At 35.7% G+C, this 72,089-nt stretch overlaps 3 protein-coding genes across 3 annotated transcripts; 2 read left to right on the top strand and 1 right to left on the bottom strand.

The window, feature by feature from the left end:
* Positions 1-803: 803 nt before the first annotated feature.
* Positions 804-8,345, bottom strand: LOC129942744 (uncharacterized). Its single transcript, XM_056051790.1, has 3 exons — positions 8,235-8,345; positions 7,093-7,112; positions 804-1,362 (listed from the first exon to the last, which is right to left on the bottom strand). Exons 1-3 carry the CDS (start codon positions 8,343-8,345, stop codon positions 804-806), a joined length of 690 nt encoding a protein of 229 aa, XP_055907765.1.
* A 24,093-nt stretch (positions 8,346-32,438) lies between these two features.
* LOC129942731 (uncharacterized) lies at positions 32,439-33,621 on the top strand. Its single transcript, XM_056051776.1, has 3 exons — positions 32,439-32,532; positions 32,594-32,870; positions 33,009-33,621. Exons 1-3 carry the CDS (start codon positions 32,439-32,441, stop codon positions 33,619-33,621), a joined length of 984 nt encoding a protein of 327 aa, XP_055907751.1.
* An 8,125-nt stretch (positions 33,622-41,746) lies between these two features.
* LOC129942722 (uncharacterized) lies at positions 41,747-71,835 on the top strand. The gene is made up of 4 exons (XM_056051768.1): positions 41,747-42,937; positions 42,997-43,008; positions 66,445-67,277; positions 67,596-71,835. The coding sequence occupies exons 1-4, from the start codon at positions 41,747-41,749 to the stop codon at positions 71,833-71,835; spliced, it is 6,276 nt and encodes a 2,091-aa protein (XP_055907743.1).
* The last annotated feature ends 254 nt before the right edge of the window (positions 71,836-72,089 follow it).

Here is a 72,089-nt window from a genome sequence, read left to right as displayed (position 1 = left end):
ACAACACTGAAAAAGGTGCATTAGGTACAACCTTGCTATGGCCAACGACGATATTGTAATTAATGAGGGAATTACGGAAAGAAATTCTCCGGGAAAATAACGCTGAACTTGTCAAAGAACTTACAACCAAAAATGACTTTCAGAGTCTATTCACGGAAATAACAACATTAAAAATCAAACATGAAAATATTTTAGCCAAAGTCGCACAATTTAAAAATTATGTTTGAGAATTGAGAGTTCTAATAGCACTAAAATTGGCTAAATGGTTGAAGCAGAAAATATCATTACTGATCATCATAAACTTTTATTTTTAAAACTTGTAAAAATTCTTAAACATTGGATTTAAATTGCAATTAAGTAACTGACAAAATTTAATTTTTGAATTCAAATCTGTAACTTATATTATACCAATCGCCATCTTTTTTGATATTTATAAATTCGCCTTAAAAGTTTAACTGAAAATGTAACGTAATCTTTCTTTCGAAATTACATAAATTTTTGTATAAATACTTTCTAACGAAATAAAATCTGGTGGACTATTGTACAACCCTTAGGGGAAATCGCTGGTTTTTTCCTTTAACAAACCTCGTCGTTTTATTTCGCTCGTTTTGATGGTCTTTGTTCGAAAGCCATTCAAAGTCCTCGTTGTTTTTTCGCTACCGTTGATAATTCGATCAACACATCAACCAGGATCTACCTATCCTTTCGATAAAGGGTATAATAGAGATCTCCGAGTTGACGGTCAAGTCCCCTTATTGTTATTTTCTGCTTCAACATTCCGCCTCCTTTGAAAGGACTTCCTTTCAAGATGGAATCGCTGCGAGTTTGCGAATGGGTCGCCTGAACTCTCCTCTTGACGTTTTTATATCGGCGACTCTGACTCGACCATCGGGACCTTCGATGATTTTCGTGACTCTCCCCAAGAGCCACTTTTGAGGAGGTAGGTTGTCCTCGTGAATAATGACAAGGCTACCAATTGTGATGTTTGGTCTGGACGACGCCCACTTTGCACGTCCTCGGAGTTCTAGGATGTACTCTGATGACAATTGCTTCCAAAAGAGAGTTTTGACGGCATTTATTCGTCGCCATCGTTGTAGATAGCTGATGTCGGAGACTTCTTCAATTGGATCAGGAACTGCTTTTAGTGATGACCCCATAAGCAGATGAGCTGGCGTTAGGGCTTCGACGTCATTGGGATCTGTGGACACCGGAGTTATTGGCCTGGAGTTCATTATGGCCTCGATCTCCACCAGCGCAGTTGAAAGTTCTTCGAATGACAGCTTGGCACCTCCCAGGCTGCGATAGAGATGGCCCTTTGCAATTTTAACGGCCGCCTCCCAAATTCCACCGAAGTGGGGTGCCCTGGGGGGTATAAAATGAAAATTTATGGTGGAATTAGAACAAAAATTAACAATGTTTTCTTAGTTAGATTTTTTGAACAACATATCGCGTAATTCCTTCAGTTTTGACTGTGCGCCAACAAAATTTGTCGCATTGTCACAGTGAATGTCTCTTGGGAGACCTCAACAACCTATCATTCTTTTCAATGCTCCTATAAAAGCATCAGCTGAAAGGTTTGACACAGCTTCCAAGTGAACTGCCTTCGACGAGAAGCAGACAAAACTGCAACATAAGTCTTATACGGAACTTTGCCCCGAATTTTATAATAGGTATATATCGGACCACAAAAATCCACCCCACAACAAACAAATGGACGTGATGGTGACAATCTTTCGGCAGGTAAGTTTCCCATAACCTGCTCATAAAGTTTTGGCCTATACCTTGCACAATGGGGACACTTTCTTACTACCCTTCGTGCTACCTCTCGGATATTTATTACCCAAAATCTTTGTCTGGTCAATGCGACAAGAGCTTTTGGACCAGCATGGTAGTTCGAATAATGAAGATGGTTGACTAGTGTCTTGCTAAAGATGCAATCTTTGGGCAGTAACAATGGATGCTTACTTTCCTCAGGCATGTTTGCATGCTTCAATCGCCCACCCACTTTCAACAAAAGAAGCCCATTCTTATCCTCGACGAAGGGACTTAGAGAATTTATGAATCCTTTAATTGGTGCGTTTGATTGTATAGCTTCAATTTCCTTTGCAAAGTACTTCATTTGAATCACGTTTACGATGATTTGTAGTGAATATTAAAGTTCATTGGCTGTCAGAAATTCACTTGGAAACGGGATTCTCCACACACGCAAATTAAGGTAACTTGCAACAAACGCAAAGATTCTGATGAGCCTTGTATACGAACTCACTCTCTCTATTGTTTCCAAGTAATAGTTTTTGTCTGGTTGTTGACAATTTAAAGCCGTTTTTCGTTTTTCCAACAAAAGGTCCTCTGGAGAAGGACAGATATCTACCGTGGATGGCCAATTTTCCTCCCGTTCAAACAAAAATGCTGGAACCTTAAACCAAATCGAGTTTTGTAGCTCTCCCACGGAACATCCTCGGGAAACGACATCTGCAGGATTATGAGCTGTTGGAACATGTTTCCAAACAACTGCTTCTTGTCTCCTGAATTTCTGCTACCCTATTTCCAACAAATGTGTTGAGCCTTGATGAGTGTGTGGATATCCATTGCAAAACAATTGTGGAATCAGTCCAAAAGAATGCTTCCGAGAAGTTTTTATTGATCACTCTTTGAATTTTTAGTATTTGGTAGCAAAATATTTTTGAAATGGGTTCACTTTATCTGCCTCCAATTTATCTTTAAACTTTAAACGTTTTCAACTTATTTACCATGATCGATTTTTTTAATTTTTAAATGAGGTGGCTTTGACTTTCTGTTGGGTTCATTTCGTTATTTGAACTTTATTAAAAACAAAAATCAAAGCAGGCCGATACCCAAATTTAAAAAAAAAACACAGTAACATGGCATTCATTTTAAGGTTCTTCATCTTCAGTGTAGTCACAAAATTGAAGCAAAGTTTAAATTTATGGTTGTGTTTGTGATTGCTTTAAAAATGTCTTTGAATTAAATCTGTCGTAATGGAACGTACTAGAAAGGCTTTCAAATGTCCTTTATGTGGCGGGACTTGTGATTTTAAGAATAATTTACTGCCCACTTGCGAAGACGTAATGAAATATTATGAATGGGACAGGTACAATTTGAAAATTAAAAAAAGGGGCTGGGATGCGACCCACACTGATAACTTCCCATCCCGTCTGTCGATTTGTCTTGCTTAAAAGTTTGCCTATATGTACGAGTACTAGTATCAATTTTACCAAATTTGCGTACTATTTTTTATAGATTTAATTTTTTTTTTGAAAAAACGGACTGTTGGATTTTTATATAAAAATCACTGAATATCGAAAACAATATTTTCTGTAAAATAAAATAAGTTTGAAGCCAATATTTTTAATTTTTGAAAAGCTATTTGAGTCGAAAGTAAATTTTTACCAAGTTTTAGTATTGTTTTTTTTAGAGTTTTATTTTTTGTAAAAAAACTGTCAATTCGATTTTATTCAAAATTTTACTGAATGGTGACAACAATATTTTTTGAAAGATTAAAGTAAATTAAAGCCAATATCTCAAAGTTTTGAAAGATATTTGAGTCGAAAATCAATTTTTACCAACTTATATTAATTTTTTTTAGGTTTTTAGTTTTTGTAAAAAAACTGTCAATTCGATTTTTCTCAAAATTTTATTGAATGTTGAAAACAATATTTCTTATAAGATAAAATAAGCTTGAAGCCTAAATTTCAAGGTTTTGAAAAGATATTTGAATCGATATTTAATTTGTACGAGCTTTCAGTAATGTTTTTTTTTAAATTTTTATTTTTTATAAAAAAAACTGTCAATTTGATTTTTCTCAAAATTTTATCAGATTTCAAAAACATTATTCTCCGTTGCTTAAAATTGTTTTGGAGATGAAATCATATGTTAATCGTTAAATTTAGGAGGTGACAATTTTTTTTCAGTTTTTTTGATTTAGAAAAAAACCGTTAGATAGATTTTTTCAAAAAATTTATTTTTTTGAGATCACGTTACAGTTTATTATATAAAATTTAATTCAAGTCTCTAGCGTTTTGGGTTCGTAAGGTATTTAGGGTTAACCAAAATTTTCACCTTTTTTTTAAACTGCTATGGTAAAAAAACCACCCACGCAATTTTCTTGAGAGCCCTTTCTACATCTTTCTGCTTTATTATCTGTATAATAAAATTTATTTGAAGTCAATACCTGTAATGGTTCTTGAGCTATGGACGACGAAAAAAACGTCGCGAACGTACGGACGTACAGACGTACGGACGTACAGACGTACGGACGTACGGACGTACGAACGTACGTACACACGCACGCACAGACATCTTTCTAAAAATCTTTTATTTCGACTCTAGGAACCTTGAAACGTCGAGAAATGTCAAAATTTTCAATTTGACAAATCGGACCCATTACAATAACTTCCTATGGGAAGTTAAAAAAGCGAAAAAAGGCAAGAGAAAGTGTTCAAAATAAAGAATCTGTTTCTGAGATCAGTGCTTTATATTTCGACGGTCGAAAGGACAAAACTTAAATCAACCCGAAAAGAAATGGAAAGTATTACCGCGAACAAGTGATCGAAGAACATATTTCACTAATAAGCGAACTAGAGTCAAAATACTTAGGTAACATTGCTCCAACATCATTTACTGATAAATGTGTTGAACAAGAGTCTGCCTCCTGACAGAAAACATTTCATTGGAAAATTTAGTAGCTATTGGATGTGATGGTACCAAAGTCAATGTTGGGAAATTTGGAGGAATCAAGCGCTTGTTGGAAAAAAGATTAAATGGATAGTTTGCATGTTGCATATGAATGAGCTGCCATTCCGTCATTTATTTGCCCATATTGATGGCGTAACTTCGGGACCAACAACATTTTCAGGAGTGATTATGAAGGATCTGGAAAATTGCGAAAAAAACGTATATCGTTAAATTTAAGAGCGTTCCAGGATAGTCGCTGCCGGTAATGCACACGAAGAACCTTAGCTCTGGCCAACTTTATTTATTCAGGATCGTTTCAGCAGTTTTGACCGGAAAGATGTCCCATGCTAGGTGGCTCACTAAAGCTAATCGTATTCTTCGTCTGTATATCAGAACATCAACTCCTACGGAAAGTTTGATAGTGTTAGCAACTTACGTCGTGAAGGTCTATGCTCCAACTTGGTTCAATATCAAAAGGCAACCTACCTGCAAAGATGGAGCCAGGCATTTATGGGGTTTTATCTCGAAAAGTTGCTATCTTTCCGTGGAATATTAGACATTTATTGATCCTGTAATGAAACGAAACATTTTCTTTGCGCATTCAGAAAATTTATTGCTAGCAATGTTAACTGATCCAAGAAAACATATCAGAGAATTGGCTCTGCGCCGTAGGATAAGGTATTTTTAGCTTATAACTCTTTTTTAAATTTAATATTTGTTAATCAAAATCAAATTATTGAAAATTAGTTGCAAGCTTAAATTATGGAGAAAAAAAACTATTAATGTACTTGGATTAATTATTTTGATACAGATTGTAATTACTTGCAAACAAATATTCACTAACGAAAAGAAATTAACTAATCTTCAAGAGCAATTTTTGATAAAAAGTACATTCTAAAAGTGTCCGTTTGGAATCGGCAAACAAAAATTGTAGGTCCCCTCCATCCCCCTGACATTACTCTCACACAGGAGTGCTTGAGATTTGTTATAGTAACCAGGCCTTGGTTTTCTACGAGGTGTTGCGCCACCTTATTAATTTATTTATTGCAGGTGTGATAATTTATTGGGTTCGCTTGGTTACAGTTTTATTTTTAAAGTGACAGTTATAGAATAGGAGCTCTGGACAATTTGTTGCCCTAGAATTTAATCACACAAAACAAAGCGCAGACAACTAAACAAAACATTTAAATTTACTCGTCATACTTCCGCACGATTTGAAAAAACAAAAATCATTTTCCAAAAATGTGGGCATTTTCAAATGAGTTTTCTAACTAAGATCCCTTTACTGAAGGATATACCTGTTAAATATTAAAGTGAAAAGGTTGTCTATCTAACTTTTCGCTTTTCAGAAACGACGTCTATCATTTACGAAATTGACAAAGAAAAGCTATTTGCAGAAGATGGAAATGGACGTCAAATAATGAACGTTACTCACTATGAAGGTGGGCCGAGTGAAAACGACGATGGCGTATAGACGAAAACGACGTGTTCAATAGTAGGAAATTGAAAACTAGCCATCACTGTTCGATATAGGGGCCTTTGAAGCTTGCGTTTGCTTCAGCAATTTAACGAGGTGAGACAAAGCTATATCAAAGTGAATTTTAGGGCTACATCCTTTGCTACCCCCTGCACTGTGAAGCATGACAGTTCCACATCACGACATATCACATCACATTCCTTATTGTTACCATAAGAGCCACCTCCGCTTGTGCAACGTTCTGTTAAAAGTCGACATGATGCAGTTGATGTTCATGATGGGATGGTATCAACTTCAATGCTGATGCCAATGATGAGATGATGTTGATGCAATCAACTTTATGGAGTAAATATTTTTATTTTTACCATCGGTAGCGGTGGCGGTGGCAGTGGCTGCGATATGCTTGTCCACGCTTAAACCCATAAAGTTCTTGACGCCAATATGGGACTCTTCGATCCAGAGTAGTGTGGTTGGTGTCCTGCTCCTGCAACGACAAAGTAACTTTTTTCATTAAAAACACGTTTTAAGTCTGCCTAACGTGGCTGCCATACCCATCTGTATCTATAAACTTGTCTCTATAGCCTATGAGAGATATGGGTCGTGGATGTGGGATGATTCAAAGTGTATCCTCGGGAAAAAACAAAAATACAAAAAAAATGATATACGTTTACGTACACTATACACTTTGTGGATGTCAAATAAGTAAATATAAAATAAAAAGGAAGATATTTCTTTGGTTAAAAAGCCGAGTGGCTTTTAGACACACTTTGTGTTCCTACAGCATGCTGTGTATGGACGTTATTGACATCCGTTTAAAGTCTACTTAAAGTGAGAAGAAGACTTTTGTTATAAATTTAAAAATAAACGAGGAAAAACATTCCACGTACATCCTCTAAATACTCCTCCTTAACATAACTTACCTTCTAAGTATAAATTCTCCCTAAAAAAACACAATTTTTAAATAGATATAAATATAAGAATAAGAAAAGGAAATCTGTGTATTTTTGAGCAAATGATTTCTTCAATATCTCTGATAGCATATCTGCATCTTAATTTTACATGAATAACTAAGGATCTTAAGTGCTAAGATAGAATCATTATTCCCACATAAATAAATTTGTATTTTAAAGCTTTTAAGCTTATTTAAGGGCAAATCAAACACTTTAATATGAAAGTAATCACAAATTTGAAGAACATCGTTGTCCTTCGATGGAGAACTTTATAAGTTTATTTTCTTGATGTGCATACATATATACATAGGTATAAGTTCTAAAGAATGTATCTGTTGGTATGCTATAACTACGTATACCAATAGTGTATAATACAAATTAAAAATGGTTAGGTTAGGTTTTCAGGTTTTAAATTAATTTATCTCTTAATCAAGAATTTAAGCAATATCGATAAGATCCATAATTTAGTCGATTCCAGCGGGAAACAAGAAAAGTAATGCATTTTCTGTTGATTTTAAGGATGCATTTTTATATTGAATACGAACTAAAGGGGTTATGAATACCCTTATAATGATTTGACACAGTTCAAGCAACTACGAAGGGAGGATAGGATTAGACAAGAAACCGATGAACATTAGTTTTTAATGTCTTCACATTGGAATTAAAGGGAGATATTGAGGCTGGTTAGGCTTAGTACTTAACAGTATACCTCTAAAATCGGGATCAAGGGTAAGTTCAGGAGAATTCCTAAAAGTGCGGGTAATACGGTTGAATTGCTTATGGGGAGGGTTGTATCTAGCTATGTCACTAAAGCATTGAAAGCAATGATAGACATGAGAACTTGCGGCGGGGTTTAAGGGAAGCAAATGTCTCTGTAAGAGAACGATCTTTTATCCTTTAAGGAATTTCTTTTCAATTATATCCAAAAGACTCAAAAACGTTATTAGGGCACTAAATATGATAACTACCAGTATTCGAGAGTTTTTGACAATTAAAAGCAGAAGGGGTAAAATAATTCATGCATAGTTTTAGCAAACGTTAACACTTAGCTGCGATTTTGGCAATGTTAAATATGTTATTACTCCATAGCAGGTGGTTTGTGATGCACATACCTTAAACTTAAAACTGGTCAGTCTCATCGATGAGAGTGCCATCCATGGATAGTGGCATTGGGGGAGAGTCACTCTTTTGCGACAGAAAACACCATTGAATTTTTGAACCATTTTAGATGTTTCAGACAAACGATTATTTATAGGAATAAGAATGAGCGTCGGAGACAAAACAGAGCCCTAGGGCACACTTGCTTTCTTATTATTTGTTTTAGACTTGAAACATCCAAAACAACTTGTATTGAACGGTTCGAAAGAAAATTTCTAATCGAACGATGAAGAGATTTGTCGATTACAAAAGCACGCATTATCGATAAGGGAACAGGACTTTCTACATTGTCTACTTGCTCACTCATGTTGCAGGCCGATTTCGACGTGAAGGTGTTCTCATAAAAAAATGATGCTATATGAGTTGAGGAACGAGGATTGGAGGTTGTGAAGTCGGTAACGTCTAGGAATCCCTGGATGTAGTTATTTCGATCGATAAAAATAGCCCAAAACTGGTTAAGGGTCAACCATTTATATCGTATTATACTGTTAAATAACAAAAGAAAAAGAAAATGTATGACAAGCCACATTATAGAAGATATAATTCTGGACGGAGAAAAAACTGAATCGTTTAAGGACCAAGAAAACAAAATAATCAAAAAACGCATCACGAACTCCTGGAAACATATCTGGAGCCTCAAACAGATTCTAGAGCTGGAACCAAGTATAGAAACACGAAAATATCTCTTTGACTCTGCTATTCTACCGGTGCACCAATATGGATTACAAACCCTGAACTTAGCTACAAAATCACTTGAACGGACTGTTGGATTTTTATATAAAAATTACTGAATATCGAAAACAATATTTTCTGTGAAATAAAATAAGTTTGAAGCCAATTTTTTTATTTTTAGAAAGCTATTTGAGTCGAAAGTAAATTTTTACCAAGTTTTAGTTTTGTTTTTTTTTAGAGTTTTATTTTTCGTAAAAAAAAACTGTCGATACGATTTTTTTCAAAATTTCGGTTGATGGAAGAATAGTGGTGATGATACCGAGACCAATCTATTTTTTTTTTTGATTATGTAACATGGAGCAAGTCAATTTTAAAATATCTTTTTTGGTAGGTTGGTATTTTGATATTGCTAATTTTCTGTTCCTAGCGGTTATTTTGGCTTCATTGTCTGCGTGCTCATTGCCTTATACATCAATGTGACCTTGCACCCAAAAAATCTGTATCGCTTTTCCAAGTTTGATGACGTTGTCTCTGATTTTGCCGATGTAGGATGATCGATTGTTGACGTTTTCGATAGCAGCGAAGGTTCCGTGCATATCACTGTTTTTCTTGGATTTGCAAGCGAATTGCGTGGCTTTTAAGACTGCTAAGGCTTCAGCTGAGAAAACAGAAAAAAATGGTGGTAACTTTTCTGAAGAAATTAGATTGTTGTTTCAATCAAAAATTGCGAAAGAGGCACCTTCCTCACATTTTGAACAATCGGTAAAGAGAATATTCCAATTATTTCTGAAAAAAGGATTCATCAATTCCTGAAAATGATAAAGTTATAAGTTATCACCGTATAACTAACAACACGCGCGACACAACTTAAGCCATACAATACCTATGTATGTTGTCGACCCCAGACAATACGAGCGGGTCGGATTGCAGCGAAGTGACCAGACTGCAGCGAGGATTCCCACAGGTGGAATTCCCAGAAAACAATGTCAGCGAAAATAGAAATAAATTAGGTTTCTTTCAAACAAACAAATAATAAAAAGTTGAGTTTAAATCTGGTTAATAAAGAGCTCACATGGTTGAGTATAGAAAATTAAGAATTGTTTTTTTTTTAGTTATTCCAACTAAAAGATCCATAACTTATACCTCCTTCGGAGTTGAATCTTTTTTAAATTGAGCGAGTGTAGTGTTGATGGATTCCTTAGGGTATAGCCATGCCGATTTTTCTCGCATACATTAAAGATATGTAGAAGACCGATGGTTTGTTAGGTGTCTTTAAGCGTTTTAGGATTTTCGTAGAGTTTAAATAATCGGAGAGTCAAAGAATTAAAGTACTTTTCCTACAAATCGACCAAAAACCTCCCTCATATAACATATTTTTAAAGGACTTTTCTTAAAAGCTTTGAGGCTGGCTCTGATTGCGGAGTGATATGCTGATTGAACATGACAAGGCCATAATCAATTTTTTATGATATGATAATATTATGGATTTTGTAACATTGATCAATGAATTCGTATGGGTCAAACTATTTTGTTGATGCTAAATACCTTATGATGTTAATCCTGGTAGCCGAGTTGGTTTTTAAAGCTAAATTTACAATCAAATACAATACCTAGTATACTTAATTTATCAACAGAAGGAATAATAATATTATTTATGTTAATAACAGGACAACAACATGTATATTTTCTACAAATGTGTAAGTGTTTGCTTTTGTTCAAAGAGCACCGGATTGAAGACACCAAAAGTTTATTCGAGGAAGGATATCTTTGCAGGAATTTTCTGTACGAGAGTTTTCTTTAAATTTCGAACGAGTGTAGAGGTCGTCCAATGTTCTTGGATTGCAAAATTATTTCACTTATAGAGTTGTAGACTGTGATAAAGATAACAACAGATAGAGGTGATCCCTGAGGTATACCGTTATTCAGGTTTCAGATGTCTTAAAAGTTGGTATTTACTTTAACTCTAAACTTACGGTTCGTTAAAAATGATTTTACAAAATTGAATATCTTTGGTCTAATTTTCCATATCGTTAGTTTGTTAAACACAATATGGATGCCTATACGGTCGAAGACTTTTACAAAATCAATGGATAAGATTGAGAAGTGGTTTTTTGATGAAATTGCTGTAGAGACAAATTCGTCAATATTATATTATATTAGTATCAATAGGGTTTTGTTTTTGTTTGAGGATATGAATTAGGGTTGCAGTTTTCCGTAATTGTTGAATTACATGTTGTTTTACAGCAGGTGGGGCTTTAAAAATCATTGGGTAAGAGATTCTGTGAAACCCTGCAGCTGAACTTCGACGGCGCTGATGCTGCTTTCAAACTCAATGGTATTTATAGGGGTTTCAATTGACTTGTCAGCACTTCTAATTATGCTGCTATGGATTGTTTCGTTTTTGAATGAGGCCATGAAACTTTTAAAAATAAGTAATTTGATGGGCCTGAGGACTAAATGCCAGAATGTGTTTGGTTTCTGTGGGTGATGTGGATTCAAAGACTTTCCGGGCCGAATTGTTGGTTTCTATGTGCTCTACGTGACCCAGCCATTTCAATAGTTGGACTTCTATCCTCTTGGCTAAGTATAGACGTCGCTGTACAGCCGGTACAGCTCGTTATTCCATCTTCATCTCCACTCATCTTCTGTGCATACGAGACCGTAGATCAAGTGAAAAACTGTTCATCCGCTTTTGATCCTTTTTTATCAGAGTCCATGCTTCTGTTGGTTGTTCAAAAGAGGGCTAATTATTCGTTTGATCAAAGTGGAGCCTTGCTAGACAAAGTCCTTAAAAACCTTGAATCTGTTGTAGAAGCCCTATAAGGTGTTGACGAAGAAGTTCAACATAAGTGGAATTGTAGTTCATTGTTGATTCCTCCGTTGCCTTCTGGATTAAAGGTGGTGCCTTAGTAGAAACAGATCTCCCCCAATAACTTACCACTGGGTTTGGAACCCAATCTCAAGTTGAAGTACTTGGCACCCGATATTCACATGAATTCATTATGTTATGTTATGCATATAGGTTTATTATAACTTCTCATCTTTTCAATATCGAAAAAAAGTCAAGAAATCCAACCAATTATTGGAAGCTCTAGTTTTATACAATATGCAAAATCTTTTGAAGTCATGCATAATTACAAACAGAGATAGTTAAGAATGTTATGCATCCTCAAGTTAGCTTTTCCAAATCCTGTAATCCTACTCTTAGTTTTTATTAACTAAACTTTATTATAAATAAAAGTTTTGCAGTGTTTGTCAGTAAAACCTCACTCCTGAGATTCTACCTGATTCGTTTCAAAAGATTGTTAAAAACTTGTATACAATATCAACTAAAGGAGGAATCCTGAGAAGAAAAAACCATAGAGATAAACTATCTTACTTTCTATAGACAGAGTATGTATTAATTCTATATACAAGGTATGTATTAATATATGTATGAAAGTGACTTCATTGAAAATCTGCTCTAGTCAACTATACACATTTTGTATAACTTATAGACTTCGTCGTTACGTAGAGGAATAGCTGATGACCACGTCGTCCTTCCCTAATCCCTATGCCTTAATATAACTCATTCCAGCATCAGCCCTCATCAAGCTATGTATCTCATCTCGAACTCGAACATTACAGAGACAGACCGACACATTAAGAAGAATACAACTTCTTTCGTTTTAACGTTAACCTGGAGAGCAATTTTAGATCCTTTGACCCTCATCGACAACGTCAAGCTATAAGCTTACATCTATCTATACCTATACCTCCCATATAATTAACGGTAAGTTTATTTTTCCCTAACGCTCCTGATGTATCTTATATCTATGTACGTATATTTGTATGTTCTGCAGAATGAAGGATTTGATTTTCTTGTTGCTGCCCCATCCTCCCCTTTTCACACAAACAAGGACATGCGAGTTCGAGTGACTAAAAGAATGTGATGAGGTGTGAAGAAAATCTTTTCACAAGATTTGCGCAATGCGTTAATTATATGGCAAAGCTACTTGCATATTAATGATGAGATAAGTGACACTAGACAAGTGTTGGCGTTACAGTCCCAGTCCCATTTTCAGTCTCAGTCTCAGTCTCTGTCACCTTGTCTTGATTTAGGCGTAAGGTTTCTTTTTGTTTCTTTATGTTGTCTAGTTAAGGGATTGGGATTATAGCAACATCAACGAGACTTTTTCAGGGTTATAAATTTTTTAATGTCCTGTTACCTGTTTATTTACTTTGCTACGTGATTCTTGCATTAAAAAGTATCACACTAAAGTTATTACGAGTTGTAACCTACTCTTTGTAGGGAGCGTTATCTTTTTTTGAGGTTTTGAGTGACACGTGTTTGGTTTATTCGAAAATTGATTTATTTAGAGAGTAACAATGTCGAAGCTGAAGCTCATAATTTTGGGGATTAAAAGTAAGCTGGATGTATGTTCGTTATTTTTATTAGATTTATGTACTTATAGCCTTATACTTTTATGTCAGACATTTCACATTTAGTAAACATCTATAATAAACGTTTATATACTGAAGCTGGTAATCTTCTGTACAGAAATGATATTTGATCAGAAGATACATTATAACTTATTTTAAAGCAACCATTTATGATCCAATGACAGAAAGAATTCTATAGAAATGGAAGGTTGGTGAGAGGTTCAATGCCGAAACGTGTGTTCTTCCAGACATTTTGTTATAAAGGGAACAAATTATCATTGATACTTTCAATTTTGGTACGGGTGGTTCAATAAACGAAATCCCTCGTAATTGATTGAATGGTTGGTAAATTGGACGTGAAAAGTTCTTCTACAAAAATAAAAAAAAGAAAGGGTATTAGTGTTGAACTGTTTGAGGAATACAAGTGGCGATATAACTAAAACAGTGTTTATGAAAACAGTGTTACAATAATGATGGGAGTAATAATGGAACCTTGTGACGGTGCTCAAGAGATCTAAAAGTTTCAATAAATATGATTTAAAATCATGAAAATGAAATTTTTATTTTTAAAATCATGAAATGAAAGTAAAAATAAACTACCATAGGTGTTCTTATATGCGTTTCGCCCCGATGTAATGGTTGGGCTCATCAGAAGATGACCATTACACCTTGTCTTGACGCATATTTTCTCGAATAAATCGAGATTCTATATAATATGAGCTACATAGAGCTACTGTGAATTATATGGTTGCTACAAGTCTTCAGAGAAGATAAATTGTAACTGGTTTTATGTCTTTGCTAAGGGAAGGAAATAAAAATCATATTTTTTAAAAATAATTGGTGTTCAGTCAAACATTTCATCTTTAAAAGTTTCAGTTAGACAACTGTTGCCTATCATTTTTAAAGCTCTCTTTTCAATTCTGTCCAAGAAATCTAAGTGAGCTCTTGGAGCACCTGTCTAGATATGGGAATTGTAATGGAGTAAAGTAAAAATATAGCCTTTTTAAATTATAGCCAGATCAGAAAGGATAAAAAAAACTTCTTGCATCGGCGAAGAAAACATAAGTACTTAAAAGCATTTTTGACAATGTAAAATATTTGATCAATTCACAACAAGTTATTTGTGATGCACATACCTAGAACTTAAAGTTGTTTAGTCTTTTCGTTGAAAGTATCGCCCATTAATAGTGGCATTGGGGGAGGGTTACTTTTTTCCGAAAGTAGACTACAGTAAGTTTTCGAAGCAGTAAATTCTATATGGTTTTTTATTACCCACTGGACAATGCTGTCAAAATCAAAATGTATGCCGTTGGTAGTTCACATCTAAAGAACAAGGATGAGAATCTAAAAACGAATATGATAAAATGAGGGTACTGTCATCAGCGAAACAATTGAGTGCACTAAATTTTTAGACAAAAAATCATTTATAAAAACAAGGAAGAGTGTCGGAGACGAAACGGATCCCTGGAGTACACCAGCTTTCTCAAATTTGAACCAGTTCAATACTACATGGATAAGGTAAGTAAGGTAGTTTCTAACCCATTAAAGAACAGACTCAACGCCCTAGGCAACTTTAAATGACATTTTCAATTTAAAGCCAACAAAACTGGTTCTCCTGCCTCACCCTTTCTCTTTGGTCTCTATCGGAAACAGTCCCACTGAACCGAGGGCGCTCTATTCCGTCCAGTGCGAGGAAGTCTTTACTGTAAAGGAGTAGCCATCTACACTTTACGGCTGACGTGGTCGATTAGCGGAACCGCCTCCCTATCCTCTATCAGCATTCGATTGTCTAAATAGAGAAAAGTTTCGGGCGGAATGTTAAAAGTGCACTTTCGTAAAACTCATTATTGGAGTAAGGTTGTTAGTCGACGACATCGCTTTCGCAATGTTGCCCTACCAAGCTTCATCACAGTTCTGAGATGGAGCAACGTTGAAATTTACCGGGCACCCATAGGCAATCATCGACCAAATAAGCCATGTTGTCAAGACGGCTGCTGAAAAACAACAATTTTGTCAGGGCAAAGGCTTCCCTAGCTCTGGCCAGTGCAGTACTCATATATCTGTCGAAATAAAATCTCTGATCCAACCAGATGGCAAGGTACTTTTCTACACTTCAGTGGCTGTCGTTTTGGTCTAACAATCACTAGATTTTGCCAGTTCTTTTTTGTATCCCTTTAGGCTCCATACAGCGGAGTCCTGAACAAAATAGTTTCGAATATCTTGCCGAAGTCACTCTGATACCTGTTGAAGTCCATTTTTAATATCAAAGATTTTGATAGATATTACATTGCGATTTTTGACAATAAACAGTCTACCATTAAGCTTGTCATAAAGCATATACAACATTGGTTTACTTACGCCAAGTCTGTTTAAATTAAGATACAGACCCTTTAACCATACGGTGTCGAAGGCCTTTTAAAAGTCAACCAGACAAGCACTAGTACATTGCCTTTTAAATTTTTTAAACTGGATATCAGAAACAAGCTTAAAACCGAACTGATTATCCGAAATTATTTTGTTGTTCTCAGCCCACTGGGACAGAGCTCTATTAATAACATTCTTGAATACCTTTCTAATACTCGGCCGAAGACTTATCGACCGGAGATTAGCCGGATTTGAGTTGGAGAGGATGTACAACAGCTGTTTTCTGACGGACCGGATGATATGCATTATTCAAAACGTTGTTAAACAGAGTTGTATAAATGTCCACAGCTTCCTGAGGTAATTGTCGTATTATAATGTTGGATATACCATCGACAACTGCTGACTTCTTTTTCTTTAAAGAATCGAAGATGAGCTTTAAAAAGCAGATTCATCAACACCAAATGCTCTCATTTTAGATAAGAGTTTAATGCTTTAAAGCCTTTGAAATATCAAGTCCAATAATGTTACTTTCTCCAAAACGATGTAAAAATGTGTTCCACTATTCGGTTAGATAAACCATGAGATCACCAGTAGATCCTTTGCTACGAAAGCCATATTGCCGTTCGATAAGTAGATTTTGATCTTCAAGATATTTCTTAAGCTAAAAATTGGTCATGGTTAAATGGCCTTGAAAATATGTCACGTAAGGCCTTTTTTTTAAATTAGTAAAACAGCTTGTAAACTATTGCTAGTCTTGTTAAATTCCTTATTCAAACAGATTAAAAAACAATACTTTTGGTTTGCATTTATAAAACGGTAAGACATATTAATAAAGTAATATTTGAATCGACTGCAGTAATTAATTAGTAGGTATATAGTGGATTGGTTTCAGTTTCTAATTCTTTAAATTTTGAACTGTGTTATCACTTAGGATTTAAGTTTTGCAGAAAAGCTTAACACTATTGGACCTCCATTTCGCGAGGGAAAAGATTGGCATAAGGTTTATTGATAAAGGTTAGTAGTTTCCATTAAAGAAGTTTTTTATTTGCAACTAGGTTTCGTTGGACTACAAGCTAAAACTTAAACAAAAATTTAGCCAAAATACAAAAAATACCACAGCTACTGGTGGAGGACCATACTGCCAAGTGCCTTAGTCTCCTTTGGAGCAAGCAGTAGACAGGCTTTTTGGTCTGAGCCAGGCAGTCAATCGACAATGCTTGGGCATAAATTCAAAGGTTTCAGTTTGAACCGATGTGAAGACAACGTAGGCCATTGTTATTGCTTTTTCTGGAGAATAGTGTAACTTTCTTTCATTTAGTATAGAGATCTGAAACGGCTTTTAAGAAGCCCAATGGTTCTTTTTACAATGTTTCGTGTTTTGCATGCAATAAACTGAATAATGTTTTTCTATGATCGGCATCTGAATTTCTGATTGGTCTTAGCAAGTAGGGCTCCAGAGGATAGCCAGAATCTCCTAAATAATAACATTTTGAAAATTCATTTCTCCATATTCCCACTTCAATCGAATTTGAAAGTGTATCAGCTAAGGTTACACTCCCTAAGTTTTGTCTTTTTGTCCTTTGTTGTTATATTCAACCAGCCAGCGCAACAAATTAAAGCATACCAAGCTGCTGTTAATGGTTGGTTAGTGCGTTGAACTGTCATGCAAGGGGTCTTGGGTTCAATCCTTGCCTGTGCCAGCTTAATTTAAAAATTAATTTTCGCGGGTACTGCCTCTTGCGAGGAATTGACAAATCCTTCAAGAGTAATTCTTGTCATGAAAAAGTGCTTTCTCAAACTAGCCGTTCGGATTTGGCCTTAAATTGTAGGTCCCTTCCATTCCTGGCTACAGTACTCGCACACAGGAATGGTTGAGAGTTGTAAGTCACTAGGCCCTGGTTCACAAAGGACTGTAGCACCACCCCATTTGATTTGATTTGAAGCTGCTGTTAATTCTATTGATTATCAGCTTGAACAAGTGCAACCTAATGATTTGATCATCGTTCTTGGCGACTTTAATCTTCCCCAACTCAATTGGTCCACCTCAGATGATCAGACATCCTTCTTTCCAACTAACATCTCCTCTGAATTTGAATAGCTATTCATTGATCGTCTGTTTGATTTTAGTCTTTTTCAACTAAATGGAGTAGGAAACTTTATGGGGAGACTCCTCGATCTCATATTCTCATCTGATTGCGATAACTGTGTTGTCTTCGCGAGCCCTCACCTTCTCTCAACCTTGGATCGCTATCATCCTTCCCTTAATCTCTCCCTCCCCATTAAATTTGAAAACAACTTTTCTCTAAATGGAGAATTACTGTTTTGATTTTTGGAGGGCTGCTTTCTCCAAACTCAACAATCTTTTTAGCTCAGCCGACTTTGAATTAAGTTCCCTCCACTCAACAGTAGAATCCCTTGAAAATTGGTTTTATTTGATTCTCTCATACTGTTTTGAAGAATCCGTACCGTTCTATCGAAAATATATTTCACCTCTGCTCTCCTTGGTACAACAGAGAGTTCCGTAGCCTAAGAAATACCCGTAACAAGCTTTGGAAGATCTTTTTACAGTCCAAATCTGATACCGACCATAACAACTATCTTCTCACCTATAATTCTTTTTCAAGGGAATCTTTTTATAACCAATACCTTAACTAAATAAAAAAAACCTTCTTTCTGATGCAAGGACATTTTTCAAGTTTATAAATGTGAAACGAAAATCTGATGGGCTCCCACGTCAATGAGTTTCTCCAACATAATCTCCTCAGGTCCAACAACCATAACAAATCTGATCCTGATCCACACTACTTTAGTTATTTAGATGGTTGCACTCAAACCTCTCTTTCATCTTTTACAATAACTGAAGAAATGGTACTTGCCAAATTCGTAAGCCTTAAAGTTGTTCTAAAAAAATGTATGCATTCTCTGCCAAAGCCTCTAACTGCACTCTTTGAACTTTCTGTTTCCCAAAGAGTATTTTCTCATATATGGAAAGATTCATTTATATTTCCCATTCATAACCAAGGCAATAAAACTGAAATTAACAACTATAGACCTATTGCTAAACTTGTATGCATTCGAAAACTTTTTGAAAGCTTAGTTTATGATTCCGTTTATTTCCATTGCAAGACTTTATTCTCCCCCGCTCAACATGGTTTTCTTAAAGGCAGATCCACTACGACTAACTTAATTGAATTTATATCCAAAGCTTTGTCAGCCCTTGAGAATGGCAAGGAAGTTGATGTTGTATGCACTGATTACGCCTTTGATAAAATATCCCATAAGATAGTTTATCTCAAACTTAGAGCCCTAGGCTTTCTATCTATGTATATAAACTGGATAGGCTCCTACCTTGCCAATAGAACTTATAGAGTCCTCTTCCGTAACTCAGTTGCCAGTCCTATACATCCAACTTCTGAAGTCCCACAAGGTAGTCACCTTGGCCCTCATGGCGGGGTTAAACGAAGCTGGGATTTGTATTTGTACGTAATACAGGACAAAAGATATTGGTAATATAACGATTCCTCGTACAGCCAGTTAGAGTAAGACACATTAAAAAATTCTAAATATAGACCATAGATACATCAGATCATAGGACAAATTTTAATAGTCCTGTAAAGTAGGTATAGTAGAAAATGTCACCCTTATAACAAATATGGCTTATTTATTAGGGATGAAAATGCTTATACTTAAATAAGTTATACAATAAAAGGCTAAATATTATAAATACATAATTATTATAATCCACAGATAAGAACTCAAACTTTCACTTAACACTGATAACTTTTTAATTCTTTGGGGAATTCAAATTAAGACATGCCGGTACAACTTTTCCCTTAGCCATCATCAACGCCTACCTGAAATTGATTCTGCTCCCTCCAAATACACGACCAATCTCAATTATATTTATGGTAGTTAAATAATAATGCCTAATGAGAGGAACGCAAAAATTGATACGCCTCTTATGTAGCTTCAAACTTTTCCCATGTTTCGAAATAAAAAACAAAACAAAAAAAAATTCACTTAAAGTTTAACGATTCAGAAATATCGTTTATATGGAGGTGTCCATGTTCCAAGTCCACGGTCATGCAAAAAGAAGGTTAGGTTAAGCTTGTACCACAAAATAGCAGCCCCAAAAATTCTCGATTAAAGAAGTCTGAAGCCCAGAAGTAGAAGAAGCAATGACCTAAGGACCAAAAACACGCGCTTTCTTTATCCATTCCTATCAATGCATTAAAAGTTAAATGAAGATAAGCTTATTAAATATAATTGGTGTCTGTATACAGCCAGTGCTTGTACAAGTTTAGCTTTGTATTTTGGGGGGTGTTTAAGAAGTTTCTGGCTGCGAAGCCAGGCAAAAGTTTGTGTGGGAAGTCGGTTTGTACTTACTGAAGGAATTTAACCTCAAGGGCATTCCATCAGAGTGAAAATTTGTCTTCGTTTGCCTTTCTCTTTTTATAATTTGAGTTTTCGAAGATGATAATTTTGTTCCATAAAGAATTTTTTGTATTGTATTGAAGTATGAGTATATTTAAATTTACTGTACGAAGTAGAATTATTATTATTTTTTTTTTTTTTTAAATACAAAAATCCAATTTAAAATTTATTTCGCAGACATTTGTAAAAAAAATTGAAATTCGGATTTAAATTAAGTAATCTTCGGTGAATTCTTAGATAAATTCAAGTTAGCGATGTTTCTGTCAACTAAATTTATCAAAATAATATAATTGATTTTTATTAAATAGAAATGTAAAGTTTATTTTTGGCTAACAAAGATTATTTTCATTATTAAAGTTTGTGGATCTGTATTTTGAATATACTCGGTCCTATACGAGTGCTTTGGATGTTTTTCTATTGGATCTATTTTGCATTAAAAAAGTGTTTAATGTAAACTCTGTATAAAATCCTTACTTACTTAGGTCCTCAGACCTGTTCAGTCCGTTGGGAACCTCTACGGGCCACAGGTCCGTTGGGAACCTCTACGGGCCACAGGGCCCGCCTACGCGTCATCGTGTACGGTTTCCGGGGATGTGTTTCAGCTCCCTCCAACTTTTGCCTAGGGACGCTGATTTTGCCTCGACTGGCCGTCATCAAGTACTTCTCTTTCGTCCAGCTCTTCTTCCTTCTTGTGTATGCGGATTCCACTGCATTGCTTCATTTGCAATGCGGTCGTTACCTTTTGGAAGCGTATGTCCAATCCATTGCCACTTACACCTTCGTATTTTAGAGTCTATAGATTCCTGGCCTGTCCTTCTATGAAGGACCTCATTTGATAAACGGTTTGGCCGGAAAATCATTAGGATTTTACAAAGACATCTATTCACGAAGGTTTGCATTTTTCTTGAATTGGCTGAATTAACATCCCAAGTGCTGCACCCATAAAAAAGCATAGATTCGACATTTGTGCAAAACAGTCGTAGCTTTGTTCTCAAGCTGATAGAGTTGTTTCTCCAAATTTTCGACAACATACCCAACGCCGCTTTTGCTTTGCCGATGCGGCAGATGACGTTTTGTTCGGTTCCGCCTTCGATGGAGACGATACTTCCAAGGTATTGAAAGCTCTCCACTTTTTTCACCAGTTGCGAGGATCATTTTTGTTTTGTCGGAATTCATTTTCAGCCCCACAACTTGTGATTCTCTCTCCACACTTGTTGCCATTTGATAAAGATCCATGATCCTATGAGATAGTAAGCAAACATCTTCCGCTTACTCATGATTCAAGTGCTTTAAATAGGATGTCAAAGTCCATTGGATCCCTCAGCTACCTACAGAAGCTGCGCACAGTACATCGCTTATCACCAACAAAAACGATATTGGCGACAGAATACAGCCCTGTCTGACTCCTATACGGATTGCAAAATCATCTAACATCTTACCTTTCGTGCAGAACGTGACACTTGGATCCATCATATGTTGCTTTATTGTTATAGCAATCAGTTTTTCTGTGAGCTTGACAATAATTCCCTTCTTCCACTGATCGGGGAAGCTTTCGGTGGTCCAGGCTTCTTTTATGAGCTGATGATGCAGTTCGCTTTATGGCGTTGGCGCTGCTTGTAAAAGCTCTGCGGGAATTCCATCAAGCCCTACCGCTTTGTTGTTCTTAAGTGCTTTTATTGCGGCAACGATCTCATCTTTACTGGAAGGTGCAGTACGGATTTGCTGATTAGTTTGTTCAGGCGCTTCAGAAGGTATCGGCTGTACTTTGTTTGCAAACACTTGGTTTAAAACCGAGGAAAAGTGTTCTTTCCACCTTCTGACTTGTTCGTCCACCGAACTTATCACAGTACCATCTACTCTTTCACCAGGTGTTGCTTTGAGCTGTGTGCAATGGTCATCTCTTTGGTTATTCTGTAAAGGGTCCTGCTGTCGCACCTTTTTGTTGTAACTTCTACTTCTTACGCCAATGCGTTGATGTTGTTACGCTTGTCACTGCGCACACTGCGGCGAAATTCTCTGGTTTTTATGTGGTACGAGGATTCCAGGTCATTTCTTTCTTCCCCTTGTGTGAAGTAGACAGTAGTTATTCATTGATCCTTGCCCAAGATTCCTCTGAAAGCCATGTGTTGTTGCTTCCTTCTTTCCGACCGACTATTTTGTCAGCACCTAAATTCAAAACATTTTTCACAGCATTTAAATGGTGTTCAATGTCTGCTGATTGTTCTAATTTCATGAGACAGGTGGTCCCTGAATTGTTGACGGGTCGTGGGATCCTTTAGTCTGGCGATGTTGAATTTGGGGGCTCATGTTATTCCGTTGGATGTTAGAACTGTAGCTGTACGCAATCTAAGGGTAGCTATCATTAAGTGGTGTTCACGGGCAAGTTCCATGTCGTCGCCTCTTCTGTTTTGGACATCTAAGAGACTGCTTATAAAGCGTCGACTAATTGCGAAGTGGTCAATTTGGTCACCCAGATAATTTTATGACGCAGTTTGTGTTCAAACATAGTGCCACCAATCACAAGGCCATTGTCGTTGCAGAAGTCAATGAACCTCTTTCACCATTATCATTGCAATTACCGACACCATGAGCATCCATCACATGCCATATCCCGTTGTTGGTAGGTACTGCCAACCATTTGCATTGATGTCTCTCATTACCAAAATAATATCTATGCGGGGAGTGTTGTTGTAGTCGGATCCTAGTTGACTTTAAAATAATTTTTTCTCTTCATCAGATGCGAGCTCCATGGGGGGTAACAGTGTATAATGCTGACGGGTCTTACTCTACTCTGAAACCCAGCTTTGACAAGCCTTCTCACAAGGGGCTCCAACGAAGAAACCCAACTGCAGCTTCTCGAGTGTTGCCAAATCGATGTTAGCTTTTGGAAAGTTCGGATATCCGTGATGCTTTAGAACTTTTGTGGATTTTGAGGTGACGTTCTGCCCTGCAGGAATATCGGTGAGCCCGAATCTGTTATTAGAAGTATTGTCGTGCAGTCTGTTTTTTCCGCTTATTCCACTAACGATGTGTCCCCTACTTAGCTTGGCATTTAAATCGCCTAGGACAGTTTTAATATCGTAGCTAGGACACTGCTCATATGTTGTGTTCAAGAGGTCGAGGAAAACATTCTTGGTGTTGTCATCCTTTTCTTCTTTTGGTCTTGTGCGGTAAATTTTGCCGAATTCAGCTTTCAGCCTAAATGCGGATGGTCATGAGGTGCTTGTTGATGCACCTATAGCTCAATACTTTATGCCTAAGTTTGGCCTAAATGACAAAGCCGCATCTAAAATAAGTTTTGTTGGTTTTCTCGATGGCAGTCAGCATAGTAGGCCTATCCCATCGCATTTAAAAGATGGCGGCGATATTTGATCTATAGCAGTCTAGGGCCTCCACTAATTCTGCACGTGGTCTATTAAAGGACCTAACATTACACGTGTATGTCCGAAGTCCGTTGTCCTTTAATCGTTTGCGGGAGTTGACAATAGTTAATTCGTCCGTATCCGAGGCTTGTTGGTTCTTCGCAACTGGTTTTTCCTTATGTAGTGAGGAAATCACAATGACGCACAACCTGAAAACCCAGTTCCTTGATTTAACCGCAAAGACAAGAGCCGTCATAACCGCACCTTACAGGCCTGGGCTCTGAATATGTCGTATGAATTGCCATATGAATTGTTCACTAAGTAATTAAACCTAACTGGAACTTTCTTGATTTATTAACATCATCATCAGTTCCTCTAACCCCGTACGGGGCATAGGGCGTCAACAAAACGTCTCAATCCTTCTCGATTTGCAGCTAGATACCTTAACTGTGACCACGTCTTTCTTTGGGAGTTAGCTTCCAATACCACTGTAGATTTCCATATTGGTCTTGGTCGTCCAACCCACAATTGTCCTACGCCACAATTGATGGTTAGATATTGTTTGTGGCCAGAAAATTTTAAGGATGTGCTGTCTGCGGTTCACAAAAGCCTGCGATTTTTTCGAGATAGTGGCCAAGACTTTCTATGTTTCACAAGCATATAATAGCACGGATTTCACATTGGATTCGGAGAATCTTAGTTTAGTGCGTAAGGAGATTTGACTGGATTTCCAAATTTGGGACAGAGCACCAAAGGCAACGCGAGCTTTATTTATTCTGCTTTTTACGCCTAGATCTGTACCACTATTTGCTGATACAATACTACCGAGGTAATTGAACTGTTTGACCTCTTCAACAGGCGTGTCATGCAGAATAATACGATTTTGTGTTGGGGGCCTGTTAGCATTATTTTTGTCTTTTTACTATTTATTTTAAGACCACACGATTCTCCTTTCACCCGTAAAGTTTGACACATCTCGTTCAGCCCACTGATGTTATTTTCCATGAGACATATATCGTCGGCATAGTCTAAATGGCTAAGCCTTTCAAACGTTCTCCATTGAATACCTTGCCTCTCAGTTGTACCGACGATGGCCGTCAGAATATCATCTAATGCCAGCAGAAAAAAAATTGGCGATAAAACATCCCCTTGTCTCACACCCTGACGCACTTCGAAAGAGCCCATTATGCAACACGAAACATTTTGCATTGTTGTAGGACTCTTTTATAATGGCAACAATTTTTGGCGGAATTCCTCTCCCAAGAAGTGATCTCCATATACATTCTCGGTTAATTCGGTTAAAGGCCTTTTCAAAATCTACAAACTTAGCGGTGTTTGAAATTCTGCAGACTGCTCAATAACAATGCGTTTGGTGTTGATATGGTCAACGCACGACCGACCGCTGCGGAAGCCAGCCTCTTGTGCGTAGACTCAATTCTAGCCTTTATCCGTTCGAGGATTAAAGTTGCCATTAGCTTTGGGAAAACGGACAAAACCGTAATACCACGCCAATTGCTGCAGTTCTTGAGATCACCTTTTTTGGCACCTTAACAATCACTCCATCCTTTCATTCCCTGGAATAGGTTTCGTTTTCCCAAACAGTTTGTATAAGCGAATGCAAAATACTAGCTGCTGTAGCGGGATCAGCTTTCATTAATTCCGCTGGTACTCCGTCAAGCCCGGCTGTTTTGTTGTTTTTGAGGAGGTTAATCGCTGTTTCAATTTCCGCTACTGAAGGGGGTTCGATGTCAATACCCCTGCAGGATCTGCGCATCTCGTTAAGTTGGGGCACTTCAGCACTCTTTGTTACACGGGGCACAAAAGTGATCCTTCCACCTGCAAAGTTGATCTTCAACTGATACCAATAGTGTCCCATCCACATCCATTACAGGATGATTGTTGTTGCTTTTTTTCCCGACAACTTCTATGGCTATTTGCAGCGTTTTCAGCATTATCAGCACGTCCATCTATCCTCACCTTCCTGTCACGTCTCACACAACGATAGACCATCTTGTGTGCAATCCGATATTCGTTTCGCAATTCAGCTTTTCACTGAGCGTCTGTCTCAGCGTTTATTTGCAGCTTCAACAATTTACAAAGCTCGATTTTTTCCCAAGTGTCTTGGGATGTCCAAAGCACTTTTAATTTCACTCCACATCTCGTCAACATATGAGTTAACACTCACATTTAATGACGAAGTTCTGTAGTTAAGGGTGTTGATATAGCTACTACTTATGTTGGGATCACTTAAAGCATTCGTAAAAACTTTAGGTGGCACCGGCAGGGATCGAACCCAAGACCTCTCGCATGACATTCCAACGCACTTTTTTTTAACGCACTAACCATCATGCCACGGGTACTGCTTATAAGCTTTTAATGTAGAGTTTATTAATTTGTGATTATTTAAGGGTTAGTTAGTTATAAAAAGCATTTTATTTTTCCATACTTTTAACAACTTTCTATCAACTAATCAAGGGCACGTTTTTGAATTAATAACTTTTCGAGGATTGAATTACGCTTCGCCGAGTTGACACTTGATTGTGGGAGAGCACATCTACTTCTACACCTGTTCTTGATAATTTTGTTTTGTTATGTTTTATTTTAACTTAAAGAAGCTATGAAAGCACAATTATTACAGAATTTAAAACAATAAAAACATCCCTTAACTATCTCCATTACCATATATATAAGCCTTTAAAGATTCTTATCACCTTTTTTGCTATGGCATCCTATTATGGACAAAAACAAATTGATATTCTTGTTGTCATTATAGCCTATTGTAAGTTTATAAACCTTTTTCAATATATCCAAAGTAAATTACTCAGACCAGAAATTTAATGACACTTGAAACTTTCAAAAACAAACTTTTGCTTAATTGGCTTTTTCCATTAAAAAGGAATCTACACCTTATTCACCTTATTGAAAATTCTAGTAATGTACCTACTAAAGGTAGTAAGCGAATATTAAAGCCACTCGCAACTTTTATTATAAAAATATAAGAACTTTAAGATCCTCTTTAAAAATAAGCCACTATCCCATGGTGGTCCTAGGTACTAAAAATATATAGCCTACGCACTACAAATTGTCTGTGTCGTAACTTCTTCCACTCTCCTGACCACCTTCAATATGATGAAGATGGTAATGCCGTCATCATCGTCGTTAACATGTATCTATATAGATGAGCGAAAAAGGCTTTTTGAAAGCTGATTAAGTTAATTAGGTTTGAAAAAAAAAAATAATAAACATCAAGTCGTCCTTTCATTTCATCAATTTGATAAAAGTGTATTAATATTTCGTGAAACGCTTAATCGCCCGAGGAAATTCTCTGCACACTTCACACCCAGCAATTAAGTAATCATTTCATAAATCAAATTATCCCATGTTAGTTGCAAGACTGAGCACCAATACCTCTCGAAATCGGTTAACCGCCTCATCTCATAGAATCTATTTGAAGCTTTACTCATTTTGCAAATTAGTTTATTGAATTTAAAAAGCCGAAAAGTACTTTTGTTTATATTTACAATTATAGTTCTATCCTTAGTTATTAAGCTTCCTTTATCGGATTTATATTCTCGATGCTATAAGGACTACATATAATGTTGGTTAGGTAGATACTTTAATGTAGGCTAATCGGAAGGGATAAACATTTATTATAATTACTTTAATTCTTAAACTAACTTGAACAAAGTAATTTTAAAGGTATCTGCTACTGCATACTTTAAAAGCTTCATAATATTTTACATGACATAACGCAAATTGAATATCTAGGTCTTATAATCCACCTGCCACGCTAATGCTGCTTCCGATGCTATGTTGATATTAATTTCCATCAGTGTTTACTCGTATCGTCGTCATCGTCATATAGCGATGATGAGTATCATCAAGGGAATTATATTAGTAAAGAGATTATTCCGGGTATTACTTAGTGGCTTTGAGCATAAACTGTCGTTTATGAGGCTAAACGACACATTCTGACGATTAAGCCATCAAAAAATTACGGAATTCTAGGAATGATACTTGGAGGGATTTTTTACGTTATACTTTATACGAGTTACGTATGAGTTTTTAAAATACTCTTGATGTCAAGTTGGCAAAGAAGGATTCCGATCGTGGTAAGGGGGATAATGAATACTTAATTAGAAGTTAATTAATTGCAACATTGTTTCAAGCAAGCAGAAAAAGAAACCCTATTTTAAAACATATTTTTAATATAAAATGTCTTACTATGTTTCCCTTTTTTTGTGTGTTCTGGTTCATGAGATATGGACGACAAAAAATGGTATTCCAAAAGTCAAGACATGCGGACGTACGAAATTACGAACAGAGGTAATCCTTCCACCTTCGTCTTTCCGAGTTCGAAAAATTATGACGACTTGAGAAATGTACTTGATGTTACTGTTACTAACAACCGTAATCTATTGGTGGAAAATTGGAGAGTCTCCTCTGTGAATTCTTTTTCGGATCACAAATGGATTCTCTTTAACACTCTCTAACTTTTCACTGTTATATAAATCTTAAACAACCTGACTGGACAAAGTTCAGTCGAATAGTTAAGTGCAAACTAGACAAAATTTCAAATCTTAGAAGTCCTGAAATTCAGTGCTAAAATCTTTAAAGCATCAATGAAAACTGCTTTTAAGTTTTTATGTCCAGTCAAATACAGCCGTATAAAATTTCTTCCCTGCTTAAAGAAAAATGTCCAGAATTATCTTCGATAACTGCCACAAGCAAGATTTTTACCAGCCGCCCTTAAAGTTTATAAGCGAGCAATAGAAACTGCCAAACAAAAAGTTGGAGAGAATATTGTTGATCGATTCAAGACAATAAAGATTCTGCCAGACGAAGTGATGTCTTATCTAAAGAAAATTGCAAACTATCTTTCTTGAAGAGACCCGATGGTCCTTGGAAGTACTGATGACGACACATTTTCCGGGCTGTGAGAATTGCAACCCCGAAACGCTTAGCTTTTCAAAAACTAATCTAGTTCATGTAGAACAAATTAATTCTGCTATTACAAGAGAGAGCATTTCCTGGGCTGTTAATAGTTTCTTTTCCTTCAAATCTACAGATGGAATATTACCAGTAATGGTACAAAAACAAACTACAAGATATAGCAGTAACATGACTGGGGAACATCTTTAAAGGACGAATCTATCTTAATCATGATACGGAGACATGGAAGCAGGTTGAAGTAGATTTTGTCCTAAAAGTAGTTAGGCGTGGCCATGAGTATGGGAAGGTTTTTGGCCTTGACTTATTTTGCACTTAAAACACTGAAACGCATCCTAGATCCCCATATCAGGGACATTCTCTTAGAATGTCCGAAGAGTCTCAGCACGCATATCTCAAAGACAAGTCAACTGAGACGGCCCTGCATGAGTTAGTGCGTACCATTGAGACAAAAATTTATAATAAAGATTTTACTCTTGGTACTTTCCTAGACGTAGAAGGTGCTTTCAATAACGTCCTTACTGAATTGATTCAAAAATCAAGTAATCACTTGCTTGCAGAGGTTTTGTTTTTCAAGAATTGATAATTTCTATGCTAAGTGATAGAAGGATTCAAGTTTCAAAAAGTTAAACAATTTCTTCCAAACATGTGAGTAGAGGAACATCCCAGGGCGGTATTCTCTCCCCGCTCTTTTGGATTTTAGTCTTCAATAAAATCCTCGTAAAGTTAAAAAGCTGTGGGTTCAAAGCGGAAGCTTATGCTAATGTGATTCAGTGATTGCTCTGAAGTTAGTAGCTGGGCCACAAGTGTTAACCAGAGCAAAACTAAACAGTTCGTCTTAACAACCAAAACTAAAAAAGCTGCTTCAACCTACCCCGATAGAACTGTCAAAACCTGTCTTTATCTTCCAGTGCGAAATATCTAGGAGTCATTCTAGATCCCAAACTAAACAGGAAAGTAAACATTAAAGAACGGATTAAGAAGTCTAGCATTGCCTTTTACGCCTGTAGAAGAACTTTTGGTTAAAAGTGGGGCCTTCAATCGAAGATGATTTTATTGACGTAGACAGCCGTTGTACGACCTATTTTGTCATAAAGTTCGATTGGGTGGAAGCCTGCTCTTAACAAGAAATACAAAATCGAGAAACTAAAGAAGGTTCAAAGAATAGCTAGTGTCGGCACTACCGGGGCCCATTGATCCTGCTCAACAGATGCCTTAAATGGTATTGTGCATCTCCTACCAGTTGTCCCACCCATTAAACATCAAGTATCGTGCAGCGCAATAATGCTTAAGGAATCAAACTAATTTTCGACATACACCGACTACTGCACCCCTGCCTTGAACCTTAGCAAAGATTTTTAAGCCATATTTCCTTCCAGAAAGAATGGGGTTGATGGCATGGTTACGAAAGACTTCGATACCACTATCTTAATTGATGGATGAAGAATGGAGTGTGATGAATTGTCCTCTCAAGGATTAGCCCTTCAGAAGCTCATTTGCGGAAAATGTAAATCTTCTTCATTTTTTTTATAATAAGCGAACACTAAAAGGGTTTTATATACATTTAATATGCCAAAAAGACACAGTGTGACCATTAGTAAATGTTGGATAGGAATTTTGTTAATTTTGTGTTCCTGAACATTGCAATGATAGTATAACGGCTAAAAAATTAATCTCTGTACTTTATAGTACGGTCGAAGTTGGGCTAAAAGGTAAGCTGGTGGGCATTCTTAGAAGCGCTGGTGTTTGAGTGACGTAATCGAGTTGATAATGGTAATGTCACCAATCATTTTAAAAGCTCTTCTTTGAATACTGTCCAAAAGGTTTAAATAAGTTATTGGAGCACCAGCCGAGAGATGAGAGCCCTATTCAAGTTTCGGACGTATATAGGTTTTGTAGATTGTAGCTAGATCAGACAAAGAGACAAATTTCTTGCAACGGCAACGTCTCAAAAAGCCTAGACGACCTGCGGCATTTTTGGCGACATCGCGTATGTGATCGCTCCACAAAGGGTGGTTGCTGTGCAAGTTCCATTAATAGATAGTGGAAAAGATTGTTTATCTAGCTTTAACGATACAAGATAGAATTGATAATTTGAAGCATTAAATTCCACACGGCTTTTTATTCCCCATTAAACAAAGCTGTGTAGGTCGGAATTTAATGAGCTAATCATATTTTGCAGTTGTAGTTGCACATCCGAGAGTGACTCTGGAAACGAATATGAAAAGCTAAAAGTGCTCTTATCAGCGAATCAATGTATTGGATTAGAAGCTGCAGACAGGAGATCATTTATAAAAATGAGGAAAAGGGTCGGAGACAAAACGGAGCACTAGGGCACGTCAGCATTTATTGTATGGGTTTCAGACTTGAATCCGTCCAAAATATATTGAACTGTTCGAAAGAAAATTTCTTATCGAACGAAGAAGAGATTCGTCGATACCAAAAGCACGCATTTTCGATAAGAAAGCTGTTGGAAAACTTGTTAAGTTTATAATTGCGATCAAAATCTCTAAGTAATCAAGTTTTGACTATTATGTATAAAGAAAATATTTTTCAATAAAATATTCATTCTGTCATTTACTATCGTTATAATCAAGTCGTTTTAATATAACTCTGTTAAAAGGTTATGGGCCCAGGACAATAGCAAGATTCAAGGAATATATACATATACTGGAGAAAAATGTCCGTACAACAGAATTTGGGAATCCATCAAATGAAGAAGCTAACTGGTTCTGAAAATTGGTCAACATGGAGTTTTGCCATGAAAACCCAACTAGAACTTGAAGATTCATGGAAATGTATCGAGAATGTTCCTGGCGTTGAGTTGGATCTTTCTAAGGACAAGATTGCTCGTTGCAAAATGATTCTGGCTATCGACAAGAGTCTTTATGTCCATGTTAAGAATGCAACAACTTCCAAAGAAGTTTGGACTGCTTTGCAAAACCTTTTTCAAGACTCTGGTCTGGACAGGCGCATAGGTTTACTTCAAAAACTATGCTCAGTGGTCCTGGTAAAATCTTCCTCTATAGAAGATTACGTAAGCCAAATCGTTTCGACCGCACAGAAGTTGAATGAAATAGGATTTGCAGTAAATGATGAATGGGTTGGTAGCTTATTATTGAAAGGTCTTCCTGATGAATATAGGCCGATGATCATGAGCATTGGGTGCAGTGAAAAAGTAATTTCAGCAGATTCCATCAAAATGAAATTGCTGCAAGACGTTAAATATGATTCCAAATCATCCAATAGTGCTCTTTTGTCAAAGAGAGGAAGTTTTCCCAATTCACACAAGAAATGGAAGCCTAAGTATGACAGGAAAGGGAAATATCGTTGCTTTAACTGTGGTGAGGTCGGACACTACGCTCCAGATTGTCAATCGAAGTTTAAAGGACAAGATTTGAAGTCAGAAAAAGGTGGCTCAATGTTTGCAGCGTTTCATGCAGAGTCCAAACAGCATGAATGGTGTTTTGATAGTGGTGCCACCGATCACATGACATCTGATCCTGATTTTTTCAAGCAACTCAAGCCATTTCAAGGTCAAATTAAGACAGAAAATATCATGTTAATGAATGCTGTTAGTAAAGGCGACGTTTCGTTGACTCTTTTAACTCCTAAAGGAAGACGTGATGTTGTTGTTCATGATGCTCTTTATGTCCCGGAATTAAAAGTCAACTTACTATCCATAAAGAAGATTGTGGATCATGACAATGTTGTCATCTTCGACAAAGATGGATGTCGTGTCATGAATTCTTCAAATGAAGTCATTGCAAATGGAAAATCTGAAAACGGTCTTTACAAGTTGGATACTGATCCATATAAGAATGCTAATATTGCAAGAAGTAACCTGGACAATGTTTGGCATCGAAGGTTTGGTCACTTATGACAAGAAAATTTGAAATTACTTGCTCGAGGCTTAGTTAAGGGTATTGCTTTAAATCAAGATTCTCAGTCGACATGTTTGTCATGTGCAGAAGGCAAGCATCATCGGACAAGTTTTCCATCAGAAGGGTCAAGGTCATCAAAAGTAATACAGATAATCCATTCAGACGTGTGTGGTCCAATGGAGGCGAAATCTATAAAGGGAAGTATATATTTTGTTACTTTCATAGATGATTTCACTCGGAAGGTATTTGTTTACTTTATGAAGACGAAAGATGCTGTGTTGAACTGTTTTCGTGAATTCAAAGCCGAAGTCGAAAACCAACAAGAATCCAGAATTAAAATTTTACGAATAGACAATGGTACAGAATTCATAAACAAAGCTATGCAACTAGAGTTGAAGAAGTCTGGTATTGTTCATCAAACAACCGTTCCCTTACCTCCGGAACAGAACGGTTTGGCAGAAAGAATGAACAGAACTCTTATAGAGAAGGCTCGAGCTATGTTGTATGATGCTAAAATGTCTAAATTTTGCACAGCGATGTCTCACATTCCCAAATAAAAACAACGAAAGCTGGATTCAAAATCCGAAAAAAGCATTTTTGTGGGATATTCGAATACTTCCAAAGGTTTTCGTCTGTACAGCCTACAAAAGAAAGATGTTTTCATCAGCCGTGATGTTGTATTTCACGAGGATAACTTTCACTACAAAATTCAAAATGAAAACACCAATGAAGTTCCAAAGTATACAGCTGTAGTGGGGGTACATCCAATAGAGAAACAAGAAAATCTTGTCATAGAAAACGACTACGAGTCATGTTCATCAAATCCAGAATTTGAAGAGGGGGATAACGAAGAAGATCCATCAGTGGCAACGTCGTCATCAGAAACTCACGATCCTGTTTCAACGTTGAGCGTGCAATTTGATGTTGGTAGTCAGCAGATAGATGAAGATAATCCAGACCTACCAGAAGCTGGAGAATCTGCTCTCTCACTCCGAAGCGAAAGAATTTTAAAATTACCAAGAGTAGTTTACAATGCTGAGACTGTTAACATCTTGGAAGAACTCGAAGACATGGAAGATATGTTATCCAGAGATGACAAAGAAAAATGGAAAGAAGCGATGCAGAGTGAGATGAAATCATTTGAAGAAAATGATACCTGGAAATGTGTCGACAAGCCTGCTGGAGCCAACATTATCAAGACGAAATGGGTATTCAAGAAGAAGCTAGATGAGATGGATAATGTACGATACTAGGCTCGATTGGTGATAAAAGGTTTTACACAGAAGAAAGGTATTGACTATGAAGAAACCTATTGATTTGCGAATTGAACAGATGGATGCTATTACTGCTTTTCTCCAAGGTGAGTTAACTGAAGATATCTATGTTGTGAAACCGAAGGGGTTTTTGATGGGAAGAGAAGGTCAAGCGATGAAACTGAACAAAGCTGTTTATGGACTTAAGCAATCAAGTTTAGTTTGGAACACCAAATTGGATCGAGTCCTACAAAAACTTGAATTGAAGCGTTCCCAAGTTGATCCTTGCATATACTTCCATAGAAAGGATAAGGCCATGACGTTTCTATCAATCTTTGTTGATGATATCCTAATCTTCACTAACGAAACAGTATTTTATAAAAATCTCAAACTAAATTTGATGAAAGAGTTCAAAATGAAGGTTTTGGGAACCGCGAAGAATTGTTTAGGAATTCAGATTTTACGTGACAAAGATGGAATTTATCTAGATCAAGAAAAATATATATCTGAGATGCTGATGAAATTTAACATGGATGAGTTAAATCCTGTAGCAATTCCTATGGATATCAACATAAAACTGTCAAAAGAGATGTCACCTAAATCTTCAGAAGAAGAAAAAGAAATGGCTAAGATTCCTTATCAGCAAGCAATTGGAAGCTTATTATTCGCAGCACAGTGCACTCGACCGGATATTTGCTTTACATTAAAAAAAATTAAGCAAATTCAACAACTGTCCTGGTAAAGAACATTGGACTCCTGTCAAGACAGTCTTTAGATATCTGAAAGGGACAAAATCGGCCAAACTGAAATTTTCAAGAAATGGGAATCCTGAATTTCAAATATATTTTGATTCAGATTGGGCAAGCGATTGTGACGAAAGAAGATCTGTCACAGGATACTATGTATCTTACAGGGAGGTGCCGTGTCTTGGGCGACAAAACATCAGCCAACTGTTGCATTATCCACAACAGAAGCCGAATATATGGCACTTTCGGCCTCAACTTAAGAAGCATTGTGGATTCGTGGCCTCGAGTCTGAACTGAACCATAATTTTAACAACTCGGTCATGAATATATATTGCGACAACAAAAGTGCAGTTCATCTGGCGTCGACAAGCAAGTACTTATCAAGATCCAAACACATTGATGTTAGACATCACTTTATTCGTGAGAAGAAGAACATGAACATTATCTCTTTCATTGGAATTGGAACTGAATCAGTTGCAGATTATTTTACTAAGCCAGTTTCCGTTCTACAAGATATTTCTTAAGCTTTCATTCTCGCTCAAGTACAGGCGGAGTCATAGCAATCACTGGCAGCGTTGAATTGGCGGCAAACGGCTTAGCAAAGAGATTAGCTTTCGTTAAAGAGCGAACATATTAAGTTTCATTGCCAACGAGCGTAGGAACCGGGCGTTGCAGGCCTTCTTGGCTTGCTTAAAATTATTTCGTTTTTTTTCAGTTATCTTCTTGACCCTAACAACCACTTTACAGCTCGTATCGAACCATGCGTTTTCCTTAGTTCTGATGCTTTTAACCCTATTTTGAGATAAAAGTTCTCATTCCCAGGAGAGTCAAACTTTTAATCATATCAGCGCTAGCGTCAACGTCACTATCGAGGAAGCATATAGTGACCAGTTAAAGATCCTAATTAAATTATTGACACTGTCTCAGATGGCTTTCTCGTATTGCCAAACGGTTTTTTAGGAGTTCTTTCTTTAACTGGAGAGTTTTGACGCGATTTTTTCCTCTTGGAGCTACGAAGGTCGAATTTTCTCAATTTCACTGGGAGAATCCAACCGCAGGTGGAGCAGTCTTACAGACTGTACTATATCAAGGAATGATAGACCTGCCAATAACGAAAACTGTTCTATCGAAATTTCATGCACACCCAGGCATGATATAGCCTGATTCACTGCAGTATGTACCGGACATTGTCCGGTGGTAGAGATGGATGGCCATGAACCTTTAATTGCTGAGTCAATTGGACCTTGTATGCGAATGATAAGATATCATTGTGCAGTAATTTCCTCAGGAAAATGCGTGAAAAAATGAGCTCTTAAGATCGATGACAAGTTGATTAATGTTCGTAAAAAGAGTCTCACACTCGTCGCTACATCAGCTACATTCTCGTACTCACTTTAAAACTTAAATTTAAAGTATGAACCCACAGATTTTATCCAACTCCAAACGGCGAATTTGATAAAACACTTTTCATGACAGTAATTACTTTTGGAGGATTTGTTAATTCATCGCAAGATGCAGTACCTTTAACACAGATAGGTTTTGGACCCAGACAATTGTGCAATTGATTCTAATAGAAACATAAATGGCCTTGTTAACTTCAACCTTTTGACTAAATTTTTCTCTGCACTTGTTTTGAAAATATAGGAAAGACAAACTTTAAATATTTAAATTCAAAGTTCATACATATAAAGGTACATTTGATTTGTTAAACAATAGATTTAAAGCAAATGTGATATTATTACTCTTCTTGTGGTGTTAAGCTACAGCACGGGGATTTAAATAAAAATCCTCAAATATATTCAAGACATTACCTTACCATGTTCATCACATCATACATGAAAGTAATCTATATGTTGCCACAGTAATTTACAGGCTTTTTTTATCAACGCGCAGTTTGAAGCCCGCACCAGCTTTGAGTGGGTCGGGCTCGGGATGGGATAAGGATACCGATACAGTACAGCAGAGACATGAGGAAGATAGACAAGTGCTCCTCTGAATTTGTGTATTGATTACAACAGATTATTTCTTTGATATACATATTTACAAATAGGTCCTGAGATATGTATATTGGAATTTGTATGAATGTGATGCTGTACTTATGGAAGGAATAAGTTATGGCGTATCAGTGGAAGAAGAATATGTGAATTCTTTTGTCATCAACATAGGTTACCAAGGACAAGGAAAATTGCCTGTCAAATAAATGCACTGTTAATATGAATGAAGTATTTTTCGGGATTCTAAATTCAAATTGAATTACCATAATTTAATACATTTACTTTGAGAGAGATTCTTCTTCAGACAACTTTGAAACCAAATTCTATAAAAAATGTATAACCAAGTTTCAAGGTTGGCTTAGCTGATAAAGAATTTATCTAAATTTATGCACGCAAGTACTTTGTCGAAATCAAAAGTTCTTGAAGAGTTCTAAATAAACCAAATAAAGAACCTCTAAGTACTAGTGAACTACTGAAAGTAACACTCAGATGCCTAAATTATTGGTGCTTATATCGAAATATGAGTACTTTAAGAAATGATACTTAAAAATAAATTTACAAGTACAAAAATGTCTGCTTATCTAAAAAACAAGAATTGAAAAAACCTATCTAACTATATCAAGTGATGTTATTTATTTAAATTTTTGAACATTACGACAAGATAAGGAACACATATCAGCAACGCTCTGATAAATAAAGTCGTGAATCCAAATAAAAAAATATCCAAACTTAATGAACCTTAATATTATGGAAAACGTGTGGGGGTTGTGGATGGTCGATGGTTCACCGAATATTGGATGAAGATTTCTGAATATCAAGATGAAACCCAAGGAAGAGAATTATTCAATTTTGCAATAAAATCAGAATGGAGGAATATTATTAAACGGTCATAAATTATGACTCATAAATAAAGAAAATTCGTCGTTGATACTGAAAAATTCTTCTCCATACATTCATATGTAAAAATTCAGGGGAATTGAAACAGTTTTTTTTATTAATATTATTATTTCGCTGTCCTCGTAAAAAATTTCAGGAAAGTGATGATATTTCAAATATATTCGCCTATTTTTGAACACACATTTGTTACAAATGTATTTCTATTGTGTTTTATTTTATTTTAATTTATTTTATTTTATTTTCAGTCATCGGCTGACCTTCCAAAGGCAAAGACCTATAGCTATCGAGGTGTAGTGTGTATTTTGAGTTTTTCTTATTTTTTCGTTATTATCAGTTCATTCTCTTAATTCTTACCTTTGTAAGTAAAGAACAAAAATCAAAAGCCGCTTTCTCATTAACGAGTGTTTTTTCTTCTTTCGGGATGGCCCCGAAAACTAATCGCCAATCGGGCAACCGATATGGCAGATACGGCATTCTTGACGAACAATCCCTATCCGATCCCCCTGACCCCTCTCCTTCTCCCCCACAAAAAAAAATTAAAACCTCAAGTTGTGTTTTTAGTGATAGTGGATTCCCAAGCCTACCAACAAAATCCATCTTTAAAAACCCACGTTTTGTGCACATAACAGCAAAAGATGTTTCCAAACCCTTATCCAAAGTTAGTATTTTCATTTTAAAAAAAACAATCGATTCAATCAGCACTCAATATGAGAAAATTTCTCAACTAAAAGACGGTTCAATTTTGATATTAGCTAAAGATCAAACCACAGCTGACAAATTCATTCAATCGAAAGCTCTGGACAACATATGCCCGGTTGATATAAACTCCACGCAAACCTTAACCTCTCTAAGGGCATAGTATTTGCGCCTTGCTTGGTTAATGTGCCCGAAACAGAAATTATAACTGAACTTAGGAGTCAAAATGTAACTAACGTGTACAAATTCACAAAACTTGTGCAAGAAAAAGAAAAACAGATTTATATTCCTTCTGGTCTCATGATCTTCACGTTCGACTCGTTTCAAATCCCCGAAACAATTGAAATTGGCTGGTATAAGACAAAAGTTTCCGAATATGTTCCCAATCCGATGCGTTGACGCCAATGTCAGTTACTCGGTCATACAATTAAATGGTGTAAGCGTGCTGCATCATGTGTAACATGCAACCTCCCACCTCACGATGATAAGAACTGTATTCGCACTTTGTGTGCCAATTGTTCCGGGCCTCATCCCGCCTCCGCTAAGGACTGCCCAAAGTATGTTCAAACCAAAGAAATACTAGAAATAAAAACCAAAAACAAATGCACCTTAGCTGAAGCCAGGCGCACCCACAAAGAGCGGAACCCAATTAGTTCCACTTTCTCTTCTAATCTTTACTCAGATCATCTTAAACATACCACTCCTGAAACTACAACGTCGATTACCTCCACCTCCACCTCCACCTCATCCACAGAACAAAATTTTATTAATACAGAAAAAGCAAAAAAGCAAAATCCTTTCATTCATCAAACTACATTGAAACCACAAAATCTTAACCCACAATTAACAAAAAAAACAGACAATTTTGATGCAAACAAAATAACAAATAACGATAAATATAAATCAACTCAAAGTGAAACTCCTCAAAAGTACTCCGAAACAAACTCTGATAACGAACAAATTCATACTCTTAACAACTACTCAAGAGCACAAACAAAATCAAACAACGGTAAAACTAATTTTAATGAAAACACTCAAACAACAGCTTCTTCTAGTTCAAACAGCATTAACCAAATTACTTCTCTTACAAACTTTTCTCCATTATCGCACACAAATTTCTCTTTGAATGTAGATGATAAAAATGACACATCTCAATAGTATTAAACACAACCGACACACATCCCGCGCCTCTATCGGCGATGGGACCCCCCGCCTCGATGGAGGGGGCTCTCTTCGCCGATGGAGGCGCGGGAATACCATTCCACCAGGTGGAAATCTGGCTTCTGTCTGTACATTAAATTGTATGGGTAGGAAGAAAGATTCCACCGCCTTTAATGATATCAACATTTTACAATGGAACATGAATGGTTATTTTAATAACTATGATTCACTCCAATTGTTAATAAAAGATTTAAACCCAAGTATTATTTCTCTTCAAGAGACTCACATAAAAAACAATTTCCAACCATGTCCCCCAAAACAATTTTCATCCCTTTTCCACAATTTAGCATGTAACACATCTGCAAAACAAGGTACTTGTCTTTTAATTCATAAATCGATTCCCCACAGATTCATTCCCATTGACTCCAATATTTCTGCCATCGCAGCGGAGATCGAGTTAAGTTTCAAATTAACTATCTTGTCTATTTACATCCCACCTGATCAAACATTTAACAGCTGCGATCTTGAAAGCCTAATAAACAATATCTCTACCCCTGTAGTTTTGACAGGTGATTTTAATTCTTGGTCTCCTTCGTGAGGTTCCCCAACTATTAACACCCGTGGCAGATTAGTTGAAAACTTTATTGCCAACACCGGACTTGCAATATTAAACGACGGTAGACCTACTCACTTTTCTACCCATGGTACATTTACATATGTCGATCTCACCCTCATCTCCCCACCCCTTACTCAAAAATCAACTTGGAAGGTCTCTGATGACTTATTTGGTAGCGATCATTTTCCTATCCTCACCACAATATCTGTTGGCTACAATTTAACTCTACCAAAAACTCAGCCCAAATTCTTAACTGACCTAGCTAATTGGGATCTTTTCCAAACTGAAGTCTCAAATCAAATTTCAACTTCCACTAACAATAACATCAATAAGGAAGCCGCCTACATCGTTAAAGCAATTCGTTCTGCAGCAAATGTATCTATCCCTCAGACAACAAATAAACCCCACTATAAAACAGTTCCCTGGTGGAATCAAAATCTTGCCAACCTTCGCCTAACAAAACAAGATGCCTTCAAAGCATTTAAAAAATCTCCAAATAACTCCAATTTAATTTCATATCGTAAGGCAAATGCCCAATTCAAAAGAGCTGTACGGATAGAGAAACTAACCTCTTTCAATAAATTTACTGGTGAAATAAATCAACATTCAAACCCCAAAAAAATGTGGGCTGACATTAAATGCCTTACCGGCAACTTTATTCCACACTCTATAAAACTTATAAAAACAGATTCTAAAAATTTAACGTGTCCAATAGAAATTAATGATTGTTTTGCTAAATGTTGGGAAAAATTCCAAGACGATTCAAATTTCAATCAGCCTTACATTGATGAAAAAAACTCATGTTTTAATCTGTCCAATCCACAATATATCACTTCAGATTCAGCAAACTTAATTGAATCCCCCATCAATACCTTAGAGCTCGAAAGCGTTTTGAGTTCAGTTAAAGGTAAAACTCCGGGTTTTGACAGAATAACCTACACTATGCTCAAAAACTCCCCGTTTTGTTTTAAGACTAGGTTGTTATCTTTGTATAATAACATCCTCGACAGCGGAATTATCCCTCAAACATGGAAAGTGGCTACTATCCTCCCTATCCCAAAGACAAACAAAGACCACACTTCTATAAAAGGATACCGTCCTATCTCTCTCCTTCCCTGCACTTCAAAAATTCTTGAAAAAATTGTTTCAAAGCGTTTATCATGGTGGATAGAAAAAAACAATCTTATTGATAAAAATCAACTTGCCTTCAAAAAGGGTAGAGGCACCCTAGACTCTCTCTTACATATTGACACATTTATATCCTCAGCCCTTTCAGAAAAAAATCACGTTTCAATTTTCTCCATTGATTTTGAACAAGCCTTTGACCGGATTGGCCCACATGTTATCCTAAATCAACTCATAAAATGGAAAATTGGTTCGAAGATTTTTAACTACGTTAAGGCTTTTCTGTCAAACCGTAAATTTCGTATTAAAACAAACAATGTATATTCTTTAATTCATAATTTAAGCAATGGCATCCCTCAAGGATCGCCTTTATCGGTAAACTTATTTATAATAGCTTTTAACGAAATAAGTAATATTGTACGTTCATATTCACAAATAAAGCACGTTCTTTATGCGGACGACCTTATACTTTTACTAAATTAAAAGATCTTGCACATGTATCAGCAATTTTCTCTAGTATTATTAAAAATCTATCAGAATGGGGTGATATGTCTGGCTCTAAAATATCTTCCTCTAAATGTGAACTTTTGCATATTTGTAAAAAACATAATTGTACAAAATCTATTGAAGGAGTCAATTTAAGCAATATTTGTATCAAAAATGTAAAATATTCAAAAATCCTAGGTATTATTTTTGACTCCAAATATAACTTTAAGGATCATTGTGGATATATTAAAAAGAGCCTCACTACCAGGGTTAACCTAGTTAAGTATCTCGCTTCAAGAAAAAGTAATTGTAACGTTAATACTATTGCAAATGTCATAAAAGCCATAATACTTTCAAAAATCGATTACGGGCTCCCAATTTATGGGAAATGCTCAAAAACAACTATGCAACTCATCTCAACACCATACCATTCTGCTGCTAGAATCTGCGTTGGAGCCTTCCGTACAACACCAATCAGAAACATCCTTACTGAAGCTGGACTTCCCGAACTAACTGATAGAATGGAATACCTAACCTGGAAAATCATACCTAAAGCTAAATCACCATTCGCAACGCCTATTCACGATGACATCAAAAACTTGTTAAATCGGAAGAAAACTCCAAAATATCCTTCAGCTCTTCAAAAATCATTGGAATCGGCTGTAACCCTGAACATCCCAATCGCAGTAAATTATAAGCCCAAAATCCACTTCCCCCCATGGAATCTGCCAAGTAACACTGTCATTTCGCATCTCAAAGAATTTAACAAAGCTACTACCCACAACAGTATCTATCATGCAATGTTCTTAGAGTTAAAAGAAAATTATGGAAGCCTGGGATGGCAATTTTATTTTACTGATGCCTCGAAAACAGATAATGGAACCTCATTCGCTGTTGTCACCGAAGAAGGATCTGTTATCAGTAAAGGTTTACTCCACTTCACCTCATCAATCTTTACGGCAGAAGCGTTTGCAATTCTCAAAGCTATTCAAACGGTGAAAAATAAAAAAACAATTATTATCACTGATAGCCTTTCAACAATAAATGCTATTAACAACATCAACAACTCTTCAAGTATTGTTGCAATCATCCGCGACAAACTTATTGAAAAAAAAAGAAATCTGAGAATTGCATGGGTACCTGGACATGTAGGCATCGTTGGCAACGAATACGCCGATTCAGAAGCCAAACAAGCATTTAAAGAACCGCTAATCTCCTTCTATCAATTCAACAAAAAAGACTTAACTAAATATTTGAAAACGTTTATGAACATCAAGTTCAAAAACACATGGCAGGAATACCAACACATTTATTCATTGCTCAATCCTACCGCTATTAAGGCTATATTTCCTCGTAACTTACAAAGTTCAGAAATAAAAAAATATATAAGGCTGAGATTGGGACATACCATCACCACCCACAAGCACCTAATCACCAAAGAACCTGCTCCACTTTGCCAATTTTGTGACGAAAGACCATCTTTTACTGTAACACACATGCTTCAGTGCTCCAACATTGATTCGATTTCCAAAACCATTTCCGGAAAAGATCTTCAAGAACTTTTAACAGTTATATCCTACACTAATATAAAACATGTTAATGAAATTATTTTAAAATTAGAATTATTAATTTGATTTATTTAACAATTATCTAGCTCAAAGCCCTGGTAGGTAGAGCTTTAATTTTTAATTATTGATTATGTAATTTATTTATGTATCAATAAAGTTCTAATAATAATAATAATAATTTATTTTATTTTATTTTATTTCATTTAATGTTATTTTTTTTATTTTATAATATTTTATTTTATTTTACGCATGCATAAATTATTTAATACATTAATAAAGGTTGCTTTAATTGGTCACTTTAATAGTATGATAGAAAATCTTATATACGTAAAGTAAAAATTTCCATTAAGAATCCAAATGACTTTGGTTTATTTTCAATTTTTTGTTTTAGAATTTACAGGCATTCAAGAGGTTATTAAACCCTTTATATGTTTATATTCAAACACAGTGCTAGCGTTGGGATAATAGAAACGGATTCAAGAGGTGATCCCGTTGTACATTGGTCCTAAAGTTCTGAATATCAAAATGAAAGGGATAAACAGAGTTAGCCAAAGCATTCCACATTCTCGATGTGCGGTTAAAAAAAGAATCTCTATACTTGACAGTACTTCCGAAATTTAGCTCAAGGGTGAGCTGAGGACCATTTCTGGAAGTGCGAGTAATACGGCTGAATTGTTTAAGGGGTGGTACAATTCGCTTATTCGACAGAACAATGTTTGTAAAAATATTGGTAAAACAACTAAAGGCATGAAACATTGCAGTGGTGTTTTAGAGATGTAAATGTTTTTGCAAATATTCTATCGCCTATGATTTTCAGAGCATTTTTATGGAATTACAAGGTCCGGCAAAAAAACCTCCCGTATTTTTAGACGTTTACATTTAAAGCTATTTATAGATAAAATGGTATTCCGGATATAGATAGATGTTGGTGCTGTTTTAATTTCGTTTGACGACGCCCATTTCCATTTATCGGGTACTGTAAATAAGCAAAATTTCCGATACTGGGCAACAAAAAACCCTCAAGAAATTCATCAACAACCACTTCACAGCCCCTATGTGACAGTTAGGTGTGCTGTATTGGTGTGTTAGGTCCGTATTTTTTCGAAAAAATGGACAAAAGTTACAGTTAATGCGGATCGCTACTGTCATATGATTGAGACGTTCCTCCAACCAGATTTAAATCAGTTTACTAGGAACCACAATGAAGTCTGGTTCCAAAAAGATAGATGCTGTCAAGATCAGAATTTAATGATCTTAACATAAGCCTCTTAATTGAAGTTCCACATCCGAATCACAATCTAGAATTAAATATGAAGAGCTGATGGTATTTTCGTTAGCGAAACAGTTGAATGGATTAGAAATGGAAAGCAATATATCGTTAGTGAATATGAGGAAGAGAGTCGGAGATAAAACGGAGCCCAGGGGAACAACGCATTTATTTTATTGATGATAGTTAGAGGGGGAGTATTAGAACGGTTATTCCAGGAAGTCCAATTTATAAATAAGAAGTAATTTAATTCAACATAAATTAAATAAGATGTTTATTGTTCAAGAAAATATGATTGAATAAAAAAAACTGAAAAATATCGAACTTCAATATTGTTCCATGCAAAAACTATAAAAATTAATATCTCAAGTGTTTTGTAGAAAAGTACTAGCTGACCCGAAACACGTTGTTTTGTCATACAAATAATTTATAGAAAATATTTTCCTAGAAATAAATAACTTATTGTAAGTGTGTAAGGATGTGGTATATAAGTGGGAGATGTATAGAGCAAATGACAATATAATTGGAAACTGAAGGTGTTTGAATTGAATTGGCACATCGTGGGTATAATAGGGATTTGTGGTAATAATATATTTTCAACGCGAAATTTGCCATTTAGAATTATGGCTTCGATAGCATTTTTCATTAAATTTTTAATTACTAATCGCGTGCCGTTGCACAACCGTAGTGGGTTCAATTTACGATGCAAAATTACCGGAAATCAAACCTTCAGTTGTATATTATGGGGTAGCATGCCTGGTAAATCCAATGAGTTCAAAAACTCAGTTGGATAAATTACAGCTTCGGTAGCACGACAAACTGTATCAATAGATTTGTATGACACTAAGTCTCCTGGTAGCAAATGCTACATCTTGGGGTTTAGTTCCTGATATCCACATTTTTTGCTGGTGAATCAATAATCGTACAGAAATCGACCGGTAATTTTTTGAATCCAGTTTCATCGGTAGTAACTTTTTCATCACCTGCAGCTAACAGTTGTTCTGAGAATGTTTCAGCTCTTGAAGCATTTGAAAACGCATATTAACTTTTAGTTGTACTATTTCAACATTACGCCGGAGTTGTGATGATTTCAAACACCGGTTGATCTCATCAGCGTACGTTGAACGCGGAATAACGGTAAATGTTTGTCTGAAATCACCTGAGCGTATTGAATTTTGAATATTTAGTGGCAGTTTAAATACTGAATGAGCTGTTCTGCCTTAATCCAATAAAGTTGTCGCATTGCCAAAAGATGCAAGAGTCAATGTGAAAGCATTATTTGATCGCATTTTAGCGATAGGTATCCCCAAATTAAAGAATCCACCTTTACCTGCCGAAACTGCGAACATAACTGTCAAAAAAGGTTCTTTGTTCTTCATTAATGTCTGGGACTTTGCGAGCAACAATCGCTGCCATTTCTAAAGTATTGTATTGTAGTTCACGATACCATTTAGGGTCTACTAAATCAGATGCATTTCGATTTGGTAAATGCATTCCAAAATGACTGAGTTGTTAGTTGGCTATGATAATGCAAAGATCCTCGCAACCTATGCTTCATTGTACATAGCGTCACTGAGTATTATCGTTAGATCGTTAACCTATTCTCAGATCTACCGATTGTATATGCCAAATTTCCTTGAAATTGGTTAAGCCGTTTTGGAGGAGTATGGCAAATAACACTGTGACAGGAGAATTTTATATATTAGATTTATATATGTACATTACATACAAATAGTGAACTATATATATATACTAACAGGTAGGATGATTCGCTTTTTTAGGGACAGGCTGTATAAATGCTGTTTTCTATCCGTTCGGAAAGAAACCTGCAGAGTAAGTAAGATGGAAAAGCTTAGGCAGTGGTTTTGCCAGAGTTGAAGAATACCTCTTCAGAACAATAGGAATACCATCCATGCCAGCTGATTTGTGTATGTCAATGTCTCAGGAGGATTCAGGACACTCTCTGGTAGCGTCGAATTAACAGCAAACTGTGCTGAAAGCAAATTGGCTTTATCAATCGAGCTTACACAGCGAATGTCATTGTTAACGAGCGCTGGAACCGAGGATGTTACGTACGTTTTTTACTGAAATCCACGTCACTATCGAGGAAGCATAGTGAACAGTTAAAGTTCCTGAAGAATTCATTAACCGTCCCAGTTGGTTTTCTCATATTGCCAAATGATTCTCGAAGAAGTTTTTTCTTTAACTGGGTTTTTGACACATGAGAAGTTTGCAGACACAATACAATGGTCTGATGTGCCTAGACGCGGTAATACACTGCTTGTGAATTTTTTTAGGGTCAGAGGGAAGAAACAAGTCTAGGTTGTTGGCGAATTGACCTGCAACGTCAAGCAATGTCAAAATTTAGAACCTTTTTTTTCAAAAAAATCTAAATTCCTGAAACACATGTTTTTTAATTATAATTAAGGGGAAAAACTAAATTACATTTCCAAGAATATTTAAATAACTTCACAAAAAAACTAAGTAGCTACAACTATAGATAGGCCCACGTTATCTCTAATTAACAAACTTATAAAGTTCAAAGGATTGTGTATTGAATTAATTCAAACTTGAGTATATAGTGACTATCATTTTCAAATAGCACTTGTAGTCATTATGAAGTAGTTATTTGCATTGATTTATCGATTTTATTCCACATTTAAATCCGTTTACATTTAAGCCTCAACTGAATGATAAGTAGGCATGTTTCATAAGCCTGTACACAATTATTAGGCAGGAAATAGACACATGTAGGAATGATAATTCCGGAATGATATACATACTTACACATGTTAGCACGTTTTGAAAATGTTTGTTTAACAATGTTATTGATATGATTTTCAAAATAAAAGCATCAGTATTTGAAATTTACATTTGAAACAATTTAAAGAAGGCAAGTTAAAACATTTTGGAATTAATATTCTCATATCTATGACCTTTGTAAATAATGATATGAACTCGTAATAATACCGTTTTGTCAATAAAATTTAATGAAGGATACATTTAATAATTACAAATGAAGAAAGCCATCTATGTACATATGTAAATTGTTTGTTTGTTTTTGGAATAAAACGTAACAAAATTAAATGAAGTTCAAAACGTGTTAAGTTTCAATTATTGTCATTCTAAAAACAAAGGATATTGTACGTAATAATAGCCACTTTTAATTAATGCTTACTTTGAAATATGAACCAATAATTCGTATATTAATCCTAATATTGTAAATGGTAAAGTTATTTAGTTTGTTTGTCCGTTCTTTACGTCGCAACGGAACAATAATATGACATGATTTTTTTGTGTGGAGATAATTTCGAGACTGGAGAGTGTTTTAAGCTAACTTTTTACCGGGGTAAACATCTCATTCCCATCTCATTCGAGCAGATCCACCGGTAACACTTATAATTGAATAGTCGATAATTTCTTTTTTTAGAACACTAATAACTAGTGGCATATTATAAAGTGCTTCCTACTTGCTTCATTAGGCGTTTCATGTTATAATGTACTAACACATGCTAAAACACTATAAATGTTAAAACCGATGACGAGGGCTATGCGACACTAACGGAACGTTTTTGCAATTAACTACATAGTAATTTTGAACTTATTGCAAGTGATTAAACTGATTTTCAAACTAAAATATAGTTGATCAATTTCTCTGTCAAAGGGTTATTCTATCTTCAAACATATAGGGTTAAGTTGTAGGAGATATGAGTGAGTATATGGCACACAGTCATAGACTCAGAACTGAAAACTTCATACCCAATAAAGCTTCTTAACTTACTTTATCTGCGTTGTACCTAAGTTGCCAAATTAGTGGCAAAAGTCTTACTGGAACGCATCAGAGAATACCTTGAGCCCACACTCGATGCCAAACAAACAGGATCATATCAACACCCTGCGGATCATTATTGACTTCGAGAAGGCCTTTAATAGCGTTAACGGAGGAGAGGCATCCTAGAAAAGCTATTATTAAAGCAACATATGATGGATCCAAGTGTCACGTTTTGCAATCCGTTACGGAGTCAGACGGGAATGTATTCTGTCGCCAATACTGTTTTTGTTGGTGATAAGTGATGTACTGTGCACAGTTTTGCCAGGTAGCGGAGAGATCCAATGGACTTTGACATCCTATTTAAAGCACTTCGATCACTCGGAAAATGTTTGCTTACCCTCTCATAGGATCATAGATCTCCATCAAATGAAACCAAGTGTGGAGAGAGAAGCAGAAGTTGTTGGGCTGAAAATTAATTCCGTTAAAACAAAAATGATCATCAACCCGACCATCCTCTCAAATAAATATTTCCGCAAACCGATGAAAAAAGTGGAGAGCTTTCTTTCTGACTTAACAGGTCTGAGGACCTAAGTAACTAAGTAACTCACTTTATCTGACCGGCGGTGGTGCGGCATAATAGTAATGCTAATGCAAAGTTTAGCTGCCCGTTGATTAATAAACGCTACAAGACTTCGTTACACACAACTTGGGCAAAATATTATTAGTGATAATAAATTAACCGGCGTTATTGAAAACGTTGAAAATGTTATAATCATTCCTGATATCCTAATTATTTTTACAGATTTAGTATTTCAATTCAAAAAGCTCATTGAAGTTTGCTTCACTAAGACACTTAATAAAGCGCAAGGGTAAACACGTGATCCTCACTTGGACAGGCATATGTTGCGTGAACACCTCCCCTGATGTTTCCACCTTGTAGTGGTGTGGAGGCTTACCCTTAAATGTTCAGCTGATCAGCTGTAGATTTTTATTTCTTAAGTCCTCAGCTGTTAAGCTGAGATTTTTAGGCAAACTAAGAGAAACCCAAAAAAAACGAAAAACCATGGACAAAACACAACAAAAAATGAAAAACCAGCGGGGATATACGCTGAAACGTCTGCAGAAGTCACGGCTGCTGGCTCGGGCTTTGTCTCTCCAACAGTAGGAGGGGAGAAGTCGCCAGTGACAGACAAGAACGCACATAAGGACAAAACTACAGGGAACACAGTAACGACCATTACACAGGAGGAAGAGGAACTTCTTCTCACTCTTTTTTCCAACCTCGGTGTGGAGGATGGAGCTAGCATCGGAATACTAGAGACTGACGACGACACAATTTCAGTTGCTAGCTCTACCCTCTCACGATTATCGACCACTTTAGTTAGGAGTAGAATCTCCAAGTGTAAGAAGACAATCAAACGCCTTGGGAAAAGGAAATGGGAGAAATAGACAGCAAACGAGCAGATACGACTTTTCAAAGCTCGTGCTTTCCTAAAGAACGAGCCTCTTATGATGGGAGGGCTATGCCTAAACATCAGGGGAGGCGGATTCCAAAGGAAACACTGGCGTGGGTGCGCTGATCCATTGAAAGAAAATAACAACCCGTTCAGTTGCACCCCCGATTAGGGAACAGACGCCGCCGCCGTTGTAAACTTCGAAGCCATCTACATCCGCAAAATCCAGTACGGGGCCATGTGCAACAACGGGATTGGAGGATGGTAAGACGGTCTCGAAGAAGAAGAAAGTGGAGGGTGCTTGTGAATGCAGTACAAGGGGCCATGTCGCCGAATGCAGCTCTAGCATAACCCCTTCACCTTCGTCAAGCAACAGTGTCATGGACGTTACTTCAGTAAGTACTAGGAGTAGGACGACAAAAACAGTGATTGAGAAAAAGACTACCAAAACTCTCACCGAAGACAGAATACTTCAGAGGAGAATACGAAACACTGAACGGACTATTCGACGCCTATCCAACAAAGGATAGTTGGAGGCGCGCAAATTCGCCATTGCGGATTTCGGGAATCCCTACCATCCCAGGCAGAGAGGAATGGATAGATAATATACCATACTCCTGTGAGTCGTCAATAGCTATCTATACTGATGGCTCTAAAATGGACACTGGTGTAGGGGCAGGCTTCTATTCTCAATCTCTCAAGTTAACCGCCTCGCTTAGGCTTCCAAACTACAGTAGCTCTTCCAAGCGGAGGTCCTGGCAGTGACAACAGCCTCTAAAAAGGTATCAATGATGGCGATATCACGAGCTGATATAACCTTTTACATTAATAGCCAAGCGGCAATAAAGCGATTACTGCAACTGAGCTAAAGTCAAAGCTTGTTTCATGCTGCCGCGAAGAGCTTAAGGTTCTAGGCGCACATCTTAACATTAGGCTCTGCTTGGTCAGAGGCCACAGCGATATAGTTGTCAACGAGAAAGCCGATGAATTAGCAAGATTAGGGTCAATGCTAGACGTAAGCCAAGCTCAGCTAGTTAGCACCCCTACCTGTTATTTAAAACAGGAAATCTCAAAAAGAATAACTATCAAGGCCGATGAAAGGTGGAACCTTCTTGACACCTGCGGCTTTACAAGAAAGATATGGCACTGTTTTAACAAACAAAGAACGTAAAGAATTATGCAGCTACACAAGAAATCACTTCGATCACTTCTTGTAAGAATAATCACTGGAACAAATCTGTTAGGTTATCATATGAAAAAGATGAGAATCAGTTCAGCTGATCTAATGCAGAGGATGCGGTGATGAGGAGGTGCATGGAGACACTCCGCACTTTCTGTGTCACTCTCCCGCACTCTCCCATCAAAGGAAGAAACTGCTTGGCAATTATATCTTTTAGAAGAACTCTCTAGTACGACAGGTACTAAAATTATAAACTTCGTCAAAGCCTATAAATGGCTTGACTAACTGAACACATAAGTTTTTATTATTAGCTTGAGTAGCAATACTTACGGGTATCACAATGGATCTGTGTATTGATCTAAGTGTGACGGTAAAGACATGAACTGTGCCCAATAAATATTTAGTTTAATTAAAACTACTTTTTGAAATATTTTTAACGCTTAAGAATTACTTTTGATTCTTTTCATACTAGCCGCTGGAATGTCTCAAAACCGCGGGTGACAGATGGTATTTCAAATGCCAGATTGTTTGGAGGGTGAATTGTATTTTTTAAGTTCTCAAAACTCACCCTTTCTATGCTTTTGGAAAGTTGACTTCCAAAAAAAAACGTAACTTTAAATAATAAAGATCGATTTATTCAATACGAAAAATTGTTGTTTTCAAAACAAACATTTTATTAAATGTTTCGACAAACAACCAACTGAATGAAAAAAATTGTAGAATATGTTTCTTGTTTCTTAAGTTATATTTGCTATAAATAAGGATGCCTCTATATGTATAAGTATTTTATTTATTAAGTTATTTTTCTTTCTTTTATCTGAACTACATTTGTTGTATGTAGCTATAAAAAATAAACAATCTCATCTTAAAGATGCCTTTAAGATGTAACCATTGTTGTTTTACGATACGTTAAGTAAAAGATTAAGCGTTAAGGTAAAAATGAGCAATAGTTTTGCTAGTAATTAAACCAAGAAATACGTCGCGGTCAGAAGATGATGCATATACAATATACATACGTACAAAAATATCTTAAATCTGCTGTTTTTCGTATTACAGGATACAAGTTTTATGGAAAAAGATATAGCTTAATAAATTTTATTATTTTCTTCGATGTTAGGAATAAGGATTAGGAAAAATTAATGAAAACAAACAAATTAATTGATTTTGAGGAGCGGCATAACATATTTAATATAGAAATTGAGGTGCAATTCAAAACTACACAATTTCTCAATATTGGAAAATGCACAGTTGAGATTATTTCATAAATCCTAACAAAATGTAAGGCCGTGTGCGAATTGAGCCAAAATGTTAATTGATTGTGGTTTTAGAAAATGACTTAAAGCAAAATCTTTTCTAAATCTTGCTTTACGCGTGGCATGAAAGTTAGTGCATTTTACTATTCTGTTTCGGACTCCGTTTGCTAGGGCCACGGAGGATGCGTTCAAGAATTAGCGCAAAATGGTCATTGTTGATTTTCACGGGCAGCGATTAACGAGCAAAATTGTAAATACCTCGGTATCTGGTAAGATCAGTATTTTTCGACAGACATAAAAATACTGCTCTGGCTAGGGCCATAGGAGCCTTCGGTCTGACGAAACGGCTCTCATACAAACGAATCTAATTTCGTTCATTAATATTCATATACAACGGGACTCGAATCAACAGAATTGACAACTTCGTGATAAAACTGTTCAAAGTCACATTGAAGTCACATTCCGGGGCATTCTATCCGAACGACGAGTACTTTGAAAGTGCACGCTTGATCGGCTTCATTTCAGGTGCTATATTTCAAAAGTCTGTCTACTTACTGGCTTATTCTGATGACCTTGATATAATGGGAAGAACTTAGCGTGATGTCAATGGGGCTATATTAGACCCCCTTCATCACTGTCCTGCTAATCGGTTCAGAAGCATGGACTATGACAAAACGGGATACAAAACCTTGGGTCGTTTCAAGCTAAAAGTTCTTAGTGATCTACCGAGAAGATGGAATGACGAGGTGTACGGACTGTTCAGCGACGTATAGGCTTAGCAAGAAGGATAAAAGTCCAACGACTAAGATGGCTGGGCCACGTAGAGAGCATGGAAACCAATGTTCCGGCCTGAAAAGCTTTTGAATCCACACTCAAAGTCCAGCGTATTAGAGAAAGACAGCGGCCTGATCCACTCGCGCAAATGGAAAGTGACCTCACCCAAGTTGGAGCGCGGAACTGCAGACATCAAGCTGTTGACCGAGCTAGATGGAGACGTTTGTTGGATGAGGTCCTCGTTCACACGGGTCTTTTGCGCCAGTAAGTGATTAAGATCATACATGGTTAAATGGCTTTTTTAACTTCCCATAGGAAGTTATTGAAATGGGTCAGATTTGTCAAATTGTAAATTTTGACATTTATCGACGTTTCAAGGTCCCTAGAGGCGAAATAAAAGATTTTAAGAAAGATGTCTGTGCGTGCGTGTGTACGCACGTTCTGTACGTTCGCGACGTTTTTTTTTCGCTGTCCATAGCTTAAGAACGAGAAGAGACATCGACTTCAAATAACTCTTGTTATACAGATAAAAAGGCAGTAAGATGCAGAAAACACTCTCAAGAAAATGGCGTGGGCGGTTTTTTTTTACCATAGCAGTTAAAAAAAAATGTAAACTTTGGTTGACCCTAAATATCTTAAGAACCAAAAACGCTAGAGAATTAAATTGTATATAATATATTGTAACGTGATATTACACAAATATATTTTTTTAAAAAAATTTAATTATTGTTTTTTTTATAAATTAAAAAAAAACTGAAAAAAAATGTGCAACTCCAAAATTTTGAGAATAAAAAATGATTTTATCTCCAAAACAATTTTGTACAACGAAAAATAACATTTTTTACATCTGGTAAAATTTTGAGAAAAATCGAATCGACAGTTTTTTAGAAAAAAAAATCCAAACAAAAAAATTAATAAAAGTTGGTAAAAATTGATTTTCGACTCAAATATCTTTTTGAAACTTTGAGATATTAGCTTAAAACTACTTTGATCTTTTAAAAAATTTGAAAGTTTTTTTTACAAAAAAATTAAACTTAAAAAAAAATTAACAAAAGTTGCTAAAAACTGATTTTCGACTAAATATCTTTTAAAAACTTGAGGTAATGGCTTCCAACTAATTTTCAATTATAAGAAATATTGTTTTCAACATATGGCAAAAAATGGAGAAGAACCGAATCGACAGTATTTTTATAAAAAATAAAAACCTACTTACTTACTTACTTATGGTGGCGCTACAGTCCGGGGCGGACCTGGGCCTCAACCAACAAGCGTCTCCAGCCAGCTCGGTCCCTAGCTAGCTGTCTCCAGTTTCGCACGCCAAGTTGGTTGAGGTCCTCTCCCACCTGTGTGCTCCACCTGAGTCGCGGTCTTCCTCTACTGCGCCGTCCCTCGGGATTGGATTCGAAGACCTTCCGGGCTGGAGCGTTGATGTCCATCCGCTCTACATGACCTAGCCATCTAAGCCGTTGGACTTTGATTCTGCTAACTAGGTCAGTGTCGCTGTACAGCCCGTACAGCTCGTCGTTATATCTTCTCCTCCATTCTCCATCTATGCGTATGGGACCAAAAATCGCCCGAAGAATTTTTCTCTCGAAGCATCCTAAGACGCTCTCATCTTTCTTTGACAGGGTCCAGGCCTCAGCGCCATAAATGAGAACCGGGATGATGAGTGTCTTATAGATGGTGATTTTACATGCTCGAGAGAGGACTTTACTTCTCAATTGCCTTCAAAGAAGCAGCGATTTGCAAGAGTTATTCTTCGTCGTTGTCGTTGAAAAAAAAAAATAAAAACCTAAACAAAAAAATTAATAAAAGTTGGTAAAATTTGATTTTAGATTCAAATATCTTTTCAAAACTTTAAAATATCGGCTTAAAACTACTTTTAAAAAATATTGTAGTCAATACTCAGTAAAATTTTGCGGAAAATCTATTTTGATGGGGAGTTATCAGTGAGGGTCGCATCCCAGCGTTTGACGTTTGATTTATCTACTTGGGCGCCTTACACTTTGCTCTGGTAGCAGACCGGCTCTAATTTTTTTTTTCGAAAAGAAGACAAAATTGTCATTACCTTAAAGAACAAGCACTATTGACTGACAAAATCAATTTGGTCACAAGTTGAAGAAGTAGAAACCAATATTCAAGCCACCATTGACGCCATACGTCCGAAGTAGAAACCAATATTCAAGCCACCATTGACGCCATACGTCCGCATTGGACCATTTTTCACTCAATTTTCATGACAAAATTACTCTTGGAGGGTTTGTCAATTTGTCGTGAAAAAACTTAACATGGCACAAGCAGTTATTAAACTCAAGACCTTTGACAGTGCATAGTCATTTTTTAAATTTCAATTTTGTGTCATCGCAATAATAACAAGATGCCATTTGTTCAATTCTATTTTTAGCTAAAAAGTTATTGACAGACCACTTTTGAGGCAATCAAATATTTGTATATATAATTTATGACAGTGAATTTACATAAACGAGGGTCGAAGTTCAAAAGTAAATAAGTCTTAATTTTCCTCATAATTATGTAATATACAAAAACAAATAAGAAAAATCGCAACCTTCACAACTCTCCTGATGAATATTTCATTTTAGTTGACTCATGATTATTTATATACCTTCCATCTTTATTTTTCCCATTTCATCAATTTAAAATATCCTACAATTTATGTGAATTCAAAAGTTAAACACAGCCACCGCCGCCGATGCCGACTCAGCCGCCGCGTCACTTCTGAATGATTAACCCTTAAAAGTTCGTTTCGGGAAATTCATTAATTAAAGACACCGTGTAGGGCTGGCTGGGCTGGTTGGGCTGGTAGATGTATTTATTCGCAAATAGTCCTAAATTTGTTTTTGTTTAGAAAGCTATTTTTACGTCTTGCTCTAGAGGGAAAGTATTTGTTTCAGGTAAACCGCAGGTTTTCCATGCTTAATATTTTCCACGAAAATAGCATAAAATTTCAATTGAATTTCATGTTTTAATTAAACTTTCAAACTTATCTGAAGAAAAACATCCTTGAGGGTATTTGTTTGAAATATCGTTTTCGATTCAAAGAAGAAAACAATTTTTCAAGTCAATGTTAATATTTTAAGTAAGAATTTTTATGAGGAAGTAAGAGTAACCCAGAGGTATTCTTTAATTTATTTTCGAAATAGCATCACGTTTATCCGTTCAGGCAAGAATGAATAGAATAGTTGTTTAACATTCTGACTGAACGTTCCAATTAAAGATTATATTGCAACTATGAAATCATTCCTGTGAATGAACTAAGGACTACAGGTATGGGCAGGGAAGGGTTTATTGTTTTCATCATACAAAGGTACATGCCAAGTTACTATTATTACTGTTAAATGTCATTGAGTGCTGGGGAATTTTACTTTCAGGTGCAGATTTAGAAGTTTTTAAAGGTGACATAAGACTTTTTAAGTTGTGTTCCTTTTGGAAAACTTTAGAATCCAGCTTTAAATAACTTTTACAATGTAGTGCCTTGAAGTAATGGTTGTCAAAAAAACTACAGAAGAATTTAATTGTCTAATAACAGAGTGTTAACGATCCCTAAAACTATTTGACAGCTGACAGTTAACTGTCGATACTGTGCACTCAAGCACTCAATGTTCGCCTGCCAATGAGCTAACAGCTTTTAATTAAAAACTGTGTATTCACACGGTTGACATATTTTATCATAATGTCTTAGAATTTAACTGTCAGATGGTTTGCTGATACTATTTTTGCAGCATTATTTTAAATAACAATGCGACAGTTGCCAGCAACTTTCAGATATTTTAAAGAACGAGATCTGCTAATTTAAAATAAACTTTACCGACTGCAAATGGCTGACAATGACGTTTCTGCCAATATTGTCAAACAAAATTATGATCTGACACGATTGCAGACAACACCTTTTAAGAATTGATATGAGAATTGATTGAATTTAGCAGAACTTTAAATAAAATCAATAAGTTGTAAATTGTAAAGAACATAATTTGACGTCTTCTTCTCATTGAAATTTTAAACTCAGCTAAATGACATACTTAAGTGCAACGTCACGAAATGTGTACAATTTTTTGGAGTTTGAAAATTGTAGCTATAAAATGTGTTTTGTTATTTGACAACTGTTGATGACATACATGTACAAAAAAGATTTTAGATTGTTTATGTCAAAACTAACAGATTCCCTATCCTTCCCATTGGATCCGGACTTGATTCTTTTTCATTTAAACTCCCATTGAGAATAACAAATAATGGGATATGAGTTTTGTACGTTGAGATAGAAAATATATTTAGAACATGGTTCTGCAATCTTATAGAACTGTCATGAAGAGACGAGACATTTGTCTTTTCTATTATACCCCTTACTTTTATTTATGGTTTTTGTGAAATGTTGGTATTTGTGTTCGTTAAAACACAGCAGTTTGAGAAAGACGATGTCTTGAAACATCTTCATGTATGTAGGTTGGATATGGGAGTTAATTCCTATCCCACATTATACGTTTTCCTTGCTTTAAAAATAGAACACTAAAGGATGAAACTTATTGGAAAGGAGAACTTAATAAAAATACTCTGAAGGATAGCTGTCAAACTATGAAATGTCTCACGTCAGGTAGTGAAACAATTTATTTTAAGAGGTTTAGTTGATTTTAGTTGGAAATATGGATGCAAATTTTTAAATTATTTAAGTTAAATATTTAAGTTGTTTTCGCATGTTCAAAAAAGATGATTTTGCTAGTTTTTTAACGATGCTTCAATCTCTAAATATTTTACTTAAGTTAAAATCAAACCATGTAAAAGATATTTCTTGATCTAAATCATTTCATAATCTTAGTATTGACAAAAGTAATTATTCTTTCAATTATAAAAAGGCTGACTTCATTTCAATAAATAACGATTATAAGTTTTTAAATTTCGATTTGGTTTTGGTCGTTTAGTCTATATATCAAATATTTTCGGTTTTTAAAAGTTATTTATTTGAGGGTATTCGAAAGTTTGTCCCTATGATTTAAAGGAGAACTTCCCTTAATTCCCTCTGGTTCAATAAAAGACTTAAGAACTTAAAGAATGTTGAAAAAAACCATTTTAATAGTTATCAGGAAGATGTGACCATTTCATGCAGTTAAGGAGAGAATTTGATTTTTTAAGCAGATTTCTTTATTCTCAGTATTCAGTTTCGGTAAAAAGAAGTTTTAAATATAGCTCAAAACCATTTTGGACTTTTTTTTTCAATTCGAATTCGTATATGAAATTAACTAATGGGCTGATTTTCTTTGCGTTTCATTCACAGATCAAGAAGCATTAGATAGTCTGACTCATCTTAATTTTAACAAAAAAACAGTTATGCAATTGATTCCTGCTATCTTGCTTTCAAAATTTTGCTCTTTCACTTTTAAAAATGTTGAAAATAATTTTCAATTAAATTAAATTGGATGGCGCAACAGTCCATTTGAGAACTAGGGCCTAGTGACTGACAACTCTCAACAATTTATGTGTGCGGGTACTGTTGTCAGGAATGGAAGGGACCTACGCTTTTATGCCGAATCCGAACGGCAAACTTGATAAAGCACTTTTCATGACAAGAATTACTCTTGGAGTATTTGTCAATTCCTCGCAAGAGGCAGCACACGTGAAAAAAACATTAGATGGCATAGGGAGGGATCGAACCAAAGACCTCTCGCATGAAAGTCCAACGCAATTTTATTTTTTGTATTCATTTGTATTAGTTCATGCTTGAACCTATCTTAAAGCTCGACAAAAATTCATAATTATCCATAACTTAAAACTAACTTAATGGTCCCATACGGACACTCTTAGTTAAACTAAAACACTAACTACTAATGCCTTTCGGCCCTTAGATCTTACTGAATCCAAGGAGCTCTGCTCCGCCTTGTGCCATGACGTCCCGATTGTACGGGAGTCGCCTATCCACAGTTCTTCGTCTGATGTGGTAGATTAGCGAAACTGCCAGAACGCATCTGTCTAAAAAGAGGAATGCCTCTGGTGGAATGAAGCCGGTTAAGCGAGCACTTTCAAAATACTCGTCGATCGGATAGAACGCCCCGAAAATTAAATTGTTGGTCGAAGACAGAACTCTGCAATGTAACCTCGAACGAGTTTTATCACGAAATTGTCAATTCTGTTGATTCTTGACCCGTTGTGTAGGTCCTCGTTGGAATAGTAATGCATATAAGAAGATTCGGCTTTTCGATATAAGCCAGTGCAGCGTCGTAAACACTGCCGCTCGAACACCCGAAACTTCTCCATCTGGGAAGAGTCAACGTTGAACCACACAGGGTAACCATAAACGATCATTGGCCGTATGAGGGCCGTGTAGCATATTACCTTCACTCTGGGGTAAAGCTGACTGCTAAAAAACAGCCGTTTCGTCAGAGCGCAGCCTCCTCTGGCCCTGGTCAGAGCAGCATTTATATGTCTGTCGAAATAAAAATACTGATCTAACCATACAGTCCAACGCACTAACCATCATGCCACGGGACTACCTAATCACTTAATATTGGTATTTTTTTTCAAGGATAGTAACTTTCTTCAATAAGTCCTTTCATCAATAGTGGTCTTTAAAATGTAATAAGGAATTAAAGTTTTCATTAGAAATGATCTATTTTAATCGATGTATTATCAGGTCTCCCGCAAGGTAGTCATCTGGATCCCATACTTGTTGATGACATTGCAGATATCTTATAATACACAAATTGTCTTATGTTTGCAAAGATTTAAGAATATACCATCAAATATCTAATAATGAAAATTGTGAGAATTTTCAAAAAGAAATCAATAAATTATTTCAGTGGTGTTAATATAATCATTTTGATTTGAATGTCTTCAAGTTTTAAATTTGTAGAGGCTTACTTCAAACTCCAAGACTGATTTTTAATTATAGACTTGGTGGCGATATTTTATCCACTGTTAGTAAAATTGAATACTTTGGCATCATTTTTGATCAAAAAATGTCTTTTGGATCCCACATAATTTTAATTGTTTATAAGTCGAATTCACGTCTTCGTATTTTATTGAAAAGAAACAGTGTTGTTTTGAAGAATTACCTAAAAAGCTGTATTTCTTTAATTATAAACGAGTATAAACTAGAATATTTTTGTGTTGTTTAGTCTTCCTTTCCTTCTGATAGAATCGAAAACATACAAAGAAGATTCACAAAATGTGCATTAAAAAACTTAAATTAGCCAGGTGCGCATTAATGTATCTTCAATCTATCGAAAGCAGCAGAGAAATTCTATGTGCACATTTTGTAAAATATTGCTATTGGAAGAATAAATTATTTTGAATTGTTGAATTTCTTACCATTGTATGTTCTAGAGAGAAATCTTAGAAACCGATATAATGTCTTTCCTGTAACTAATCACAGGACACACTATGGACTAAATGAACCATTAACCTGTTAGTCAACTTTATTTCACTTTATTAATTGCGAATACGACCTTTAAATCCGAAGAAATGAAACGTTTTTAGAATTTATAATTTTAACTAAAAATTGTAAATGTATAAAGTGTTGTTTAAAGTAGTCATAAGATAAATATCCATTGATGGAATCGATACATTTGATGGTGATCATCATCAGTTTCTGGCATTTAAATTGATCGCTCTTTTCTCTGGGGTTAGGTTTGTTTGATTTGGCAACTTTTTCGAACTGTCACTATTTAGACAGCTGTCACTGTTCGGCTTTAGATGCATAGGTTTTAAGCAACTGGAATTTGGTTTTAAGGATTAAAATTACGGAATAAATAGAAAATTTCCAGATATTTAGATAGATTAGATTAGATTTATGTTTATGTACATAAATATTCCAAAATTCGATAAGCATGGCTTTGCCATCTGAATGATTGACATGAAATTAAACATTTTATAATAAATTTTTTTTTCAGAATAAATTAAAATATGACACATATAATAAATACAATTCTCTGTTTTCTCTTTAAAAAAGTTAAAAATCTTCATTAATAATTTGGCTTCTACAGCTATAAAATGTTTGATAAAAATAACAATAAGTTTATATCATTTTCGCAGTTGAGATGTGCTAAAACTTCTTCTTCCGGTATTAAATTGCTTCCAAGCAAATATCTTCGGATTTCTTTTAGAATTGGGCACCTGCCAACGAAGTGGATGATATCTTCTCTCTGCGATAGGTTGCAAAGACTACAGTAGATTGGAAAATAAGTGCGGTGATGGATATAATTGAGTCGAATAAGTTCTCCTCTCATTTTAAAGATAGCAGATATGATTTTATTACTGTTTTTGTTACGAAAATAGTTCTTTTCATTTAAATTATGCCTCAATTATGCTGTGTAATGACGAATTAGCTAAATTTAAGCAGTCAGCTCTGTATTGCTCTTCTACTTTTGAACTCAGGTTGTTGATTATATCCTTACAGTATCTTTCATTTCCATTTATGCGATTGAACTCCATTCCGCTGTAGGTTGCAAGCTCTTCTAACTTTTTGTACCATAGTGTTCTTCTCTCTATTACCTTTCTTGCAATAATTTTTGGAAGTCTCTCCTCCGGTAATTGCAGGACTTTAATTACATATTCTGCGTGTAGCTTAAAAGTTTTAATAAAAAGTGGTGATAATCCTGTTTCAATGTTTATCATATAGTTGGGCGTTGTGCTTGGCAGATTGATTCTCCACTGTTTCATACTGGCAGTATCCCTAAGATTGTGCTGCGTACAACATCACCGACTCAGATACAGATTGAAAAACTTTATATTTGACATTAATGTTCAATTAAATGATTTGAAAAACACCTCTTCCACGTAGCAGATATGGCACTTTTAGCTTTTATTAGTTTTTCTTTTAAGTGGGATTCCATACTCATTACTAGTTACCGTTACTCCAAGATACCTGTATGCTTTCACGATTTCAATGGCCTGTCCATTGAGATACCATTTTTTATTGCTCCAATTTCTACCTCATCTTTTCTTAAAAATCATGACTTTTGACTTGGTTAGATTAACTGTAAGATTCCATAATTGGCAATACGAATCAAGACGGTTAATCATAAGTTGCAAGGTTTCTTTTGAGTATGCAAATAAAACCACATCACCTGCAAATAGAAGACCTTTTATAAAAATTCCATCTATCTCTATGCCTCCTGGTAGAGAGTAGGTAAGGTCGTTGATGTACATGGAAAAGAGATACGGGCTAAGTGCACATCCTTGTCTTACTCCCATTGTTGTCTCAAACCATTCCGAATTCTCCATTCCGTTCCATACAGCCGATTGGTTGTCTTCGTATAAGCTTTCGAGAGCCCTTCCAAATTTTTGATTCATTCCAGCATTGTATAGCTTATATATTACAGCTTTTCGGTCGATATTGTGAAAGGTTGCCTTAAAATCTACAAAGAGGGTGTATAATTTTTTTCCTTGGTCTACAAATATGGGTACCCGCGATGTTTTGCAGTATAAATATGTTATCTACTGTTGAGTAGCCGTTCCGGAACCCAGCTTGACATTCCTTAATAAAATTATTGTTTTCAATCCAATTTTGTAAATACCTTATATGCAGAATTTAAAAAGTATATTCCTCTATAGTTTGTTGGGTCTGCTAAATTGCCCTTTTTATGAATCGAAAATATGATTGATTGTTTGAACTGAGTAGATACTTCCCCTGTTTCAAACATTTTGTTAAAAATCGCAGCTAGCCTATTGATAAAGTTGTCCGTCGCATATTTGAGACATTCTATGGGGATCCTATCTGCTCCAGGTGCCTTTCCATCTTTGAGATTTTTTAAAGCTTCACATACTTCATCTTGAGTAATAGGTGCATCCAATATTTCATTTGCATAAAAGGGTGTAGCATAGTGAATAAATGGTATATTAGTGTTTGAATTCAATAGCGTTTGAAAATGGATCTTAAGTGTTCCAGCGTCTAATCGAATGCTAATTTGCTAATTTGGGGTGATTTGCCTTTAAAATTATTCACTGCAGTCCAGAATTGCTTAGAATCTTTGCAGCATGTGAGTTTAAGTGCTTCATTTTCAAAATGTCGTTTCTTTTTTTTGTTGCAGATTTTTTTAAAGGTTGTGTTCGTTTGAATGTACAATTTTTCCAAATAATGACCACCAAATCGTCGGAAAACCTTTAGCCATCCAAACGATTTTCGCCTTTCATTTTCACATTCAGAACAAAACCATTTTTCTTTATAGAAACATCTTTTTTTGTGTTGCACTCTGCTGACCGGGTAAGACATATTTATAAGATTTTCCATATCCATTATGTTGTACTCTATATCTGTCTGCAAGTTGTTTTCAAGATTGAGTCTTACAATCCAACATTCACCAAACTTTGTCACCTGTTCACATCACCATCGCCGATTTAAACATCAACCCGGAATTTGGCTTCGACTCTTGCACTTCTATGGAATTGAAGCGGGAATGTTATAGAAGTATGTCTTTTTTCATATATTTACATTATTTCCAATATTATTCAAAAAATCCTCATAAGTTGTCGATCTCACTTGCCTTTCAAAAATCTGCAAGGAACTCTTAATAATTTGTGCTAAAACGATATTTGATTGAAAAACGCAAAAAGGTTTAAAAGTTAGTTTTGTTCTTGTAACGAATATACTATCTAAAGAATGCTATACAAATATAAAAATAATGTTGAAAACCGGTATTTTTAAAACCTGAGTAAATAGGTAAAATTAAACCAAGACCAAAAACTTAGTAAAATATTTATGATTAATTAATTTATGTATCTAAAAGAGAATGATTTTAACTTTATTGTTAATTCATCATACAAGTCATTGTAAAGAGATATAGGGTGTTTTGTAAAAGCTACAGGAAAGTTTTTCAAAAAAAAAATCATCCAAATGCATAAAATATTTATTTGAATCGATGGTACGGTCCATATAATTTAATGTTTAAGGTTATTTCATGCAAATGTTGTCCTTGACTGTCCCTTAAATAGTCCATCGTCTTATTCCAATCTTGGCATACTCTTTCCTCCATTTCAACCGGTATCTCACGAATAAATACTTCAATGTTGTCTTCCAATACATACATTGAGACGGGCTTGTCTGTATAGACATGCGCTTTAACATATCCCCACAAACAATATTCTAAAGGCGTTAAATCACACGATCTAGGCTGTTAATTGACCGGTCCCTAACGTGAAGCATGTGGCACCGTCTTGTTGAAACCACATGTAATGAAAGTTAGTCAAGCTTTTACATTTTGTGCAAACAAAAACTCACCATTCACAGTTACGTTACGATTCGCATCATTTTTAAAGAAGTGCGTTCAAATGATGCCACCAGCCTAAGCCAGTGTAAGCTTTTAAACCAGTGTTGCCCAAAATATAATAGCTACAAAATCACCCTTTATTTTTAGTTTCAATTTAGTCTTAAAATCCCCTTTCTGATTGTTTTTATCATTTTGAAAGGGGCATGTTTTAAGTACCTGATGTGGTTAGTTAAATGTAATTAGGTAAATGCTGAACACTCAATAATGAGTTATTTTGAAACGACTTCTTTTTTATAAATTAATAATTATCTCCTAAATAAAGCCACATTTCAATTTTTTAAATTTATAAACTTCATTTTTTTGTAAAAAGCGTTGTTGTTGAAAAAAGTTAAACTTTTAAGCGAAATACAATTATATGTTCTTACGTTCACGTGCTGGCAAAAATCAGAAAATTACGAGACTTTTGTTGCTTACAACAATGAGAACTAGAAAAATAAAACGAAGTATTAAAAATAGAGAAGTACATTTTTAAATAAAGAAACTTATTTCTGCAGCATTATTTTAACACAAGAGTAATTAAGCTTTCCTTAGTTTGTAATTTTTTGTATTCTTTGACAGAATTCTAATTTTGTTTTTATGTTGAACTTTTATTTTTTTTTTAATTCAACTTAGTATTTAAATGACACTGTAAAGTTGAATTGCATTAAGCAATTACTTTTGTTATTCAGTCTTGCACAAAAATTACACTACGCAGGTTTGTCCTTGAACTATAAATGTGTACTGTACATGTACCGTACACAATTTAAATACATTTCTCTATGTATAGAAAAATTTTATCGAAAATAAAAGTTGCTTGGAACAATTTAAATATTTTAAAAGCCTTTTAAAAGTTGTTTCACGAGGGAAGTGAAATGTATTTCAGTTAAAGAGTCTGAAAAATTGGATTCCTTTAAAAATAAATTTCGATTCAATCTTTTCTTTTGACCTAGAAAAGGATAGACCATGGGGTTGAAATTGTAAAAAGTAATGGGACAAAAAGAAAGGACAGTGTTAGTTGATTGAATTATGGAGTTTTAATGTAGTAAAAAAGCTTGTGAATTTTGATACATTTGGGCTTAAAGTTGAAAACTTCAGAGGATGGTATAAGTTTTGTTTATCTTTTAAAAAGCAGCTTACTAACTAAAAAGGTATGAATAAAAGTTGAACTTTGTGTTCTGAATCGAATATGACCTAGATCAACAAGGTTGTTTATCATAAGTTTTATCCTTAGTTTGATTAAAATCGGAAGAGAAAACAGGGTTTTAAATATTTTCATTACCCCATGCAAGATCATTAGTTGAACTATTGAAGTTTTTTTTAAAGGGACGGTTGCTTATTCATTCCCTCCATTTCCATTGTTTAAAAATCATTGCATTGGAGAGTTGGGTTTAATAACGAAGCGAAAACAGTACCCCTGGCAAATCATAGATCTTGATTGGAATAAAATGGCGGACAAATACCTTCTTCATTCTTCAAAAAGTAGAATATGCAAGGTAAGGAGCATGCAGTTTGATTGTCTTAAAGATGACGCTACTATAGCATTTTCAGGAAAGCATCTTAACACCCTTAAAGAACTTATACAAACTAAGAACTCTACAAATTGCCTTAGACAAACTAATACTTTAGGCTGATCGGTGTAGACTGGGCGTTAACACTAACAAAACAGAGTTAGTCTTATTTTCAAGGAAATACAAAATTCCATTTATTAAAGGAATCAAATTAAAGTTCTCAGACGAGGCTACCTACCTTGATCTTATTTTAGACAATAAACTTATTTGGAAACGCAATATACAAGAAAGAGTCAAAAATGCTACTGTAGGCCTCTGTTGGATGCTGCCGCCAAGACTAGCTCAGAACGCTACCCGATGTCGTCTTTCGTTGAATATTTTATGTAATTGAATTGTTTGTATATGTGTTATAAAAATTGTTAAGAATTTGAAGGTGACAAAAGGTCACAAATAAAAGAATACTTACTTCTATTATAACTATCAAAGAGTGCGTTTCATTTATATCCTTTTTTCATTATTTTCCATTTTAAAATTATAATTCAAAATTAAACTTACCTTTTCGATTTAACTCAAAACATTTTGGTCCTTCGCGAGCCTTTTTAAACAAACCGGCTATATTAAATTGTTTGAATTAATTAAAAAGACAGTGCGACGACATTTTGTCGTTCTTTTTCAAAGTTTATTCAACGAATTTAAAATTAATTAATTAACATTTAATTTGAATAAAAACATTTTAATCATCATCATAATCATCATCAACACCATCATCATCATCATCATAATCATCATCACCATCATCACCATCATCTTCATCATCATCATCGTCATTGCCGTCGTCATCGCCAACGCAGCCGCCGCCGCCGTCGTCATCGCCATCGTAGTCATCATTCCAAGAGTGCAGTTGTCCAGCTACCCATTCCTGAAAGTAATCGCAGTGAGTAAAATTTACTTACTTTTGTAATTTATATACATATAAACATACATATACTCGTATATATACATATATACTATAAAGAAATTTTAAATACATAAATCAAAATGAATGCTGTAAAAATTTTAAAAAATATATGTGCTCAGATATCAAAAGATTATGAGAATTTTAAGAAGACAGTTTCTGCAACTCGTAGGACAAAGAACTATGTCTCTACGCGGCTTGAAACGCTTGGTAACAATTGGCAAACCATTGTTCAACAGCACCAAATCGCGGTTTGCAGCGATGAAAACATAGCACCAATCGAAGAGCTTTTTAATGAAGCTGGTGAGATTTATACAATTTATAAATCTGTGTTGCTAGATGAGCTAGACAAATTTGCAGCAGCAGAAGCAGCAGCTAAAGCAAAAGATTCACCTGCTCCTACTTTGGTTCAAAAGTCGACCAATGACAAGCCGCACGATGTACGTTTGCCAAAAATTCACCCACCGACATTCACGGGAGAATATCAAAATTGGCGTTCTTTCCATGACCAGTTTGTTTCACTCGTACATAACAACACTTCACTTACAAAAATCGAAAAATTACATTATTTGAAGTCAAGTTGTAAAGAAGGTGCTGGTATTTTACTAGAACACATAAGTGTAGATGATGCAAGCTATGATAAGGCTTGGGAACTCTTGACAACGAGATACGATTTTAAAAGAATTCTCGTTAACAACGAACTTAAGTTGTTTTATGAATTAAGTGTTGTTAAAGAAGAAAATGCTAAGGGCATAAGAGAATTATTAGATAATTCAACAAAAATTTTACATGCTTTAAAGAACCTGCAATTGCCTGTCCATCACTGGGATGCAATAATAATATTTTTGCCTTTGAAAAAGCTACCGGCTACGGTGCAATCAAAATGGGAAACAACTCTCGGAACTAAAAAAGAGATCCCTACATTTAAAGAGTTCTCTGACTTTTTGGAAACGAGGTTCCGAACTTTAGAGATGATGGACCAACAATATCAAACAAATACAACATCAACACAGAAAAAGCAAACAAAAAATGTTTTTCATCTCAATACTGAGGCAACAGAAAATTTTACGTGTAAGGTATGTCATAAAGGTGTACATTCCTTACGAACATGTTCGAAATTTTTAAAAATGGACGTAAGTGCTAGACAACGAGTTGTTAGACAATTTGGCAATTGTTTCAATTGTTTAGCTTACAGTCACCGAACAAATTTGTGCCCAAGTAATAAGTCGTGTCATTTTTGCCATAAAAAACACAACTCACTCCTACATTTTAGCAACAATTTTAACAACACAAATCAGCAACCATACTCGCAGTCAAACAATTTTCCAAATGCATTCAATCAACAATCAAGCTCTCAAGGTAATCATAACCAATTTCAACACAATACAAATAATAATAACACATTTTCAAATAATCCTCGCGCTCAATTACAAACAAACTCATATACACCCACTCAACAGAATAATAATAGAAACACATTCGCTCACACAAATATAAACACCCAGAATCCAAATAGCTCGCAAACACATCATGTAACAACGGAATTTAATACAAATGTACAAAATGTACACCCCTACGATATACCGCCTTCAACATCTTCAAACTGTTTTCATCTAAACGAATCTAAAATATCTCAAATTTTGTTAGCAACAGCGATTATAAAAGTCAAATCAGCCCAAGGAGACTTTGTTCAATTAAGAGCCTTGATCGATCCTGGATCTCAAGCTACTTTTATAACCGAATCGGCAGCTCAATTATTGGGTCTTAAAAAGATTCCAACTTCCTTTGACGTTTCTGTTTTAGGACAAAACAAAGCTAACTCTTGTAAACATTTTGTAAATTTGAATCTGAGTTCTAATTATTCAGATTTTATTACGTCGACAAGAGGTTATATATACAAGACCCTTACAGGACTTTTACCGAATGAAGAAGTCTTCGCTAACAGATGGAAACATTTACAAGGACTGAAATTAGCAGATCCTTCATTTAATCGTCCTGGTAACATTGACATTTTATTAGGGAATGACATATATTGCGAAATTTTATTAGACGAAGTCATACGCAATGAGGAACAAGTAGCTCCAATAGCCCAAAAAACCAGGTTTGGTTGGATTGTTTTGGGGAAAGTTCCTTTGGAAAAGCCATTTTCTCTTCAAGTCTACACACAGTTGGTAGATATCGACACACAAATGCGTGCATTTTGGGAAATGGAAGAAACTCCCTATGAAAAAGCCGTAGATGAAGAAGATGTCGAGTGCGAGAAGCACTTTCTACAAAACACCAAGCGGGTGCCGGGAGGGCGCTTTAAAGTTTCACTACCCTTCAAAGAACTTCAACGACCAAGACTTAAGTCAACAAAACAAAAGGCCTTAATGATGTTTTATAAACAAGAACAAAAATTATTAAACAACCCAACACTACACAAAGAATATAACGATTGCTTAAAAGAATACCTCACACTCAATCAAATGGAAGAAGTAGATATTAACATAGATAACAAACTTAACTCTCCATTTCACTATGTGGTTCCTCATCATGCCGTGATGAAAGAAACTAGTACAACGACGAAGTTACGTGTTGTTTTTAATGCTGCATATCAAACGGCAGATGGTAGTTCTTTAAACGACCATTTGATGACTGGACCTAAAACTCAAACAGATATTTTAGCCATTGTTTTAAGGTGGAGAACGCACAAAATTACTTTCGTATCAGACATAGAGAAGATGTACCGACAGATATTAGTTCATCCAGAGGACGCGTATTACCAGTTACTTTTTTGGCGTGAAAATCCATCAATGCCAATAAAGCTTTACAAAGTAAAAGTTTTAATGTTCGGTACTGCCCCAGCCCCATATTTAGCAAATCGAACGCTAAAGAAACTTGCTTCAGATGAAGAAGTAACATATCCATTAGCCGCTCAAATGATTCGGGAAGATATGTACATCGATGATTTGGTATCGGGTGCAGATTCAGTAGAAGTTGCGAAAGAAAAGTATCACCAAATCTCGAAGCTTTTATCATCTGCTGGATTTCATCTCCGCAAGTGGATGAGTAATAACGAAGAGTTTCTTGCTTCGATACCAAAGGCAGATCAGGAAACAAATGTGTCATTGACATTCGGAGCTTTGGATCATACAAAAACCCTTGGAATCAGTTGGTTCCCATCTACCGATTCATTTTCATTTAAAAAAATCTCTATAGATAAAGTCGTTTCAAAAAGAACGATACTTTCAACAATTGCTCGTCTTTTTGATCCACTTGGATGGATAGCACCCTGTATCGTTAAAGCGAAAATCATTATGCAGCAATTGTGGTTGAAAGGCCTTTCGTGGGACGAAAACATTCCTGTGGAACTACTTCAAGAATGGCTCTCCTTTCAAGAAGAGTTGGATATCTTAGAAGATATCCGTATTCCGAGATGGGTAAATATAGAGAATGGCACCCAACAGGTCGAACTCCATGGATTCTGTGACGCATCTACCAAGGCATATGGAGCCGTGGTATATCTTCGAGTTTTAGATAACCAGAATTGCATTCACACCCATTTACTCATAGCCAAAACTAAAGTCGCTCCAGTCAGTACAGTCTCTTTGCCAAGATTGGAACTTTGCGGAGCAGTGATGTTGGCAAAATTACTCAACTATACTAAATCAGTCCTTCCATTCAAGAATATATCAGTCTTTGCTTGGACTGATTCCACAATCACCCTTTGTTGGATCTCTGGGTTGCCTTCAAAATGGAAAACGTTTATTGCCAATCGGGTTACCGAAATTCAAAGGCTGACAAATGTTAGCATGTGGAAACACATTCCAACTAAGTTGAACCCAGCGGATCTTGCATCCCGTGGTGTTCTTCCATCCAAGCTAAGAAATAATAATCTTTGGTGGAAAGGACCACTCTTTCTTCAGGAGATGTGGAGATTCTCCATACCAGAACAACCCACCCAATGTGAAATAAATGAAGAAAAACGAGAAATAAAAACTCATTTAGCAATACAAAATACCGATGGAATTTTAGATGTGCTTTGTAAACAATCCAAACTAACAAAAGCCTTAAGAATTATAGCCAATGTTCATCGATTTATCTATAATAGTAGAAAAAAGGAAACATATCGAAGAAAATCGGTTCTGACACCCTTAGAACTCGATATTTCCATGCGAACAGCTATCAGAAGTGTTCAAAAACTTATGTTTCATGATGTCATAAATGAACTACAGAAAACCAAAAGAACCAAACTTAACAAATCTCTGAATCTTTTTATTGATGGATGTGGAATATTAAGAATCGGAGGTAGACTTCAAAATGCCACCCTAACATATGATCAAAAGCATCCAATTGTGTTGAAGCCAGATCATAATTTCTCCAGATTAATAATTGAAGATGCCCATGAGAAAACTCTACATGGTGGTATTCACCAAGTGATTGCACACATTCGAAATCGTTTTTGGATCTTCAACATGAAGAGAACGGTCAAAAGGTACATTAATAAATGTTTCACCTGTTTTAAGAATGCACCTAAGCCATTGCAACAACTGATGGGAAGCCTTCCAACACCAAGAGTAAATGTTTCAAGACCATTTACACACACTGGTGTCGACTACGCCGGACCTATAGAAGTAAAGGCCTGGAAAGGACGAGGTGCTAAAAAATTCAAAGGCTATTTCGCCATTTTTATTTGTCTTTCAACAAAGGCAATTCATCTTGAAGCTGTCACAGATCTAACGACACAAGCCTTTATTGCCGCGTTCCGAAGATTTACATCTCGCAGAGGCATATGTGCAAACATATATAGTGACTGTGGGACCAACTTTAAAGGTGCTAATGTGGAACTCCAAAAAATGCTAAATGCTGCTAAACTTAACTATACTGATATTGCTAACTCATTGAGTGCATTGGGTACCAATTGGAATTTCATTCCTCCCGCTTCTCCTCACTTTGGAGGCTTATGGGAAGCAGGAGTGAAATCTGTTAAATACCATTTGCGTCGCGTTGCCCGAAACCAAGCTCTGACGTTCGAGGAGCTCAGTACGCTTCTAGCGCAAATAGAAGCTTGCCTTAACTCGAGACCTCTATGTCCGGTTACAGACAGCTTGGAAGATTTCAATGCTTTAACACCAGCTCTTTTTTTAATTGGCACGTCAGCTCATATAGTTCCCGAAGCAGACCTAGCAGTAGAAAGGATTGGATACCTGGATAGATGGAAACGTCTACAAGCCTCACTACAGACCTTCTGGAAGGAATGGAGCGGAGAATACCTCACAAGGCTTCAAAATAGACCTAAGTGGCTAAAAATCAAGGACCAACCCAAAATTGGAGATTTAGTTTTGGTACGAGATGAAAGATTTCCACCTTCGAAATGGCCCATGGCGAGAATAGTGGAAACCTACCCAGGACAAGATGATCTTATCCGTGTAGTCAAAGTGCGAACACAAAATAATGAATTTAAGAGGCCTATCACAAAGATATGTCCACTTCCATCAAACAAAACGCATCAAGAAAACGAAACAATTTAAAAACAAAAGGAATCGTACTGAAACTTATACACAAAATAAAAAGAAAATTGAAATTAAGAAAATGAATTCTAAAACCCCTAAGAAAATATGAAACCAATTCAAAAAAAAACTAAAATGAAGTCGTCAAAAAGAAAAGAATGGAAAATCAACCCACTCAAATAAGAAAAACTAATAATCAAAAATATGGGCAAAATAAAACTAACCCTAACTTACTCAAATATAATTAAAACTGAATTAAAATCCATTCTTAATTA

Source organism: Eupeodes corollae, chromosome 1 (assembly GCF_945859685.1).
Source record: "Eupeodes corollae chromosome 1, idEupCoro1.1, whole genome shotgun sequence".
Classification (NCBI taxonomy): Eukaryota; Metazoa; Arthropoda; class Insecta; order Diptera; family Syrphidae; genus Eupeodes; species Eupeodes corollae.
Note: the sequence above shows the minus strand (reverse complement) of the source record. Positions and strands in the feature narration are given on the sequence as shown.

Excerpts from the sequence above, each read along its gene's own strand:
- LOC129942744 (XM_056051790.1), bottom strand. The coding sequence starts at position 8,345 with ATGGTTCAAAAATTCAATGGTGTTTTCTGTCGCAAAAGAGTGACTCTC. Across the intron at positions 7,113-8,234 it reads TGACCAGTTTTAAGTTTAAG|GGAGAATTTATACTTAGAAG; the intron begins GTATGTGCATCA and ends GTGTTTTTTTAG. Across the intron at positions 1,363-7,092 it reads GGAGAATTTATACTTAGAAG|GGCACCCCACTTCGGTGGAA; the intron begins GTAAGTTATGTT and ends TATACCCCCCAG.
- LOC129942731 (XM_056051776.1), top strand. The coding sequence starts at position 32,439 with ATGTTTGTCATGTGCAGAAGGCAAGCATCATCGGACAAGTTTTCCATC. Across the intron at positions 32,533-32,593 it reads TACAGATAATCCATTCAGAC|ATGATTTCACTCGGAAGGTA; the intron begins GTGTGTGGTCCA and ends TTACTTTCATAG. Across the intron at positions 32,871-33,008 it reads GAGAAGGCTCGAGCTATGTT|CCTACAAAAGAAAGATGTTT; the intron begins GTATGATGCTAA and ends TCGTCTGTACAG.
- LOC129942722 (XM_056051768.1), top strand. The coding sequence starts at position 41,747 with ATGCAACTCATCTCAACACCATACCATTCTGCTGCTAGAATCTGCGTT. Across the intron at positions 67,278-67,595 it reads TCTGACTTTTTGGAAACGAG|CAACAATTTTAACAACACAA; the intron begins GTTCCGAACTTT and ends CCTACATTTTAG.